This window comes from Sander lucioperca, chromosome 3 (assembly GCF_008315115.2).
Source record: "Sander lucioperca isolate FBNREF2018 chromosome 3, SLUC_FBN_1.2, whole genome shotgun sequence".
NCBI lineage: Eukaryota > Metazoa > Chordata > Actinopteri > Perciformes > Percidae > Sander > Sander lucioperca.
In genome coordinates, this window is record NC_050175.1 from 28,790,956 (window position 1) to 28,859,586 (window position 68,631).

A 68,631-nucleotide genomic window follows, 5' to 3' on the forward strand; every position below is an offset into this window, starting at 1 on the left:
CCTATTTCTCTCCTAAATGTTTTCAGATCATATTTAAGTGTACTGTTTAGCTGTAAAATGAGAACGTTTGTGACCAAGCCAAAACCAAGCACCGCCCAGCTCCGATTGGCTGTTTTCCTTATGGCATTTGGAGCACCACAGATTACCTGATTCATGTTGTACGATCAGGTTATTTTTTAAATAAAAATTACCAACGGTAGCTTTAATACATTTTAAAGATAAATTAAAAAAAATGGCACAGAGTATGTAAAAACATTTATTGTTGAGGATGTCTTATATTCAGCAGTGCGTTTTACCAGTCTTGTGGTTTTATAATAGTACATATTCCTTATATTGAGCCTAAACCTGGGTTATAAGGTACAAAAAAACCCTAAGATTTATGTGGTATACACATACGTGTGTGTGTGTGTGTGTGTGTGTGTGTGTGTGTGTGCGCGCACTTTGAATTTGAGATGGCATTTTACAATTAATGTATATTATGAATCACAGAATATTCTTAACAAGCCCAGGCAAAGAAGCGGTTTTCCACTTAAGCTGACTGTCCAACAGCAAAGCACAGGAATGTAAAAACAAAAGGTCCAAGAAAAAAGAAAAATAGTAGCAGATATGACCACAGAAGAAGCACAGAAGTACTGAACTCAGCCATACAACTCTTGTCCAGGGAACGTGAGACTGTGAGGATGAAAGAACATTTTTGGTCGATAGAAACATGATGTTCATGAGTGATGTTCATGCCAGCATATTGTTCCTATTACACATAAACAGTATACACAACGTTTCAAGTAATCCTGAATTAGTCCTGTTATACCCATCTCAAGCAGGTTAGTGTACCTCAGGAAGTTCAGTTTGAGGCACGCATAGCATGTTGTTTTCAGTTACATAATGAATGACATGCTAGTGCTGAGAGCCAAGTGAAAGTGTGAAAGAGGGAGTAGGAAAAGTCAAATTCAAGCTCTGTACAAAACTTTCTATCTGGGAGATAAAGTTCACAGAAAATGTGTCACAACCATCATAGTCCCAACCTGAGAAGTAAAACATACAAAGTGTTTGCCAACTCCTCCTCGCATCTTAGTGAACTACTTGCCAAACATTTAGCTACAAATGGCCCACAAAATAGAAATAAAACAAAACGTAATGGCATGATGAGATCTAAAGAAATGTATAGATCATTTTTGTTAACCTACAGACTCCTTTCCCGGATGTGTACTGCAAGGAAGTGACTGTAGCTGACAAAGCCAAAACCTGAACCAATAACCCTCACGTTACATATTGAAACTTTAAGCACTGCATGTGTTAGTCTTTGGCATGGTTAAGCGTCAGAGGAACCCAGTGTGTTGAACATACATCTACGGCATCATTTGTAAGAGCAGGTCAAAGCCTGTTTGAGTTAATATCCTGTTCCTTTTACAGTACAATCCCCCTTTTACTTGATCCAAAATATCCAAAGCTAGTTATATTTGATTGTTAAGGGATATAAATGATCACAATAACCAACATCAGAATTGAACCGTATAAAAAAAACCCAAGATCTTTAGTTAGAATAAAACAGTAATGTAAAAACATTATGCATTGATACGTACAGAATTAAATTCATATAAGGGGGTGAGCCAGCATCTGTTCTGAGGCCAGCACAAACTTAACCGTTACATCACCAGCCAGACAGTCAAGCTGGCTTTACAAGGCAACTCCAATAAACACCTGCAAACCACCACACAGATGGAATGTACAACAGTGATCTAACCACATGGTGACTTATGTTACCTTAGGATAACTTGTGGTATCTACAGCTGTACAGTCAGACAAGGTTTGCAGTAGTCATGGCTACGCTATATTATAACCATTCTGCCAGTAAGCTGTGGCTCTAACAGACTGGTCTGACTTTCTGATGCTTAAGCCTAGATCGACTTTAGAGCTATCCCTATCGTTCTAATGACAAATTCTGCTGATTCAATACAGGTATTGGGAGCTTAGGCCTCAAACTATCATGGTTGGATACAGGGCTCTTTCACTGTTAGTTATTGTTTTTCAAAAGATGTTATTGTTGTTTGTTACTTGGTAATGTTCATGTTTATTCCACATGATTATAGCGTAGTATAAAAAGGGAAAAAAAGCAAGTAAAAAGTCTGGACAGATCACATAAAGGCTTAAAAAAAAAAAAAAAAAAAAAGGAGCAGCTGAAATGAAATGACTAAAAACAAATTAGATTTACACCTTCAATAACAACATAATAATAAACACAAGTATGAACATGTGAATGGGAGAGGGCAATTCCAGTTATTTCCCTTCTTCTCAGATGTATGTTCTGGTTGAGCGCGCCTTGCCCCGCAGTTTGGCACAAGACTAAAGTTTCCACACAGTGAGATGAGACCAGGGCATTGGCTGAAATTATTCCACACGGTGAGATGAAACAACAGGATTGGCTGGGAGGCAGGTTGGGCTTCGTCCCTACAGGTCCCCTTCCACTCGCTTCTTGCGAACTAGAGAGTAAAATGAAAAAGAGCAAAAAGCATGAATTATTCCACAAAATCAATCACTTGACAGAGGGAAGAATATAAGAATTAACTGCAAACATGCTACACAACCTACACAGGCCTGTTAGTTATCTATCTATCTATCTATCTATCTATATTTGTATCTATCTATATATATCTGTAACTATCTATCTATCTATCTATCTATCTATCTATCTATATTTGTATCTATCTATCTATATATATCTGTAACTATCTATCTATCTATCTATCATGAGCTAAGCAGTCAAAGTTTAGACCCATTTCAACAGCATGTGTCAGTGTGTGCAGAAAACAGGAAGGGAGATGTAATCACTCTCAAAGCTGTGTGATCACACCGTGTCAATCTCCATACTGTTAATTCATTCACACACTGTGATGCACTGACACACTTCGGAGTCACACCCATGCATCAGACCTGTGCTACCGCGACTCTGACAGGATGAGGAGCTAAAAGAGAGCAGAGGTCGTCACTGTGGACTGACGTCTTATGGAAAAAACAACTTGTAGATACAGATGCAGACAAACTGCAGAGAAGTTGGAATTGTTACAACTCATTCTCCCACAGAGAGAGCTACCAGGTGGAGGATAACGTAATGGGAAACCACGCAACCCGCTTTAGCAAGTTGAAACAAATCTCAACAATTCTTGTGTGCATGTGTCATACCCAGATCATTGTTCTTGGTGATAGCTGCAGCAGCTCTGGAGCGAGGTCCTTGCTGGGTGAAGTGGTAGCCAAACTTCACTATGTTGTTGTTCTCTTCCAACATCTTAGCTATCTCCATCTCTACAGTAGTACCCAGCTGCTGCCTCTGAAACACACACAAATATAGAGAGGTCAAGACCTGAACATGAGAGCCTGAATTTCACTTTGGTTTAAAGACTATGAGACTAAAGGCGCTGACACACCAAGCCGATAATCGGCCGTTGGACAGTCTGGCGAGGTCAGTAACTCAAGTCTGTTCGGTGTGTTCTGTGTCGTCGTCCGTCCGAGGGGCCGGCGGCCTTCATTTTGGCCGATTTGACATGTATAATCGGCGGGGCGGGCACTGCTGGCAGTCGGACTCAAATGACCCATCTGATTGGTAGAGTGCTAACCCGGAAACGGGGAGCGGGATGAGCGTGACTAGAGTCTCTCAAAAGCTGACGAAAATCTTTTAAACTGACCTTTGTCGATCTGAAATGAAGACAGATTCAGCAACTGCATGACCTATTTCTCGCTTAAAATGTTTTCAGAAACACGTTTCGGTGAACTATTTTAGTACAATATGAGATCGTATTCTGAACAAGCCGCCATGACAGTCTGTCTGTGAATTTCCCATAGACAGTATATAAGAATGGACCAACAGATCCCGTTGCTCTGGACGGAGACCAGTGAAGGATATTAGAAGCACTTTTTCGGTGAGGGCTGAGCGTTACGTAAATGTGACGTGAGCAACCTGTCTGAAAGTTGTAAGTCTTCTGGTAGCTGTGCCAAGACAAATCTCAATCATTCCCAATCTTGCAGAGACGGAGAGTGTAGGTATATGTAAGAAGATAACATGGACACAGGCTAATTATTGCTAACTAAAATGCTAGTCAACATTAGTAATTAAACTTAAACAGCTAATGTAAGTCGAAACTGCCTGTTAGCTTCTCCTGTACTATACGGTAATTCCTCTACTATGCGACAGTAAGTCGCGTGGTTATGACACAATTGTTAGCCTATTTTTACAAAAACATCTGAGCCTTTTATACATTGTCGTGTTTCTTTAGAAATAAACAATGGACAAATAGAGTCTTTAAACACTTCAGATGTAAAGTTATTCACTGTCAAAGTGACGTCAAAATGAATGGCAGTCAATGGAATGCTAACGTCGGGTGATCTTTTTGTAGCATCAAAATGGCGCCATAGGAGGTTCGAGCTCTGAAGCGAAGCTTACCCCCTTGGAATTTTCGGAGAAACCAGACCCACGTGACGCGTTCGTCCAATCAGCTGCCGGTTTTCGTTTTTGGGCGACAATACAGATTAGCGCTGCCTGCTGTTATCGCTTATATCGCTTTGGTGTGTTCCGAGGCACTTTTTTGACCAACTCAGGGAGACTGATCAGTCCAACTGCCTTTTCTGCCGAGGGTCAGCCATCTGGTCTGTGTGTCTGCAGCTTAAAGCTCCCATATTATGCTCACATTCAGGTTCATAATTGTATTTTAAGGTTGTACCAGAATAGGTTTACATGGTTTCATTTTCAAAAAACATATTTTTGTTGTACTGCACAGCTCTCTCTCACTGCTGCAGATCCTCTTTTCACTTTGTGTTCAGGTCTCTGTTTCAGCTACAGAGTGAGACATCTCTTATTCTGTACTATCTTTGTTTGTAGTCGCACATGCGCAGTAGCCAGGTAAGGATCATGTTAGCTAGCTGTTTCCATAGACAGTAAAAGAAAGGCTGTTTCTCCAACTTTGGTCAGTTACAAGGCAGGATTAGGTGGGAGACTTACTCTAAACAAGAGCGCACATGTAAGTAGTTCTTTTGTAGATTATGGTGAACTTGTGTGTGTTGTAGCAGTGCTTTGCCATTGAGAACGAGGTAGCATGCTAGCGGTAGCATGCTAGCGTTAGCATGCTAGCGCTAGCATGCTAACGGTTGCGGTTAGCCAGCTCGTTTCGGCTAGTGACGTAGAAAACCGTGCAGATTTTGAATAGCTCACCCGGAGACTGAAGGCAGGACACATTCAGAAACCGTATCTCACTCAAAACAGCATGGATGTTTTTTTTTCAAAGTTTGTATGCGTGTGGAAGCACCAGAGACACAAAATAACACCCCAAATCCCAGAAAAAGTGGGTTTTTTTTCATAATATGGGCACTTTAAGACTTGCACCACAGGAATATGGTTCAACTTCTTTTCCACTACTGGAAACTCTCAACCGTTTAATTCAGGCAGTGGTTTGTGTTGGTTGGCATTTTCGTCAACTGCACACTGCATAACACAGACATTTACAACTACTTAAGGCTTTGTGAAACCACTTTATTTAAAAGAGTGCATAAACTTCCTCTGTCATACGTTCCCTGTAATCACCTACAGTGACCCTGAATGATGACAGCAATAAAAAAGGAGAAATACAAAAAAAAAGGATAATTTCAGATGCTGGTGTGCTGATGCATGTATGTACAGTATGTCTGTGTGTGTCACAAAGGATCCGGTACCTGGTTGTCTATCTTGATTTCTGTGAGTGTGTCGTTGTCTCGCAACGCATCAACCAAAGCCTGCACCCCTGCCCCGGTGATAAAGTTGGACTCCAAGTTCAACGCTCGCAATGTCTTGTTCTCTCGCAGCATGTCACTGAACGCCTGGGAGGAGGAGGAAATAGAGCAAAGACGTAAATATGGTCACGCCAGGTGTCAACAAAGCCATTAAAAGCCCACAAGCCACTCGCTCTCACCACAGCAATGGGGTCGTTACTCCGCGTTGCTGCCAGGCTGAACTTCTTGACGGTCGTGTTCTTCTCCATGGCTTTGGCGAAGTCCTTCAGTGTGGGAATTGGAATGTTCTAGAAAACCAACAAAAACACACTGCTGTCACTCTAGTCTAGTAGCATATACACACTCTGAAAGCTTGTGTTTCTGTGTACCTTAATGTTGTTAAGGTTGACCTCTGTTAAGGAGCTATCATTGCTTTTTATCCTCTGCAGAGTTTCTTCTACATTAGTGGGATTGGGAGGCTCATCAAACACTGGGTTCATCTTCTCCCCTTTGATCACATCTAGAAAAGACACGCAGGCAGAGGTCAAGATATTGGTCCTTTTGGGACCTTTGAATTAACAGTTAAATTCCATGATTGCACTTACTGTTGTAACCCTCTTTAGATGCAGTCCCATCATATGTCTGACTACTGGTGACCAGCGTGTGAACACCCAGGATCGCTGCAAAACAAAAGCAAACCATAGACTCAGCAGCTTTAGTAAGGAATCTTATTCTCCAGGGTTAAAAAATGCACCAGTAAGCGAATGAAGGGTAACCAAATCTAGAGGCCATAGAAGAGAAGTAGTGTTATTTTGCTCAGTAAGCCCTTTTATTCCCCCATCAACACACTCAGGACGGAGCCCTGGGAAGGACAGTCGCAGGCCGTTTTCAAAACCGCGTACTATACTAGCAGATGTAGCAAATGTAGCATGTAGTATGCGGTATGCAAACAAAAGCAAAATCTGCAGTATGCCAAAAATACCCGGATGTCGTACTGATTCGGAGAAAATCTCCAGTATGCCTCGGACCAGTCTCTCTCACCTACTGTATCCCACAATGCAAAGCGCCGCAACAATCACAACGACCGTGGATTGCTGTCGTGGCCAACAACTGGAAACCTTTTACATTGTTCGTCTGCTATTTCATCACTAAATTCACTTCTGAGACTTTTTTATGTGAGAAACCAACTATGTAGAGCTCAAATATGGGCCGTTTTACTAAAATTGATGGTTAATTGCAAATTTGGTCCGACTGTATCCAACTTCACGGAGAACAATGAGGGCAGAACAGCATCACCGGTCTGTTTTACACCAAACATTCTCTGGTCCAGATCAGCTAAAAACACCGGATAACTCGGTGTAGGTAACACCGATTATTTTCATTTTTCTCGCTAACGACAGCACTACCGGACCACAAACAGAGCTACGTGTTGAAATCGACCGGAATACTCCTTTAACTGGAAGCTATTGTTTTTCGAAGTTATAATGCTCAACAAGAGATTATATATATATATATATATATATATATATATATACACACACACACACACTGTCAGTATTCCTCTATAATACCATTCAAATTGAATTTGTTATTTTTTTTAAATATTTGAATAATATTCAGTAGGTACTGCATGCTGCAGTCGTCTGCAGTATGCAGTAGGCGATTTCGAAAACGGCCACAGTGTAAAGGCCCGGACACACAGAGCCGATAATCGGCCGTTGGACAGTCTGGCGAGATCAGTGACTCGAGTCTGTTCGGTGTGTTCCGTACCGTGGCGGGGCGGGCACTGCCGGCAGTCGGACTCAAATGACCCATCTGATTGGTAGAGTGCTAACCCGGAAACGGGGAGCGGAATGAGCGTGACTAGAGTCTCTCAAAATCTGACGAAAATCTTTTAAACTGACCTTTGTCAATCTGAAATGAAGACAGATTCAGCAACTGCATGGCCTATTTCTTGCTTAAAATGTTTTCAGAAACACGTTTCGGTGAACTATTTTAATACAATATGAGATCGTATTCTGAACAAGCCGCCATGACAGTCTGTCTTTGAATTTCCGGAGAAACCAGACCCAGGTGACGGGTTCGTCCAATCAGCTGCCGGTTTTATTTTTTGGGCGACAATAAAGATTAGCGCTGCCTGCTGTTATGGAGACGTATTACATCTCGTCTCTTCGGTGTGTTCTGAGGCATGTTTTTGACAAACTCGGGGAGACTGATCAGTCCAACTGCCTTTTCTGCTGACGGTTGGCTGTCTGGTTGGTGTGTAAGCAGCTTAAGGAGCTTGTGTTTTACTGTCCCAGCACACTGGGCTCTGGCAGACTGAAAGTTTCTCACAACTACAAAGCTTCTTTTTTTTAAAGAAAGCCTCATATGGAGTTATGTTTTCAAAACCTTTTTACAATGACTTTATTAGCTTTCTCAAAAGGTATTTATTCATTCTTACCTGCTAGATCACACAGTTCTGTATCTGTGGCGCTGGACAGGGCTTCCTCTAATTCTGGATCGAGGGTTGTGACTTCCTCTTGGCGGGTTTCCATTGGTTTCTGCTTAGGAACAAATGCTTTACCTATGGAGAAAGAAGAAAAGGACAGTGAGGAAAGAAGACCTTCTAAACTCAAAGAAGATGATTCAGCCCTCATAAAAAATGGGCAGGCAATAAATTACTTAAACGTCAACACAGACGGAAGAAATGGGTACATGCAGGCCAGGTGACGGTTTTATGAGATGTTACACAACCTCCAATATCTATAAAAAAAAATATCCAACCGTTACCTGTCAGTTAATGTGCCTCGTTATTCTCCTACAGCCATTCCTATCCTCTTGCCTTGTGCCACAGTCTAAGACTGCATGACTGCCAAGGGCTGTGTGAGTCTACGAGCAGATGGACACATTTCCATATTAAGCAAATAATAAAAACTGATAGATTTGGAATTAACACGAACACTAATCAGGGATTCTATCTCGAGTCTTGCTTTTTTTCTTTGACATCAGACGGCACACTTCACAGCACAGCAGGGCCTTGAAATGGTCATCGCTCTCCTTTGCTCTTGGGCTTCTCGCATTTCTAGTTATTTCTACACTGTGAGTTTCTTGGCTTGTTTACTTTAATCCATTAAATGTTTTATGCTTCTTTGCAATCATGCACAGAGAATCAGCACAGATCTTCATACATATTTTCATTTTGGCATCTTCTGCATTTGTTTTTGTTAGTAAGTTTTGCAAAATCTAATTACATCCGCTGTGATTGACTGAAAATAATAATAATAATAATAATAATAATAATGGTTTCTGACAAGGAAGTGAAGTCTGAACAACAGAAATGGGCTGTTTAAATAAGTCTGGGCCTCCTGCTGTTTTACACAACATTCCCCAAACATCAGTGGTTCAGACTAGCTGAACTCAGTCAAGCCATGACTGTCTGACAACTATGGTATTGCCATAGTAACCTATCTGAGGAAAGAAACGGAAAGAGCGAAGGAAGTCATGGAACAATGACTAGACTGGAGTCTAATCTAAACTGCACTGCTGGGGCAACAAACACTTGCACTGGGTGGAGAGAGCATCCAGTGGGTGCCATTCGCTTCTATATGCCTGTCTCCTTAAACAAAAACACCCCAAGAACAGGCCCTCCCTCTTTCACTCCTAAGTCAGTCAAGCCAGTCAAATTGTTCAAACTGGTCCCAAGTGGGGGCTCTGGCACTTCCTGAAAGCCAGTAAACAGTAAAATACAGTCATTAGGCAGCATCCTGTGCCAGTCCCTCTGGAGCGACATTTAGCCATTGAGCAAAAAAGAAGACCGAGCCAAGAGGTCGACAGCCCTAAAGTCTTGTCATCTGTATGATCCCACAGGAGAAGATATCATGGACTAAATGAGGAAAACACATCATGGTACAACATTGTACAAATGGGGAAATAGGCATGATGTCAATAACACAGTGTCTGCCAGTAACTAGAGTATCGGGGGGTATTGTGATTCTTTCCAGTCAAAGGAAAACATTGTCATTCATGCACCAATGCCTTATTTTAATTCCATGAAGTCATTCATCAATGCCATTAGTCTGATGCAAAAAATTAGACACATAATACATGACCCTGGTGCTGTGCATGCTGATAGCGGTAGTGTACAGTTGTTTGTTGTTTTTTTTAAACAGAAGATAACAGCTTACACTGTAACACTTAAAGGTGCAGTGTGTAGGATTGTGTGGCATCTAGCTGTGAGGTTGAGGATTGCAATCAACTGAATACCCCTCCGACCACCCCTCCCTTTTCAAGCTTGAAGCAGAATATATACGGTGGCCTTCAGGTACCGTAAAAACAAGAAAGGCCCTCTCTAGAGCCAGTGTTTGGCTTGTCCATTCTAGGCTTCAAAGCAGGGCAACATGTAGGCCCGCTCTCTCTATGTAGATATAGATGGCTTATTCTAAGCTAATGAAAACACAATGATTCTACAGTAATTGATTATACAGTAATGAAAACATAATTACGAAGAATGTATTCCATTTCTGCCAAAAGATCACCCTAAATTCTACACACTGGCCCTTTAAAATGGATAATTCCTGTTTATCTAAATTTGTGTCATACTTCTGTAGTTTTGGAAATCAATTATATGGGTTATAATAACATTTTACACAAGTAACTGCTGAGGTCTGGGAACACAGGGATTGCTATAAAAAAAAGTCAGATGAGGCAGGAAAGATCAGCGTCCAGAAAATAAGACAAACAGGTTAGCGAAATTACCTGAACCACAATATTTGAAGGTAAAACAGAAATTGAGTGCACCCAAAATGACGGATATTATTCCTCATTGCACAGAAAAATGGTTCTCTTACAGTACAACTACAGCAAGTCAGAAGGGCCAGTTGAACCTAGAAATTGGTCTGTAAACTGTCACTGGTGTTTACAATAAAAGGTTGGCTTATTACATCTTGCACAGCAAAGTTGCAGCACCTGATTTATTGCCTTTGCAGTACCAGTTCCCTGTTACACATGGCTGCTTAATGGCAAATGCTTCAACTGTGAAAGCAATTTATAACAAGCGAACACTTGAGGCGTTTGGTACAGAGCTGCTGTGTGTTTGTGTGTTGTCACAGGTCCAACAGCCACACCCTCCATTGTAACCTCTACAAACATGTTTATCAGACTTGAACAGAAGCATGCCTTGAATGCTCCAATTAGTGTAACAAGTAATAAATATTCCATTGCGGCAACACATTTTAAACCTCAACTGAACCCCACTGAAAAATACAAAAACATTTAGCCAGAACGTGTTAATGTTCGTTATAATGTCAATAATGTTCCCAAACTCAGGAAATCAAGGACGACAGAAGGAATGGACAATGGATTATAGAATATATTAAGATGAACTGATCCAATATAATAATGGTTTGAAGGCTGTAGTGGTTGCCATGGCATTTAAGTAGGCTGTTTTCCTCTGAGTTATTGAAAGGACACACACACACACACACACACACACACACTATCAGCAGGGGGTGAGTTTAACAAGGGGACGAGAATCAGCTACATTCCACAGAACCACCACAGTGATTTGAGTTTTCCATGTTGTCAGAGGGCGTGCACACACTCATGCATGGCATGCGCACACACACACACACACACACACACACACACACACACACACACACATATATATATTCGCACACAGCTGGAGTATAATTTCTAACAGGCTAGGGTTGGGTCAGGGGGAAGATGTCAGCTCCATGTTTCCTCTCCAGTGAGGGAGTAGTGTTTAAATCTCTGGAGGTCCCAAAAAAATGAATTCCTCTAGACGAGATTTCCACCCAGAAATGTTTTTACTCTACTCACTTCTTTTCTGTCATGTTGTCACATAAAGCATCTCCTTTCTCTCTCTTTTAGAAAGTGACGTAGATTATGTATGTCTTTTACATAATCCCATCTGGATCAGCAGTGGGTGTTCATTTCGCCTTTCTGTATTGTAATTCCTGCCCCAAACATCTGCAGTACTGTGTTGTGACAAAACTCAGGGGTCCTCTGACAATTGTGTTCCCCTTTAGGTAGACAACTTCATATCACAGACTGTTGCCATGATGATGCATCCCACATTTAAAGTTTATTTTCACTCCTTTAATGCCAATACCAAGGCCTGTTAAAAGGCCTGATTATATACAGTAAACGTGTGAGCATCACATACAAATGATATGAAATATTTAATATAAAATAATTTTTACGGTATTGGGACATTATTGTTTAGTTACAACATGAGACAAAGGTCCACAGCTGAAGTCACAGTATGCATCTTAACTAGTAACCGTGGATTTCCACAGGATGCAGAACGTCTGCGAACCGGCTCCGCTGCGGAACGGCTGCGTGCTCCGCCGTCAGTCAATACCTACCAGGTCCGGATTTGTTGCGTAACAGCTGCGGCCAGCCGAGCACGAGATCTCGCGAATTGACGTATGTTCGCGCGATATAACAGGATGTAGTTTCTATAAACAGAACCACAAAACCAACAACAGTTTGTTTCCATCCAGAGGAGTAGAGGGAAAACAACTCTGTGCTGTGTTTTCAAGGTGTAGTGCAGGAAAATATGACCTGCCGTGAGCATGGTGTATTTTATTTTGAAAAGTAACCGGATGTTTTATTTTGTTTCTGTGCTCGACTTCCTGTCCCGCACAATCTGCCCTGTGCTGAATTGCTGCGGAGCTCTCCGTCATCCATCAAAAATAGAAGCTCTGCGTATCTGCTCCGGAGGGCTGCGGACTGACGGAACTGGGATGGAGTAGGGACGCAGACGTTCTGCAGTCAGTGGAAATACACACATTGACTTTAATGGAAACCTAATGACTCCGTCGACATTCCGCAGACGTTCCGCAGACGTTCCGCATCCAGTGGAAATTGCCGGTAAGCCCCAAGGTATTTGTCACCGACATCTCTCTAATAAATCGGGGAATGTGTGTGTGTGTGTGTGTGTGTGTGTGTGTGTGTGTGTGTGTTTGTGTGTGTGTCTGTCTATCTTTCAAATATCTCGAGAACCGTTTATCTACTCTACTTCACACTTGGTTTCCTGGGTAACCAATGAACTTGGGGTTTGGAATTTGGAGCAGTTTGGGCAGCATTGGATATTGGATATTAATAAACTGTGAATTAAACTAAACAACCGAACAATAAAGTTTGAGGAAAAAATGTTGAGAAAAAAAAACCCGCTGCCATCACAATAAAAGCCCATCTTAAATTCACTCAGATCATTTCGCTAAGAGGAAACTCAATAAAAAGGCATTTTTAAACTCTGAATCTGCAACTCTGTCTCTGTCAGGTAAATGTAGTAGCACAATGTTTTCCTCTGAATTAGAAGTACACCGTAAGTCAGTAGCAGGCTATACAGTGGGGTCCCATATTAAGTGCTTTGGGGTCCTTCTGTAAGTAATGTTGGTGTACAATGGTTCTGGAGAAAGTTACAGGCAGCAATACCACAGGCCAAGCAATCGGCCCGTTCCAAACAGGCACATTTTCTATGGGCACTGGACAAGTTTTAATCAATGAGCAAAACCAAACAAAGAAATCTGTCCCATTCAAATAAGCTTTTTGGCCCAGATTTGCATAGTTTTGTCTAAGGAAAAACCTCAGCCTGAGCACATTGAGTCCAGGTTTACTAATCTCTAGAAACTAAACTAACATAAATAAACAGATGGATTCAAAACATTTAAATCATAACCCTGCCTCCCCTTTGGGACTGCCTTCCTCCTATCCCTTGGTACAAACACACCTCCCCCGCACGACTGTATGTTGCATAAGAGCAGACACGCATTAATAATACCTGCTAAGACAGCAGAACAGTAATTACTGCAGTGTGTCTGTACTGCTGATACAGACACACACAGACACAGGGTTTTGCATCCCCTGAGAAACACATTACTAATATGTGATAGCAACACAACAATGATGTTCTTAATGAGAGTTAGGCAAGGTACAATATACAACACTGTATAACAGCCCTACTGGAATTTGTTTCGTGGTCATCATTTTAATGACAAAACTTAATATTTCTTTGTCAATTGGAATATTTTTTTGTTTGTAATATTGTTCATTGGTATCTTAACTATAAGAATTAAGGTTGATTTAAATTCTAACAATTAAAAAAGCAAACATACAGATTCTGATCCGCACAAGTGTTATCAGTCAACCAAGGACTGTTCTTCTTCGACTTTCTCCGTTTTGATTTTTAGTCAATAGAAGGTTTTAAAGTAGTAAATATTCATGTTGGAAAGACTCTCTGTAGACAAACACACACCTTTTCTTTCCCCAGTGAAGGGCACTACATCCTCTCTGTCCTTGTACTCCATGGCTTCCTTCTCCAGGTATTTGAGAAGGCCTTCCCTGTTGAATGATCCTGTGGCTGTCTTAGTTGTATGGTCCTTCTGACGTAAGCCCGCTGGGAGAAGAGCATTCTGAGGAGAAGAGACGAGGAGACACATTAGACCTGTCAACTGATGAAGACTTTAATACACTCACTCTAGACTTGGGTAAAAGGTCAATGCTAAATGTATGTTGTTTTTAAGCTGCAAATGTTTCTGTATGCCTTCTATATGATGAAAAAATATCTTAGTTGGACATTTCAGTATAGCTAGCTAGCTATATATATATATATATATAGATAAGTGCTGTCAAACAATTAAAATATTTAATCGCGATTAATCGCATTAATGTCATAGTTAACTCGCAATTAATCACAATTAATCGCACATTTTTATCTATTCTAAATCCTTGATTTCTTTTTGGCCCATTATTTTTTCTCATTTTAATGCTCTTATCAACATGAAAAAGTGGATCGGCTTGCTTTGTGCAAATGTTTTTTTAAGTTTGTTCTTAGTTGTGGTATCCATGTGCTTCTGTCTGAAGCATAGACTGTTAATATTAATATACAGTCTATGGTCTGAAGTCATCCATTGTCGCCTGGCTTTGACGAGGGGGCAGAGAATTCGCATCAGCTGTGTGCTTGGCCATCAAGTGGTATTTCAGACTGGACGTGCTGCGATGATAGCTCAGTTCACAACGACAAAACACACAGATCACTTTGGTCTTGTCAATGGAACCATTTGGCAACTTTTTAAAAGTAAACTTTCCATTCAGAATCTTATTGGCATCCACTTCGGCGTCTCATGCTCGCCATCCACTCAAAACGTAACGTTAGCCTACTACTCTTTGGCCGGCTCGCAAGCCCAAACAAGTGTGTGCAACTTAGTTAGTTTTCAGAGTGTGTTTGCTATTTTTAGTTTAGTTTCAGTTTTTCAGAAAGGTTTCATTTTATACATTTAGTTTTAGTTTTACAGTATTTTAGTTTGTTTTTGTTAGGGCCAGGCATAATGTCTTAGAAGTATGTAGCTACACATACATCATACAAAATACATGGTTGGAGAACAGCAATGTTGTTTAATGTTTAATCTTTGCGCTACTTAAGTGTCCTGTTGTGCATGAGCAATTACAGCACAGCGCCGTCAAGTCTGTTCAATTTCTGTGGTTCAACGGCACGAGAGTTGAGGGAAATTCATGCCGTCTCCTTCATTTCAGTAGTGATATATATATTATACTAGAAAACTAAATGTTTATTTAAATTTTATTAGTCTTTTAACCTGGCAATATGGTTTCAGTTTAGTTTGACTTTTTCTTAATGGTTTTACTTTTTATTTAGTTTCAGTTTACTAAAAATATTTGTAACTGCTTATTTTGGTTTTATTTTTGAATTTACTATGATAACCCTGGTACAAGGCAGACAGGTTTGGACTGTCTCAAACTTCTGTCAGATACAGCGCTGCAAGCAAATGCCAGTATACTCCTTGTTGCATCTTTAGGTCTGTGTGGTAAGAGTTTGAGAGTCACATGGGAAATAGACGTTAATTACGAGTTCCTCAAAACAGGAAGTAAACATACTATGAACTTGTTGAATTTGATGCATGTAAACCAAAACCTCATGGCTAAAAATGCAACCATCTCTGGACCGTTTGTTGGAGGCGAGTCAAAACGTGGGGGAGGTGAACAAGGATGTGTGAAAATTTAGAAAAGTCTGCCCTGCCAGCCTGGGTTTATTCAAACTAAATGCAGTGCTTCTTTTTGTGAACATACCAAATTCTACTTTGCCTATTTAATGACCAGGGAGGGGGATCCAGATATTATTATTTTTCCACTGTTGCTGACTGTTTCCTGTGGGCCTTGTGGGGTCACCATGTGGGGTGATTTATCTTGCTCGGTTTAGATGGAATTTAAATAAGACGCCCAGGCGCCTGGGGGGGGGTGGATTTCATTGTACTCTCTCTGGCTCTACTCACAAATAAACACACAAACACTTGGCAGTCTGCTGACAGAGCTGCTGCAGCTGAGACTACCCCTTTAAAAGATGTTTCCAACCATGGAGGCTGGGAGATGTGGTTGGAGAGTGCAAAGGAAAAATCCACCTTTAAGATTGTAGTTGTGTCCCTTATTTGAGAAAATTAATTATGGCTGCAAAGAATTTTTTTGAGCGCAAAAAAATGCCTAATTTATTTCTTTTTTTGGGCCATTTTCCAATAAATCCCTTTGCCACAGAACTTCCTCCCACTAAAGAGCCCTGGAGCTCCTCCAATCCTCACAGAGTCCTGACCTCAGGGTCTATCTCCTCGAGGGCTGTCTCCAGCTGTTTGAGCTCCTCCGCCGTCAGTTTGTTGAGGATTTCATCTTCGTCGAGATCCTTGTACTTTTCCAGGTCCTTCTTGAATGACAGCGCCATGGTGCCGGCTATAGCTTGCTAAGCAACACTGAACAGCAGACCACAGCCACAATGTTCTCTCTCAGGCTAACTGCTCCAGAACAGGGAGAGGCTACCTGGAGACACACACAAACAAACAAACAAACATTCAGGACAATGGGGCAAAACTTTGAATTTGTCTGACTAAAACAATGTCGAAATTAAAATAAACAATGTTTATCTCATCCCTGTGAAACAATAGTCGATCACAGCTGGGCTGGGTAATGAGGCCTTGCAATGATGCAACACACACACAGCGACTCGTACACACAGCTGAACAAAGGAAGCACTTTCTCAGGCTCAAACAAATCATCCAACCACTCCCATGAGGATCACCAACAACCCAAATCTGTGCTACTTTGGAAAACATTAATGAATTAAAAGAAGATGCAAAATAAGCTTATTCTACTGGATATGAAATGCATGTTTATGTTTTCCTTCTAGGGACTAAGGGCCTGAAAATAAAGCAAACTGTCAGTGGCAGGAAATACAGGAGTAAACTCTAAGTACTGTAGATGTATAAGAACATAACACCACAGTTACAATTAAATAAAGCTCAGATAAGTGAATGAATGAAAGTGAGTGTGCACCCTGTCAAACAAAATGAAGAGCCTTCACTTCCTTCTCCCACGCCACAGTCCGAACACTAAATGACCTCATGATTTCCCACAGATGGTCTTAGTTGTAATCACTCACACACACTGTACAACTGTATACACACTTAAACTTAAACTCTACTTTCCCAAATGGCTTGCTCATGCCATTGTCGAAAAAACAACAACAAACGAGCACAACAGGTAGTTACTTGCAGAAATATCGCAACAGTCTCACCGATGCATGTCAATTGGGAAATACAGCACCATTAACGCAAAGCACTAAACCCATTTACAGCAGCAAAAATACCCTGTGCTTCAACTCTGGTTTAGTCAAGGATTCTTTAAACTTTTAGTGCCATTTCCCCGGAGCTGCCCGAGTCCGAGTCTGACCCAGTCTGTGTCTCTCGTACTGTTCGGCTCTCCACAACCCAGGCTCTGTCTTTGTCTAATTTTTCGCCTCACCTCCTCCTTGGGACCGCTACAACTACACGCATTCATTATTTATTACGGAGAGTCATACAGAGGCAGGGGCATTTGCAAGCCTGAGAGCCAGCAGATGAAGCTGGGCTCAAATGTCAGCAATGATGACATTGACAACGTATGAATATAATGAGCTACAATAATAATCTCACCATAATGTTCCCCTGTACAGTAGTTGTATCCGATTTTGGAAAACAGAGTCAGTACAGTAATGACTAGTGCACAGCTACTGCAGGATATTATCACAGCTACCTGGGAGGAAGGAGATTAGCCTTTCAGCTGCAATGAAGCTAAGCTAATGCTAGACAAGCAAGGTGGTGAAACAAAATAAATAAACAATCAATTTTGAACCATGAACACAGTGCTAAACTGGAGAACCAACACACAATATACAAATAAAGTTTTTAACTTGAGCATTATATCTGACCGATTCTAAATATCCCATGAATCCAAATCATATGAAAATCATTGTGTGCGAGTATTGCGTCCACAACAGCAGACTTCTGTGCTCTGATCGTGGAATAGAGCCAGGATTTGTTTCTCATGACGCCATTACAAGCCTTTGTTTGCATGTTTTGGAAAGGGGAGTTTTGTTCATTTATCATAATCAACACCGAGATGTCCAGGGACACGAAAAACACATGGAGGCTTTACTGCTATTATGTGAAAATTAAGACTTTGATGTATTCTGCTAAATATTCTCATATCTATGCCTAACTATTTTTCCACACCAGTCAAAATATTTTCTAGCCAATGAGAGAACATGTGAAAAGATTGGTCTTGCATCATATGAAGTTTGATTTATTGCTTTCTTGGTTCTAATTTTGGTTAAATTACCCAGACTAATTCTAATAATGTGCAGAAGGCAATGATGAGATGACATTTCTGGCCAAGATCTGGAAAAAGCAAAGACGTCAGCCTGGGATAAGCGTTAAGTCTCACACACACACACACACACACACACACAATGCTCTTATGACAAGATCAGCTCAAAATAACACCATTTACCATATTATCCTACTTTTCACTTTGCTGACATATAATACAACACATCTAAAACAACCGCCACTGTTTACAGTGAGGTCCAGGACTTTTGAGTATTGGACAGAAGAGATATGGAGCATGCAGACAGGGATAATGATGGCAATGGGTGGGCTCGGGCTGAAGTGGAGACACTGAGAGGATCTATTAGTCCAATCTTATTGATTCCTTTCTCCTTCTCTCTGCTAATCCTTTAAGATAACAACAGATGGCTCGAAGCCAATAATAATAATACTGCAAACATGTCTGCACTCGAGGCTCACCTTACACACACCTGTACAACTCAGGCTATTTTTGGGCACATAAACATATTATTGAGGATTGCACAAGAACAAAGTCACAAATATAACCACTTAAGTTCATCCGATAGGCTAAATGTTTAGTGATAAAGTTCAAGTGACAAAGCCTGGCTGAATTAACAAAGGCTATAAGATGTATGATCACTAGGGCCAGACAGAGATGGGCTTTTTGAGACCGATACCAATACTGATTTTAGAGGGGAAAGATTCAGTGATTACCAATATGGCGGCTAGAGCTGGGCAATATATCGATATTATATCGATATCATGATATGAGACTAGATATCATCTTAGATTTTGGATATCGTAATATCGTAATATGGCATAAGGGACCGTTTGGTATTTATGGAATGGACCACCGGAGGAAAATAGGGGAGGGTCATGTTGTTTTATTCTTTGTTGAGGGGAGGGTCATCCAATTTTTTTTTTTGTCTACGGGGAAGGGTCACCCAACTTTTGTATTCATGAGTAGAGCAACATTTCAAAGTGGCTTGTTTGGTGCATATTTATCCATGTAGCTCCATGTAGCTCTCTCAGTCTTGGCCCCTATCGCTAGCAGATGGGTCCCTCCCTGTTTAGCCAGCCAGACCTGTAGCTTTAGAGACCGTGGGATTACCCAAACTGAATAAATCCCGCTCGCACATATAAACACAAAACTGCTTTGCTAGCTCCATCATGTTGTAACTAAGACATCTGCTGAAAAAATAATTTTATTCATTAGCATGATTGCCGTACTGCTTAGTTCCAAAACATCCAAAACACCGTACAAAAACATAGCTGACCAGCTTTTATTTTGAAAAGCCGAAACTCGGGCAACAGACAGCACCAGCCGGCAGCCGGGAAGGCATGGGACGGGAGGTATATCCTTTTGGTCCCGGTGATTATTTGTGAAAATGTGCAAACGACATTCAAGGCATTTGAGAAGAAAGGAGTGGTATGAAATGGAGTTTTGGATAATGTTCAGCTTAGGGCTGAACGATTTTTGAAAATAAATTGCGATTTCTTTCCCAAATATTGCGATTTCGATTCGATTATTTTTTAAGCTCTTTGTCTTCTGTATTATTCAACAAAGACAAACAATAAATCATTTTATAGTATGAACAACACACAATTACACACTACACAGTTAAAAAAGTAAAAATATAGTATATACACACACACACACCACAGTGTATTTTTTTTTACAGTCTACAGAGAGGAGCTGCCTCCAGCCCCTCCCCCTCGTGAAGTTGCATGCTGCCGTGTGCACTTGCTCAGAGAGGCTATCGTTGCGTTAGCTAGTTGCTGGTGTTCTTGCCGTGGGATTAACTGTACTAATAAAACCGTTGAAACACCGCGGCCACGCTGCTGTGAAAGCTCCCCGAACGTCATTTATCAGTCTGGTTGTTACCCCTCTCAGTGGCAGCTCCTCCACTCCATATCTTTATAACGGAGCTAACCGCTAACCGGAGCTAACCGCTAATCAGAGCTAGTTGCCAACCGAGCCTTCAGTTCTGCGTGTCTGTATCCATTAACTGCACGTATGGACTCGAACCAGAATAAAACCCTTCATTTTATTAAAATGGCTGTAAAAGTTTTAAACTACAACTCAGAGTTGTTTGAAGAACAACTGACAGAAATCAGCTCAAGGTACAGTGTAGCGTTAGCATGCTAAGTTGATGCTTTCTCTGCGGAGTGCAGACTGATTTGCTCTCGCGAGTCATGTGACCAAATCGCAGCCTTTGCGATTAGGAAATCGCGTTTTAACATATCGCGATATTATCGCAAATGCAATTAATCGTTCAGCCGTAGTTCAGCTTCGGCAAGCTTACCTATATGCTAAAATATACAATGACTGAGGAAGCCTAGTGACGAGTCCATAGCAACCAGTGTTGAATTTGTTATTTCCCAGTGTCCTTCGTTGAATGGTCTCAATGTTTTATTGTTTTATTTCATGTGAATACTAGTTTACTAGATGAGTAACTTAGTATTTGAAGTAATGCAGTAATGCATAAAGTGTGCATATAGTTTCCATGCTTATTGTGTTTCCACAACAATGTTAGTGAGTAAGTCTACTGAAATGGCCACAACACCATAACAGAGGAGTGGGATGCTTCAGATGAGAATGCAGAGGTTTAGTCACGTACGTCATGGCTGTAGAAAAACAATGGGAACCTGTACATCTTTGCCAAGCGCAAACCAGTACAATAAATTGTTGGGGAGGGTCATCCCTTTTCTCCCAGTCATTTTGGAGGGTCATCTAAAATTTAATGCATTACAGTAAAGTGATGTCATTTTCTGAACTTACCAGACTGCTGTAACTGTTCTATTATTTGCCTTTACCCACTTAGTCATTATATCCACATTACTGATGATTATTTATCAAAAATCTAAATATTTTGTGAAAGCACCAATAGACAACACCACAATATCATTGCGGTATCGATATCGAGGTATTTGGTCAAAAATATCGTGATATTTGATTTTCTCCATATCGCCCAGCCCTAATGGCGGCAAATATAGTGATTTTTTGAGCTGGAATGAAAATAGGCCTTTTCTATGTGGACTGTGTAGCAATTCTGCACAGATACGACAATGCAAAGGTATGCAGTAGGCTGCATTTCTAAACAAATAACTTTGTTAAAGAATATTTTACAATAATATACATACAATGTATTACATTTTCAACCAATTCTAGAAATAAACATGCAAGCATCAAGCATCGTATACGACTGCTGTCTCAGGTTAAACCCTTTGAAAACATGAACAAAAGCATACAGAGAATGAATGCCATAGAACTGTCTTCATTATCTAGTTTGACAGTCAGTCATAAAAGAAAAAGAACAAATACATTTTATAAAGTTTATTTCAGGGTAAAATTAGGTGGTATGAGAATCGGTGCATAGACTTGTGTACTGCCAATACCAGCATTTTAGGCAGTATCGGAGGCATATTCAGATTGAAGTTACACTGTGGATAGGGATAAAAAATGTATTTCTTTCTGTTACTTTCATGGGCAAAATACTGACCAAGTTCTTTTAAAAAGTAATAGAAGATAGAGGTGGGACGAGACACCCAGCTCACGAGACGAGACACGAGATTGGGTTCGAAATTGAGACAAGATTTTAACACTATTTTACAGAAAACTTCAATGAAGAAATAAGACTGGAAAAATAGTCCTTTATTCAATCGAAAGTCACAAAATGAAAAACGAGCACTGAATGGTTTTGCCACAAACTCAAATGACTAGCTTCTCTCATGTATAACTACCAGTTACACCGTTACTTATTCCATGCTAGTCCAGTGCCCATTGAAAATGTGCGTGTTTGGAACGGGCCGATTGCTTGGCCGATGGTATTGCTGCTTAGCCTGGTTGACACCAGTCTGGGAAAGGTTCATTGACAGTTCATTTCCAAAGGGGCGTCACCAACGGACGCCGCTCAAATGCCTCTGGGCGCATTGGATAGTCCAACCAATCAGATCAACGATCCGGGTGACGCTGCGCTTCAGTAGCCCTCATGTTGAATGTAAACAAAAAGCTGCTCGCCATCACTGAGCTATCGTCGTCGCATAAAGCCCGCCTCAGCGGTTGTGATTGGTGTAAAGCCCGCCTCAGCGGTTGTGATTGGTGCCTCGATTTCGGGGACATTGGAAATGGGTTTGAATGGGTTCTTCGCCAGACTGACTTGCAGAGCAAATCTCAAATTTGCCGGGAGTTCGTCAGGGTTTACCCAGGCTAATTGCTGCTTGTAGAATTCTTCAAAACCAAATTGTACCCCAAAATTACTTACAGAAGGACCCCAAACCACTTAATATGCAACTCCACTGTTTAGCCTACTAATGACTTACTGATTTACCTGACAGAGAACGTTGCAGATTCAAAATGTATTCACAAAATATCACAATGAAAATGTGGAGTAATCAGACATTAGCGTCATGGACTCATGGCAGTGCGCGTCACTTTGTAACACACGTTATAATGCTCGCCTAGCTGCTAGCATGGCACGCCCTCATACTCTGCTTCTGACTGGGTAGTAGTCCTTACTCAGCTACGACTCCCAACTAGGGATGTAACGATTACCGGTGTAACGGTAAACCACGGTAAAAATGTTGACGATAACAATTACCGTTTTCATTTAAAATATCATTATTATCACGGTGGATTACCAAGGTGTGGAAACATCCAACTTCACATGTAACATCAAATACAACTTCATAGTTAACTTCATGTTGGAGTTGTAAATAAATCTTCCTGGATCTCAAAGTCAGACATCTCTGGTTCAAGTTCTTAGCGGACACCCTACAGCGGGCCGGTGTTTCAGCAGCCAGTTTTCAATAGTTTTTACAAGCCTATTGCCTATATTTTTGTAATATAATAACACTGTTACACTTTTTGAAACTATTTCAGCTTGTGTAGGCCTATCAGTGCTTTCTGAACATATTGAACACACTTTTAAAAATACCGTGATAATTTTGGTCACTATAACCGTGAGGTTAAGTTTTCATACAGTTACATCCCTACTCCCAACAAAGATGGAATAGAAGTGGGATGCCTCACTCTGTAGCTAAAACAGAGAGTTCAACACACAGGGTGAAAAGAGGAGCTGCAGCAATGTGTAGTACAACAAAAATATGGTGTTTTTTTTGAAAATTAAACCATGTAAACTAGAGCTGGGGGTAAATGATTATTTATTAAACGATTAATCGGGCGATTATTTTATCGATTAGTCGACTAATTTAACGACTAATTGGACGATTAATATAACGATTATTTTTCTGTTGCTCGATTAATAAAAACCATAATGTATCTCAAATAAATACCAAAAAATTCTTAATATATTTTATTAAACAATTTTGCACAGCAAAAAATCTTCTGCTTTACACAAAATAAAATAATTATTTTACTGTTATACAAAATGAAAGGCCAGCCTGTTTACTCTTTTACAGTACCAACATAACTCTCTTGTTCAAAAAAATCAAGTTGTAGTGCAAAAAAGAAAAACACTGCAGTGAACAGTACAGACATTCCTGAGAGTGTTTAACACAACATAACAGTCCCAACATAAAACCTGATGCATAATCAAACTCACTCTCTTAACTGCTATTCTGTAGGTTTACATGCTAATGCAGCTGTGCACTTTGGTGGTGCTAGGCTAACCAACGCATCTTAGCTCTCTGTGCAGTTTGTTCGTGCTAGGTTAGTAGCTAACGTTCACGTTAGCTAACGTTAGCTACTATAGATAGCTGTGTTCTGCAGCCGTAAGCTAGCTACCATTCAAGCCAACATTAGATGATAACTAACGTTAGCTAAACACAGCTGTCTAGGCGCCAGTAGCTAGCTAACGTTAAAGTTAGCTACTAACCTAGCATGAACAAACTGCACGGAGAGCTAAGATAGTTAGCTAGCACCACCTAAGTGCGCAGGCTACACAACACACTACACAAACATGAAATTAATTTAGCTAACGTTAGTACTTGGGACTATATTTGAAGTATTCCCATACCTTCGATGATTAAGGGCGAGCTGTTTTTTTAGGACTTTATCTTTTCATGGGGCTTTTTGCAGGGCTTTGTTGGGAATTCTGAGGAGGTTGACGTCGACGTAATTTTGACGTGGATGCGTCGACATCATCGACGCGTCGCTGCAGGCCTAATGTAAACCCAGTGTTTCCTCTATGTTGATATTACCGCGGCGGCCCGCCACGGAAACATTTCTGCCGCCATGGTATAAATAGGGCAGACGCACAACAGGGTTTCTGCTATGTACACCGCGCAAACGGCGACGAAAGCCGCGACATGAAATCCGCACTCACGCGGTCCTGTGAAATACAGCTACAGTTTATTGAAAAATAGCATTGTGGACACTGAATTTGATGAATTTACCGTTTATCAGACACCAGATGAGACAAGAAGCTAACGTTAGCAAACGCTGCGGTGACGGTCCCTCTGCCTGCAGGAGACGCTGTATTCCTCCGACACGCTGTATTAACGTTACTGTTAGTAGTTAGCTAGTAAAGCGTTTTGGTTTTTTTTGTTGTTAAACTGTGTGTAAAATGAGCGGTGACGTTAAATCACCCTACGGTACCGTCTATTTGCTGGATGGTTTCAAGGTAACGGTCAGTAGCTAACATTAGCAGATAAGCCCGTACTTTTTGACGTTCAACAACCCACATCGGCTCTTAGGACATATAAGATATTACGTTAACGTTAGCTACCTAACTAGCTCCCTTATTTAGCTTGACCTGCATTCTGATTTTTTAGCTTTTGCAATAAACCACTAAACATCCATGGGTTTTACAGGCAGCTTTTTTTCTTCCGCTATCGCTCTACAAAAGTAAACTCAGAGTCAACTTTGGAGAACGGGCGGGGGATTTTCTATGCTGATTTCGAGGCTGCTGCTCTGCACTTGTGTACTGATATCGCGAGACACTTTTTACCTAGTCGAGAAATTTCGTCATGTTTTAATCTCTAATAGAAGAGGAGAAAGTGAAATGTAAAATATCCGTTTCTACCTCTGTCATCACCACCTCGAACAAAGCTTAACCATGTTTTTAAGTGAAATGTCTGAACATGCTTGAGGTCAAATGGTGGGGCTGCATCTTTGAAAAAAAGTGATGTTGACAGACCAATTTTAAGATTATTTGGGCCATTAAGTATGTGATATGATACCAGACGCCATCCCAGATATCTCTGGCTTATATTATATTACCCTTAGCAGCTAAAAAGTTTATCTCTGTCAAGTATAACATTAGCAATCAATATCCAGGTTGCCTGCACTATTTTAGATCTCAGAGGCAGAAGGAGGAATAGTAACTTGCAGCTCAGAGATGAACAGGAAGTACTGACTGGTTATTACATTATTATAGAGCACCGCCCCATCAACGCACACAAAGACTATAGTTAGTATGACCCAGCTCTGCTACCCATGAGACAAGAGTCTGCACTTCCTCCCACCTACTCTCCTACAGTTTTATTCTCTACTTTTCTGTCTCTCCACCCTGTTGTTACTCACTTCTCCTTCATCCTTTTATCTTCCGCCTCCAAAAGGTGCCTTAAAGTGTCAGAAATGATAGGAAAGAGACCAAGATAGCAACAGAGGATCTGATTATGCAGTCACTAAGGTATGTTCACTGCAATACATGAACAAGTAGAATCAATAAGACGATATAGGTGTCGGGAGAAAAAATGTGCTTAAATGGTTATGGTGCAGATTTATTTTTTTATAATTAGACCCAGTCCTTGTTATGTCATCAGTCAATGTGTCTGGGAAATAAAAAAAGCAACATGTATGTTGTTCATCCACTCAAGCATGCTCTGTCCCTCCAAATCGTGTACAGACCTGGAAAGGGCCCGACAGGAAGTGGTGTGATCTCAAACAAACACACATGATTTGTATAACCCCCTGTTTGAGCCACACACTCCATTATTAAAATAATGAAAACAGATTGCAAGTTGTGCCTTGCCTTTCAGCTTAACAAGGACTTGCAAGGGCTGTAGTAATGATACAAGTTCAAGAAAGGTTGCCACTTTCACCACTTTGTAAAAACAAATGACAATTGCTATTGTCTAGTCTGGCTGCATTACACCAAGGGTGTAACTAAACACTCACAGCCAGGTTTCACTCTCCAGTGAATTGTATGCAGGTTAAACAAATCCTATCTGAGGAGCCTGTTTATCTGCAATACTGCACTGCAGAGCGTGGTATGATAGGCAGTATCACCAAAAATTCCATGTCAGCGGTCACCACAACATTCCACTCAGTTACCTGCTGCACACCTTCAGGAAGGTCGCCTTGCTTCAGGCGTCCTACTTAAGACTTGGACCACACCCTTCATTCACCATTGAGCCCTACTGCTGGTCGAACTAACTTTGTGAACACACACATAAACCCTCACATTAGCTCTTGAACAAGAAGTGTTTCAGTAGACTCAGTGACACAATGGCCTTGCACCTATCAAACAAGTAGAACTGCAGCTAAAGTCACAGCCTTTCCCTTACCCTGCACACTGGTGTGAGTCATCCCACTATCCTTGAAAACACTGAAACTCTTGTGAAACACACAATCACGGTATTGATGGCCTGTCTGTAAAATGCCTTGTCAGGCTGACAGGGATGGGCAGCTAAGATTAAATGTCCCCTATATACAAATAGCAAGGCATAGGCTACACAATGAAAGAACTATGAACCGAACAGATACCACAATCATTAGATGAAATTAGTAGTGCCATAAAATGGCATAACATATCGCACTACTACTAAGTACGTTATGTTCATTTGGTCGTAAGTTAGCTGCCCTATCTGAAATAGTTTCATCCATCTCTTGTGGACAGCGGGTTACGGAACGGCGTTAGCTAACTCGCTCTTGATATGTTTATGATTATCACACTGACAGTAAACACGTTCATAGTAATTATCATCGCCTAGCAAAAGATAGCACACATTAGCTAATCAATAGTTAAAGCCAGACCAAGCGATTTGTGGGACATTTACTTTAGCAACTTAGCTACATTTCTCGGATACAGTAACACCATGCGAAACAGCCCGATGACATGTAACGTTAGCAGCTAACAGTTGACTCAAGTTGCTAGCCTAGTAGCTAAACCAGCACATATGCAAGTGACAGTATGTAAAACAGCACAGCTAGCAAGTTCGACATTTGACATACCAATTCTAATAACCCGAGCTATCTATGTCCTTACCTGAGGCTAATGGGACCTAACTAAGGAATCTCCAAATAACGTCCGTCTTCCCACTGAATGCGATGTCTTCAGTGCTTGATTTCTCACTCAGCCCAAGGGCGGTAACCATAGGTAGGGAGAGCCAGAGCATTCTCTGAGTGATGTCTGACTGAACCAATAGACAGAGAGTCTGTCAGGCGTGAACCAATGGTGTACATTAGCCCGCCCTTTTCATCTAGAAGAACCAATCAGATGAGATATATGGAAGGAAAATAAGATTTTTTTTTTTTTTTTTAATTGCAGAATACATTTGTTACAATTTGTCAAAAAAAGAAATTGAACTTTTTTTTTTTTTTTTTTTTTTAGTAAAGAACATAAGTACAACGCCAGTATGTACAAATATAAATAGCCATTACCAGAGGTGCATATACAAAGACAAATATAAGTAGAAAATATTTTTAAAAAGTAGAAAATTAAAGTGCAGTACATATTAAGTCAAATGTATCACTGGTACATGAGAAATTTTTCAAACACTCTTCCAGTCTTAATTGACTTCTTATTTTTAATGTCTTTTATAGTGTTGCCGTAATGGTGCAGTTCTTGAAGGAAGTGTTCAAAGCTTGGTTTGGAGTCTGCCCATTTCTTCTTGTGAATGTGGAATTTCCCCAATAACAATATTAATTGAACAAAATAAACAACATCATTGTCCAACTCATTGCCTTCAAAACAAATAAAAATATCTTTATCTTTAAATTGAATTGATTGCCCAGTGTTCCGTCTTATAAGATGTTGAACATCTACCCAAAATATTTGAGTATACATACAGTGAAAGAACAAATGACGGATTGTTTCTTCTTCTAGTTCACAGAAAGTACAAGAATATTCAATATCAAGTTTAAATCTCCTTAATGTCCTTTTTACTGGATATATTTTATGTAAGATTTTAAAAGAAACCTCTTTTACTTTGTTATTAAGACAGAATTTGTCACCAATTAACCAGATTTTTTGCCAGTTCATTTCTCCAAAAATTGAAGCCCAAAAGAATCTTCCTGAGGGCAGAGTTACCTCTTGTATACAATTCCTGATGTGTTTATTAGAACATTTATTCTTATTATTGAGCCATTTATTCTTATTATTGAGCCATTTTGTTACAGATCATGTTTTCATAAAGAATAAAAAAAAGTAAGAAAGTAAAAAAAAAAATAAAAAAAAATAATACATATCAGTCAATAGATATACAGATGAAAAAATAAAAAATAACAAGTAGTCAGTAAAAAATTATAAACAACAAAAGTACATAGCCAGAGTATCAGACAGTAACTATCAGTTAAATTAATTATAAAGTTAAATCAGATAAGCATTGCATACATTTTGATGCTGATTTACCCTTTAATCCAGAAATACAATCTAGGAAAATAATAAAATAAAATAAATTAACGGCCTAGTGTTAACTAGTTTAGCTCCAATACATTTTTACTGTCTACAAAAAAGATGTATCTGTATCCTGTGAACCAGGACTGAAAATGTATTGCCACCAAGAACAATTGTATCACTGTAGGCCAATTATTTAGATTAGGATGATTGCATTACTATTACTCATTATGACAGCTACATGATAACTGTGAAACTCCATCTGCTGTTTAAGACCAGAAAAAGCATTTAAAAGCCCCTGAAAAAGCGGACTTTACGTTAATATCATCACAACTAGACAAATGTGGCAGAGGTGGAATTAAAACATGAGAGATAAAAATATCTAAGATACAAAATAGTAATTAAAAATAAGGTAGAAGCACAAAATAACATTGTTACATTGAGTAAATGTTAGGTTTAATACAGAGAAAGTTGAAGTGTTTCAGGCAACATGTAAAAGTGTTTGGAGTGAAGTCTGTAGATCAAAGACGATGTCAATCAACTCTCCAGGTGCTGCCAAGAAGCAGCAGACTAAACTACCAAGGAGACCTGGAAAGACAGACTAAACACACATACACATGTAAAACTAAAATCTCTCTCTCTTTCTCTCTTTCCGTCTTTCTCACCCTCTCTCACACTGACACATACAAAACACACATTGTGTGTAGGGAGCTCATCCTCTTTTTACACTGTGTTACACAACAGCGAAGATAGAATTTCAAGTACCCTCTCGGTTCACACAATATATGCACTGTAACAAGATGCCTTTTGGGAAGAGATGTGGGCGCTGAAATCAGATGAATGATAGTAATCAGCAAAAGGTACCAAGAGGAAGACTTCTTCACTGCCATTTTAAAGCAGTTATACACCAGAGTGAACATACATTAGGTCTCTGTCCATGCATCAATACATATTGCAAGTCTGTCTTCTAACTGATTTTAATGTTTTATGTAAAGCACTTTGAATTGCACTGTTGCTGAGATGTGCTATATAAATAAAATTGCCTTGCCTTGCCTTTGAATACCCATTCATCATTTTTTTTTTTTTATACAATCCCCTATATATAGCATCACAATTACATTGCTATATTCCTATTGTGAACCATTATCTAGCATCACTATGATACACATAAAGATCATTCATGTGTCAAAACATAGCTTATATAATTAATTACAAGCATTATTAAGCATAGAGATTTTTCTTTATATATATATATATATATATATATATATATATATATATATATATATATATATATATATATATATAATTTCAGTGGTTGTAAAAAGAGAAACAAGTGTGAAGAAAGTAATGGAAGCCAGATGGGAAGGGTTTTTTGTTTCTTTGTTTTTTCGTTTTGTTTTTTGCCACAATTTGATTTTTAGCCTATATGCTCTTCAAAAATATATGATGGAAAAAAAGGCATCATTTAAACTAGAAAAAAAAAAGTCAAACATGACATTTTTCCATTTATTTTATGTTGAGACAACCCTAGTTTTTACAGTCATTGAGACAAGCACAGACCCTGAGTTTACCGCGGTGTGTACCGCCACCTTGTGGCCGTTATTGCTCAGTACACCAACCATAACACCAACATGTCCGTCTCAGCTTGAACTCGGAAACAAAACCTTTCCTCAAAGCCCGGCGATCATTTCCTGTAGGTCACATTTTTACTACAGTTTGGAAGAAATGGCGGACATGGACGAGTTGTTCGGGAGTGATGGAGACAGCGACAATGAGCAGCGAGGTAACGTTGAAAGTCGTTAGTTGTTGAAGTCGCTAAGCTTATTAGGGATACCGAGTTTTTCCTGATGCTAAGCAGAAATTAGCTTTGCCCGAAGGATGATCCTGAAAAGTGGAACCTGAAAGTTACGTTACACTGATATTAACGTTAACGTTACAAATTATAAATGCATTAACGGGATGTTTTCTAAAAGCTAGCTTTGTTAGAAACGAGTACGTTTATTTTAGCCTTCATTTAGTGAACTTTTTACGTTAGCTAGCTAGCGTTCACAAGCTAGCTATTTGCATAGATATAAAACATAACTAAATAACTAGCTAGCTATGGCTATTTCTGTTAGCTAGCAGAGCTGGAAGTCGTTCCAACTTATGTTACACGACTGCAACAACAGTAACGTTACATTGTTTGTCAAGCACATGTTCTCATCAAATGTGCAGCACAACTCAGCTTTGTTAATTGCATCAGTAAATTCCCAGTTTCACATCAAAACAACGCTCAAAATGCATGAATCTAGTAGCTCGTATATTTGAGTTATTCACTAACTTGTTAGTGTCATGAACGTTTGTTGCACAGTTAAATTAGACCGTTTCATAACCGGTTGATAACTCCTTGTCCCGGTAAATAGGATATAAATAGTTGTCTACTTCCGTGTTTTGGTGCAGTTGATCCTTTTCCTTTGACATTTGGAATTCTGTGTTTTCCTTCACATATATAAAGACATTTTCACCATAAATTGGTGCGTAAAAATGTATCAGTATGCAAGAAATGAAATCTTTCGCGCTCAAGATTTTCTGCGGAGAGACCCCCAGATCCAACTTTTAAGATGTGCCCCCCCCCCCAATGACCCGTTCTTAGCCAGGAAAAAACCTCATATATAGAACCGTGCGAGAGTAATTAAGAAAAAAACCTGTAATGTGCTAAAAATGTGTCACCAAGCCACCACAACATTAACCATCTGTAAACTGATGAACTCTGCATTATTGTGTTTCAGAGTCTGGCTCTGGTTCCGGTTCAGACTCGGAGCCCGAGAGACCCCGATCCGCCAGCAACGCCTCAGGCAGTGGCAGCAACAGTGAGAGGGAACGAGATGATGATGAAGAGGAAGGCCAGGAGGCAGGGAAACCCAGTATTAATAAGGTGTGTGCCTGTTTGACTGATGACACCCAGCACCAAAAGTGTGGATTTAGTCTTACCCCTATCCAATAGTCACTCAAACATTTAATAGAGAGGCGAAGTCCCTCCCCTTCCGGTGGACCTCATGGAGCCTTAATTCGGAAAAAATGTGAAAGGTAGTGAACAGGGAGAGGCAAATTATTTTTTTATCCCATTTGAATTGAGCCATGGATTACAAATATGATGTTTGTAAATTTAAAAGATAATTTTTCAACCGAAGAAAGTCTCAGTTAGCCGTAGGTTTGTCATATGACCACTTAGTTTTGTGTGAAACCGCTCAGTGAACTACATCTCTCGTCTCACACAATTTACGTCACCTAGCTTGATGCTCAACTTGCTCGCTAGCTAGCTTAGCTCTGTTCCTCAACACATGTAACGTTATCTTACCTGATGTGTTTTATCCAGTGAAGTGTTTTCAGCAGATCAAGAAGAACAAGCAAGACCCACTGCTCATTTGAGTAACGTTACATCCCCGATACGATACACAGAGACATCGTAGCTTCAGCGAGACGTCATCCATGAGACTTTGAAGTGTGTAGTCTTTCTAATTACGGATTTTCACAGTCTTATACTTCAACAGTTTAACAATAAACTGAGACTTTCTTCAGCTGAAAAAGTATCTTTTAAATTGACGAACATCATGTTTGTAATCCATGGCTGAATTCAAACGGGATCAAAAAATGATTTGCCTCTCCCCGTTCACTACCGCTCATATTTTTTCGAAAGATAGGTCCCATGGACTGGAAGTAGAAGGGCGTGACTTCGGCGCTCTATTTAATAATGTGTTTTTTAGCATAGCTGCTATTTATCCCACAGTCCAACAACATGTACAGTAAGTCAGTTGTTAGCGTTGCAAATCCTACAGTGAGCTCTGAGGAGCAATAGGGGCATATAGGCAAGAAAGGAGTGAACAATTCTGTCTTACATTCTTATTTTATTATGCTCGGGTTTTATAAGTCTGTAACATTAGACTCTACGCTTTTTATCACACCAAGAGGAAAAAGAAGTCTCCACCAAGAAATAATTTTGCCAAAGCACATTGGCTGACCTACTCTGATCCATGTCTTCTCATTGAAGACATCATTGATCAGATGATGGATCACTTTGAGTTTAGGTTTGACACTGTAAAGTGTGTAAACAATGAACCATGAGTTCAGAAATCGAATTACATGTAGCATTTATTGCAAAATAATAAGGGGAAATGTAAAAAAGAAAGTATGGGGGCCAATTTGAAAAGGTTAAACAATATACACTGAGATAGATCACATGAGTAACTCTGCTGTAATTTAATGCTGCATTAATCCTGCTGACCATTGAACTTGCCCACACCAAAAGTGAGGGCAAGTTCAATGGTCAGCAGTGATAAATATGGGCTGATGAAAAGTGCTAGATTGGTGCATGTGCACTCAGACAGATTGAAAAAAAAAAAAAAAGAAAGAAGAATAACCTTATTGAAAGTTAGCTTTTGAATGTTTTGCAGCCAGTATATGCTATAGCGTATTTTTTTCCCGTCAGCATGTTAACACTACCTTTTTACACCAGGGGTCTGCCACCATTAATCCATTGTCAACCTGCTAGAAACACTGAGTAATTGAAAAACATTGTGTGCGCCTCTCTTACAAACGTACTCACCTTTCCTTCTACCGCATAGGAGCTGTTTGGAGACGACAGTGAGGATGAGCAACACAGTCAGCACAGCGGCAGCGACAACCAGTCTGACCGTTCAGGGAACCAGTCGGACGCCAGCATGCACTCAGACCAGCAGGACAACGATCACTCTGATGCAGAGCAGCACAGCGGCTCAGAGCACGGACATCAAGACGAGGATGAAGACGAGGAGGACGGGGGCCACCGGTCAGAAGGTGGAAGCCCGGCTGGCAGCGGGATGTCAGGAGCAGGGAGCCCTCGCTCTGAGAGGGGCAGTGTCCGTTCGGACAGAAGGTACGCCGACACACACTGGATGTGCGTCAATGTTTAACTGAGATAACATTAGTGATGCCCGAGGGGACCCCAACAAATACACTATTTACTCCAGGTTTATAAAACTACAGTGCCCAGCTGTTGACATTTGTTAGACTTTATCAAAAAAAGTCTACTTGTGTTTCTTCATCTTGGAATTTGAGACACTTTCCTTTGTAGTAGGAAGTAGGGCTGCACGATAATAGGAAAACAACTAATTGCGATTATTTTGACTGATATTGCAATTACGATATTGGAGGGAATGATGATTTTTGTATCATTATTCTCATTATTCTCATTCTCAAGAAAAAAATCTTTTTTTGCAAGGATCTGTACCAAACAAAGATTTTTTTCTTTAGTCTGCAGGATACGATTTGTAGGCCGGGACATCTCTGCAGCACCACAATACTTTATTTTAGAATGGTTTGACACATATTTTGCATTTAACAAATATTGCGCCCCCCCCCCTGCGATTTGGATATTGCACTAGTTCATATTACGATTTCGATAAAATTGCAATTAATTGTGCAGCCCTAGTGGGAAGACCAGATTTTAATTTCTTGATATATTTCTTCCAATGTGTTTGTTTTCAAACCAGCGTGCACAGTGATCCTGCGACTCCGCAGTCAGGGCCGGGCACCCCTCACTCTGAAGCTTCTGGCAGGGAGAACCAGTCAGATGATGAGAAGTGGGGAGGAAGGGCTAAGAGCGACCAGTCAGAGGATGAGGAGGAGAAACGACATTACTCTGACGAAGAACGGGAGAACTCCGATGACGAGGGGCCGAGGAACAGGAAGTCAGGTACTCCCAGGGTCCAGGTGGAGGAAATATTACACATGGACTGGATCCCGAGCCATCCATCTGTGTTAATCTTGGCACGTTGGATTTTGTGGAAGAGGATTAGGGCCCAATCTGAAATTGGTATCCTGAGCTCTGAGGTATTCAGAGCTGCTGTCCTATTAATCTCAGGACTCTGAGAATAAATTCACAGGACTCTGAGATTAATACGAGATTCAACGTTTTGTGCGTGGCGATGAGCCTTTTTTAATTAACTGTAAGATCTCTTCATGTGTCCTGCACCTTCAGTTTATACCGTCATGTGGAAATTATACTGCTGTGCTATACCTGTTGTGATTTTATTTTTTCAGAGTCTGCAAAGGGCAGTGATAGTGAAGATGATTTCCTCAGACAGAAAACCAAAGCAAGTGCCGCCTCTGACTCCGATTCAGACAGCGATATCGGAACAAAGAAAGGTAAGAAACCGCCTGAGCAAAGAAATATTTGTGCCCCAAACCTAACCTTGTTGGTTCACAGTAGTATCTACGATTCAAATCGGAGTTATAATTTTATTAGTTGCAGCTGAAGTTAGACCTTTGTATTGCTCTTATGTACTTTAAAGCAGTCCCTCTTCCATTCTGTTCACAGTAAAGAAGACGGCAGCCGACGATCTGTTTGGAGAGGCCGATGACATCTCTTCAGACAGCGATGCAGAGAAGCCTCCGACCCCGGGACAGCCCCTGGTATGTGTCTGTCCTCTCCCTCTCTGTCTCTTTCCTCCTCTGATCACCACGTCTCTTTAATTGTGCCCAGTTCTTATTTTATAAGAGTTCCCAAATCTCTTTTTCTCAGAGCCTCTCGCTAAGCCTCTCTGAGCTGATCCCTATTATCATGGCTCATTGAATCATACAGTGTTTTTTGAAATGTTCTCTTCCTCTCCCTCTCTTTGTGCGTGTGTGTCTAGGACATGGAGGATGGGATGGAGGGGGAGCAGGCAGAAGAGGAGCCTGCGCCCGAAACTCGTATCGAAGTAGAGATCCCAAAAGTCAGCACAGACCTGGGATCTGACCTTTATTTTGTCAAGCTGCCCAACTTTTTGTCTGTGGAGCCCAGGTCAGAACCTTGACACTGTCAATAAATGCAATATAAACACATAAAAAAAAAAAGAAGGAAAGGGGATGATGAAAGGCATATTTTCAGACACTTAGTGCCTATGATCATTTACTCTGCTGCTAGTGAGGAGGAGAATCGCGGGAGCTTTGTTGAGTCTTGATGAGCATAAAAGCCTCTGCGTAACTTAAAGGTATGCTCATTTTGATTTTCATTCAATCGCCCTTTATAGACCCTTTGATCCTCAGTACTATGAGGATGAATTTGAGGATGAAGAAATGCTGGATGAAGAGGGACGGACCAGGCTCAAGCTGAAGGTATGTGGTCCACATCATGTGTGTGTAGTTGTCCGTGTGGGAATAAATAAATAAGTGATATAAGCTTCTAAAAACATTCTTGTATATAAGGCTGCTGATGTTATCAAGAAAGTGACCAGAGTTTATTCTTTCTCTCCCACAGGTGGAGAATACAATTCGGTGGAGAGCCAAGAGAGACGAGGACGGAAATGAAGCACGAGAGAGCAACGCGCGCATTGTCAAATGGTCTGACGGCAGGTGTGTATTATGTCGAGCTGGATGTGGGAAGTTACTGCACTGTGAGCAGGACAGGCTCTGTACTTTCTGTGGTTTTTACATTTCTTTTTTCCCCCTGCCACAGCATGTCCCTCCACCTTGGGAATGAAGTGTTTGATGTTTACAAAGCTCCTCTCCAGGGAGACCACAACCACCTGTTCATCCGACAGGGCACCGGACTGCAGGGACAGGCCGTGTTCAAAACCAAACTCACATTCAGGTAACACAGTAACACGCAGTCTTGTATAAAGTACTTGAAAGCAGTACTTGAGTAAAAGTACAAGTATCTTACCAGAAAATGACCTTGGTAGAAGTTAAAGTCCCCTTTTAGAATATTACTTGAGTAAAAGGCTGTGTCTCATTCCGCATACTTCCGTCAGTACACTGCTAGTGTGCACTGACCACTTTTCTGCCGTAGTGCCCACTTTCGATGGTTAGTATTGTCCCAAAAGGAACACTTGTGTTAAAACACTTACCGGAAATGACGAGCGGGATGAGCGTGACGAACGCGACACATGCCAGCTGATTGGACGAACACGTCACGTGGGTCTGGCTGCTCCCGAATTTCAAAACCGACCATAACGGCGGCTCGTTCGGAATACAATCTCGTATTTCTCGAACATAGTTCACCGAAACGTGTTTCTGAAAACATTTTAAGCAAGAAATAGGCCATGCAGTTGCTGAATCTGTCTGTTGTTTTTGATCGACAAAGGTCAGTTTAAAAGATTTTCGTAAAGTAGCCTGGATTCAACTGATTAAAAACTTGCCGACGTCCTGGTCCCTCCCCTTCCGCTTTGTAGTTAAGATGGCGCCCGTTTAGTGGGAGTAGGGTCCATCGTTCCACACTGAACTTTTTGACCGTTTGATCTACACTATATACTTAAAACTAAGTGTTTGAAGTATGCAAGGAGGTGGTTTGAGACACAGCCAAAGTCTTAAAGTATCTGATATTTACTGTACTTAAGTATCAAAAGTGATTTGATATTGGGGCGGCGTCTAGCTCACACAGTAAGAGCGTTCGAATCCGACCTGCTGCCCTTTGCTGCGTGTCATCCCCCATCTCTCTCCCCCTTTCATGCCTATCCACTGTCTCTATGTAATAAAGGGAAAAGAAAAAAATGATCCTAAAAAAAATGTACTTAACTATTAGATGTAAAAGTAAAAAAACACAACAACTTTGATTATGAAGTTTATTGTGGCTTCCTTATAGTGAAGCATAATATTCAGGATTTTCCACACTTTCTTAAACATCAAGTCTGACATCAACAAAGGGAAAAACAAAGGGAAGCAGAATTTTATTTTTTTGGTGAGAAAGAATCTTTCACTCCAATGTACGAAAACATTTCTTGCAAGTAACCAAGATGCTTAGGGGAAATGTAGTGGAGGAGAAGTATACATTTTATTTTGGATATGTAGTGGAGGAAAGATTTCCAGAAATATAAATAAAGTAAAGTACAGATACGTGAAAATTCTACTTAAGTACAGTAAGGAAGTATTTGTACTTTGTTACATTACCACACTGGTAACATGCCATTGTTGTCAGTGGCGACAGGCTGCTATTAAGACGCAAGTCTCACACACAGAGACATGTTTTCACTTGAGGAAAAAACTGTGTGGTTGCAGATACTCCTCCTCTGTCTGGCTCACTGACATCTGTAGATGTACTAAATAAGCCCCAGGCTGTCTCTTATTCCAAACACCAATATCAGCCTACATTCAAGCACCATTCAGAATTGTACTCTATGCTGTAAATCCTGGATCACCTTATGCAAGCTGCCCAGGTTTCTCCCGAGAAGTATGTAAGCCTCTTAGCACCCCCAAGTCCACCTGGATGTTCTGTCTCCTAAGACCACATGGGGCTAGTGGGACACTGGCCAAAGCTGCTTTAATGCACAAAACAGTCCTCCACGCTGCCAGGCAGGACATTGCCATTTGTTCTGGTTGTGTATTATCATCAGAGCAGAGTTTTGATTAGGATTAGAGCTGAAGCGGCTCAGGGTACAAATGGTTAGGTAACAGTGTTTTTTTTTTTTTAAGGGGCGACTTCAGAACATAATGGAGCAAAAGCATTTTAGCAAGATGGATACAGAGTTTAGGCTTAGAGTTTCTGTTTACAGCTGGTTGAGAGGCTCAATTTCCCAACAGAATAGATTTTAAAAATGAAAGACACGATCTGAAAGCAAAAGGTATGCCTTCATTCACTGCATCACTGTCATGCTTTCAATAGCTTCCTAGTGGTCTCGGAGCAAAATCACGATCGCAGTAGGTTCAGCCATAATTCTTTTTAACAATATCTTGAAAAAATATCTCCAATGTGACATGAGAGCTGATTATTTAGGAAATCGTTTAAGTTCTTTCTCGTTGAGGAAAATTGAGGCGATCGGTGCAGGCAGAAAAAAATGCTGATTCCACTGAAACCGCTGTAGTGCCAAAATAATAAACAGGCAATTTCATAAAAACAATTGTGAGGAGGAGGATATTCTGGTTTGGGGACAGTGTGGAAAACAGTTGTTTTCTGTGAGGTCTGCTGTCAGTTTCAAGCCATAGGCAAGAAGTCTGAGGTGTATGACGCTTGACGTGTTGAATTAATTGACTTGAATTGACTCATAAAAACATTTGCAAATCTGACTTTTTGAATATAACCCTACATTGTTTTTATCCATGTTTGCTTGCTAGCTTCTTTTCTGGCTTGTTGCTACGTTTCTTGGGGCGTTAAAACGCCACCAACTGGCAATCGGTGTAAGAGCATGAAACCATTGGCAGGAATATGCATCACATGGCCCGTGTGCACAAGTTAAAGATAAGGTAAACCTTTATTGATCCCCAGAGGGGAAAATTTGGTTGATATATCAGCCTAAAGACAGCAATAGTACAGATAAATAAAGACAGTAAAAGAATGAATAATCAATCTTATTTCTAGATAGAAACATAAATGGGGGCCCACTCATAAAAACGTTCCATAGCACTCCTAGTGGTCACCAATGCTAACTCCACGGGACCTTTTTAAAGGTGTAGTGTTTTAAGTATTTTATTAGCTAAAATCAATGTCTTCATTCATAAATATGTGGCAATGATCTGACTTATCCTCGTAAGAGAAGAATTCTTATCTGTATTTACATTGGACGGGCAAGTCCAAGGAGGCTCGTTCCGCCATTTTGAAAAACTAGAATCGCTGAGAGGGACATGAAGCACTAGCCTACCTGTCTAGCTAATCCACAACGCGTTTTCGTTCAGAGCCAGCGTCACGTGACGGAAACCAGCTGAAACGGAGAAGGAGATCAGTGAGAGGCGCTTGCAGAGATGTTCACAAGTCATTTTTTGCAAGTCAAGTCTTTGAGGGGCAAGTTCAAGTCAAGTCTCAAGTCTTTTGCCATGAGTCCAAGTCAAGTCTCAAGTCTCTGGCCATCTGATCTGTCCCTAACACTGTATTGTTAAATCTTATGAATTCAAAGCATGTCCTGTAGCTGTCACATCATATGGATACAACTATAAAGATACAATTTGCATGTTCCCAGCATTAGCACAACACTTTGCAATGGTTAGCTTGTTACCGGTGATGATATGTGCTAAATGTAATGTCTCTTTCACTCAAAAAAATGTCGAAGTGGAAATCAAGAGAATAGTGGCAGCGCCACACCAGTTACAGAACAACATGCATCTCAGTGTCAGTCCAAATTACGCACAATAAGCAGTTTGAACTCACTGATGTAATGCCATTTATTTTCTAAGTGTTTGTACGCTCAGTGAAACTGAGTCCAGCGCGAGGGAGACCCGACTCAGAGGAGGAGAGGTTAGTGAGGCCAGCGTCTCCACGGCAGGTGACAGTGCGCATGGATCCGCTGCGCCACGCATGGATGAAATAATGAAATAGTAAATAGGGCTACAGTAACAGAAATATGTGCAGAATTAAGACAGTCAAGACGGCCCAGTGTTTGGTGGACCGGGTACACCTTGTTTACTTAATAGCCTACAAATCATCCACGGGATCAATTACGCATCACCTGAGTTTGCCCACCCGACACAGCGTTTGTTCCTGGGGAGATGGATCAGTGCGTCCCGCCTCCTGTGCGCAATGGATGTCTGAGCCTCAGCTACTACTAACTATAAAGATACTATTTGCCTGTTCCCAGAATTAGCACTTTGCGATGGTTAGCTTGTTACCTGTGACGATATATGCTAAATGTAATGTCTCTTTCACATTAGTGTGTGAGTGACTGACCTATTTGGATGTGTTTTGAGACGCCTGATGAAGTCCGACGTTGATCCGGCATCATTTATCTTGGTGCCACACACCTTGCATGTAGCTGCTCGCTTACTGCCACTGTTTACCAAGTTATTGAAAGCAAAACTAATGACAAAAGGTACAACTCCAGGAGGACTTGGTGTCGCCATCTGCAATGCATTTTTTGATATGTGCGCGCACATAGGCGCATGCGTTACGTTGCACATTATGGCAAAGGGCAGGGGACATACAGTGAGGAAAATAAGTATTTGAACACCCTGCTATTTTGCAAGTTCTCCCATTTAGAAATCATGGAGGGGTCTGAAATTGTCATCGTAGGTGCATGTCCACTGTGAGAGACATAATCTAAAAAAAAAAATCCAGAAATCACAATGTATGATTTTTTTAACTATTTATTTGTATGATACAGCTGCAAATAAGTATTTGAACACCTGAGAAAATCAATGTTAATATTTGGTACAGTAGCCTTTGTTTGCAATTACAGAGGTCAAACGTTTCCTGTAGTTTTTCACCAGGTTTGCACACACTGCAGGAGGGATTTTGGCCCACTCCTCCACACAGATCTTCTCTAGATCAGTCAGGTTTCTGGGCTGTCGCTGAGAAACACGGAGTTTGAGCTCCCTCCAAAGATTCTCTATTGGGTTTAGGTCTGGAGACTGGCTAGGCCACGCCAGAACCTTGATATGCTTCTTACAGAGCCACTCCTTGGTTATCCTGGCTGTGTGCTTCGGGTCATTGTCATGTTGGAAGATCCCAGCCTCGACCCATCTTCAATGCTCTAACTGAGGGAAGGAGGTTGTTCCCCAAAATCTCGCAATACATGGCCCCGGTCATCCTCTCCTTAATACAGTGCAGTCGCCCTGTCCCATGTGCAGAAAAAAAACCCCCAAAGCATGATGCTACCACCCCCATGCTTCACAGTAGGGATGGTGTTCTTGGGATGGTACTCATCATTCTTCTTCCTCCAAACACGGTTAGTGGAATTATGACCAAAAAGTTCTATTTTGGTCTCATCTGACCACATGACTTTCTCCCATGACTCCTCTGGATCATCCAAATGGTCATTGGCAAACTTAAGACGGGCCTTGACATGTGCTGGTTTAAGCAGGGGAACCTTCCGTGCCATGCATGATTTCAAACCATGACGTCTTAGTGTATTACCAACAGTAACCTTGGAAACGGTGGTCCCAGCTCTTTTCAGGTCATTGACCAGCTCCTCCCGTGTAGTTCTGGGCTGATTTCTCACCTTTCTTAGGATCATTGAGACCCCACGAGGTGAGATCTTGCATGGAGCCCCAGTCTGAGGGAGATTGACAGTCATGTTTAGCTTCTTCCATTTTCTAATGATTGCTCCAACAGTGGACCTTTTTTCACCAAGCTGCTTGGCAATTTCCCCGTAGCCCTTTCCAGCCTTGTGGAGGTGTACAATTTTGTCTCTAGTGTCTTTGGACAGCTCTTTGGTCTTGGCCATGTTAGTAGTTGGATTCTTACTGATTGTATGGGGTGGACAGGTGTCTTTATGCAGCTAACGTCCTCACACAGGTGCATCGAATTTAGGATAATAAATGGAGTGGAGGTGGACATTTTAAAGGCAGACTAACAGGTCTTTGAGGGTCAGAATTCTAGCTGATAGACAGGTGTTCAAATACTTATTTGCAGCTGTATCATACAAATAAATAGTTAAAAAATCATATATTGTGATTTCTGGATTTTTTTTTTAGATTGTGTCTCTCACAGTGGACATGCACCTACGATGACAATTTCAGACCCCTCCATGATTTCTAAGTGGGAGAACTTGCAAAATAGCAGGGTGTTCAAATACTTATTTTCCTCACTGTACAGCTCGTCATACGTTTCCCCGTATATGCGCCAATAAAAGAAAATAGAAATACATTAATACATTTAGATTTAAAAAGCAATAATTGTATGAAAACAGGTTGTTGACGAGTCTCGAAGTCCGAGTCAAGTCTGAAGTCTTTTGGGTCGAGTCCGAGTCAAGTCTGAAGTCAGCTGTTTGTGCGACTTAAGTGCGACTCAAGTCCGAGTCTCAGACTCGAGTCCCCATCTCTGGGTGCTTGTCACCGCCCCGGCAAATTTGAAAGCCTGCACTGCACTTTAGATCATAATGGAGGATCATACTTATGCCGAGCTACAGGAAAAGGAATCCTCGTCGCCAAAAAAGCGAAAATTGGAAGACATGTTGTCATAGCTCCTTGGTACATAACGGCTACGGTAGTTGCAACACGCATTTGAAAAAGCGAGGCGCTAGAGAGCACTATTCGTTTGAATGCAAAATACAATTTCACCGCTAGATGGGAGAAATTCCTACACAGTGTATAACGAGTGTGGACTTCAACAGGTTTGGCAGTATTGATTTATGTTTTTGACCGTCTGCAATGCAAATGTAGGTATGTAATTAAGCTTTTCTTGCAAATGACCAAAGAAATGAAGGTGAAAATGAAAGAAAGTGGTGAAAACAGTTTGAAATGTTTGAAGGAATACTATAAAAAATAAAATAAAAATGTCTCCTTAAATCTGACATTGGTGGTGTGTTTCTTCTGTATTTCCAGGCCCCACTCCACAGACAGCGCCACCCACAGGAAGATGACCCTGTCTCTGGCTGACCGCTGCTCCAAGACGCAGAAGATCAGAATCCTTCCCATGGCTGGACGAGATCCCGAGTCGCATCGCAACGAAATGATCAAGGTAACACTCTGTCCATTTGTGCTGTTCTGCTTGTCTTTTCCCCAGCCCTGTTTGACAATGGCTTTGTTACTGCAGGGACCAAAAAATGTGGCACGAGGCCAGTTGTTGACAAGCATCACGGCCAGTTACAAAAAGACATAAGCGGATGTGCTTACATAATGGGGTCACAGTGGTCAGTGAAATGAAAATAGTGTTGGCAAGTCTGGGGGGGGGGTGGGGGGTGGGGGGGGTTGTTGCTGCCAGTGTTACCCTAACAAGTAGTGCTGATTTATAGTTTGACTGTGCTTAGCACTCCCCTGGGGTGTGTTTGGCTACTGTGGTTGTCAAACGTAGAAACACAACTTTCACATTTTGCTTAATACCTACATACTTTGTAATTGTTAAGTGTCAATGAAGTCTGACTTCAGCCAGATCTGTAGGAGCTGGTAATGTGAAAATCTTAATAACGTGTGACTTTCCTCGTCATTTTCAATTGTACGGGCAAGTTAGACTGGGTAAACCCAGCCCGATCTGCCGGCGATTTGATTTCGCCCTGCAGCTCAGACAGGAAACCTTACGTTTATCTATCCTGCTTCCGTTACAATTTTGCGGGGACCAATCACAAACTGGCTTATCCACCTGGTGCGCTATTGCCGGGTTTAACACGATGACGATAGAGAAGCGACCAAGCAGCTTCTTGTTTACATTCGGCCACCGAAGCGCACCAACCTGTTGATGCCGCTGTCGCTGCTACATCACCCGGATTGTTGGTCTGATTGGTTGAAGGACTATCCAATTGCGTACAGAGTCATTTGAACTATGCCCGTTGATCACGCCTCTTGTGCAGTAGAAAATACAGAGCAGACTCCCCAGACTAATGTTCAATCTTAAAAGATTGAGCTTGGTCTGGTGATAGACAGACTACGGGCAAGTTGCATTTGTACATTAAACTACAATAGAAGGTTTCAACAATTTGTTGTTTTTTTTGTTGTTTTTTTTTAATTGATATCTTAATTACCATTTGAAAGAGCCAAGAAAGCAGCTTTTTCTTCAAAAGTACAGCTTATTCAGCTGGGGGGTGACTTGAAGGATGGCAAATGTTGAAATAAAAAAACCTTCATGCAGTGAGTACATGTGTCAAAAGATTGTAGATATTTTGGTTACAGACATTTGGGAAGTCTTAGACAAGGGAATATATTCTTAGTGCTTCTGTATACTGACGTGATGAGTCATGCTTATAGTCCATATTTTGACACAGAACGCTTTGGTTTAGCGCTCCCATTGTAGTGTGTTAAACCGATTTAACATGGCAGCTGTTCAGCTGCACTTTCAGCTTGTTTGTGTTACATTTCTTGTGTATTTTCAGAGTTGGATGCAGCTCATGTGCTTGTAACATCTTGAGTTTGACTGTAGCCTCAGCCTTTTAACTGTTATTCTACTCTCCATTTTCTTTCCTGTATTTCTTTCCTCTGCCTTGAGCTGACCATTCAAGATAGATAGAGTAATTTATTAATCCCAGTTGTTACAGCAGCCGTGTTACGTACCGTGTTGGATTTCTCTTCTGTTCATTCACCGCATTTTGTTAATTGATGAAAATAAACTATTAACACTTCCATTTTTGAAAGCATTCTTAGTTTACAGCATTTTTTCATACCTGCCTAAAACCTTTGCACAGTACTGTATATATTTGTGCTATAGTTTAAAAAAAAGAAAAATGTTTGGGCTAGTTGATCATGAATTATTTGATTTGAAGAAATAACTGACAAAGCCAAACCTGTTGATCAGTTTGAATAGCTGACTGCAAAAACAATGGTCATTCTTGTAATATATCTAAAAATGTGGACAGACCACCTTACAGCTTATATTAAAAGACATGAATGGAACCCCCCCCCCCCCCCCCCCACAGAGTGAATTTGCTCTTACATAAATATGCACTTTGATTACCAGCTCTAAACAAAATGTCAAACTTGAAGCCAGTAAAAGTAATTCCCACCGTTGTCTCTCCTGGCAGAAAGAGGAGGAGCGGCTGCGAGCGTCTATCCGCAGAGAGTCCCAGCAGAGGAGGATGAGGGAGAAGCAGCACCAGAGAGGCCTGAGCAGCGGTTACCTGGAGCCCGACCGCTACGATGACGAGGAGGAGGGCGAGGAAGCCATCAGCCTGGCAGCCATCAAGAGCAAATACAAGGGAGGAGGAGGCCTGAGAGGTGAGGACTAATACACGGTCACATTCTCCTTTTTATTATTTCTCACAGGATTTTTATGAAGTCACTGAGATCTAATGAATATTCCTCCTTTTTTTTCTTTTTTTTTTTGCCCCGTCTCGACCCAATCCAGAGGAACGAGCGAGGATCTACTCGTCGTCAGACGGTGATGAAGGCTCTGATGATGACAAGGCCCAGAGGCTGATGAAGGCCAAGAAGCTAGACAGCGATGAGGTAGGTGTAGTATCCTGCTGGACAGAGAGGAGGCAGTGTGACGCAGTTCACTGTGGAGCTTAAAAAAAAAAAAAAAGCCTACTTGTCGCCTGTCATGTGAGCTGAACAAGACAAGAAATACTAGTCCTTCTATATAACTTGCACTTAATTCTGCACTGACTGTTACTGCCAAACCAAAGTTGTGGTACTGCCAAAAAAACAAAGTGCAACTGTAACATGACAGACTGAAAGTACTGAGAAGCTGTACAGAATGTCTGCTGCTGTCAGCATCAGAGCGTCATCTCTCCTGTTCTGTTTTGTGCAGGAGGGCGAAGGTTCGGGCAAGAGAAAGGCAGAGGACGATGAGGAAATGGCCACCAAGAAGGCCAAGAAATATGTCATCAGTGACGAAGAAGAAGAAGAGGAGGAGGAGGTGGAGGAGGAAGAGGATGATGAATAATTCACTTTTCTTTTTTTTCTTTTCTTTTTTTTTTATCATTCCACTGTATTATCAGTGCTCAGCCCACATGGCATATAAACAGCCATATTTTGTTTTGTATATTTTCTTAAGACCTGTGTGTGGGTGAGTGTGTCTGTAGGTGTGATTGTGTGTTTGCTTGTTTATGTTGTGTACAGCAGAGGTGAGAAATAAAGAAATGGTTGTCTTATGTAACCAGTGTTTCCAAAGGCCCCTTTTATCTCTTTTACCATAACAATTCATATGCATGAATCACACTGTTGTGAGTTAATGAAACGAACTGCTTAGCCCAGTTTCCAAACAAAAAGGTCAATCAGATAAGTGCTGTAGATTGATTTGGGATTAAATTGGGTAAATAGCGTAACCACATCGCCTGTAGCTCACTCGCACAACAAAACACATCATTGACCAGTGTTTTACCAGTGTGCCAGTTTAGCTTTGAAGTTCATGTGGATGAAAATGTGCCCTTGAGGAAAGAACTGCAGAGGGTATAATAGGGGAAAAAATCTCAACTTGATCTCTTGAAAGAACCAACCAAACCCACCTGACAGGAGGGGCTAGAGAATGGGGGATTTGGGAATTGAGCTGCCACCCAGGCAGGATACAGGGGCCTATCTAGTAATTAGAGTTAGAGTTGACATTGGTACCGACTACCATTTCCAACTCACCTCCTCACCATCACCCCACCTTAATATCCACAACTGGGAGACATAAATTGGTTAATTGTCAATACAATTTTTTTTTTTTTTTTTTTTTTTTAATTAACAGGGTTTTAACCTGCTTGATAGCTTTCCAACAAGGACCACCGTAGATATAACCATTTATCTTTATTGTGTTTTTATTATCATACATTTTCAAATCATTATTTAATTATATTTCTGGATGGGTTTATTTATCTTTTTATTATTAACAAATACATCTATCTAGCACTAATTGGCTGTCATAACTATACTTTCAGGAAACAAAGACACTGAATTTATATAGAAAAATGTTTTTTTTTTTTTTTTTAAATGTTATTGTCCATAACATTAAATCCAAATGTGAAATGCAAAATGTATTCGAAACAGGACAGAGTCTAAAGCCACACTATCAGCTCTGTGAGGCTGTGGGTAATGTTACAGGCACACTGGTTCAACTAATTGCTAATGTTAGCATGCTAACATGTTGAAGTTAAGCAGGTAGCCTATAATGTTCACCTTCTTCGCCTTCTTGGTTTAGCGTGTTAGCATGCTAACATGAGCTAATTTGCACTACATGATCCCGCGGGAACCATATATTATATATATATATATATATATAACAAAACAAAATTTCATGGCAATATATCCAATAAGATATTTCAGTCCGGACCAAGTTGGTGGACTGACGACAGACTGACGTTGCCAATCATGGAGCCACACTGCTAGCATGTATTTTGTGAGCATATTGATAACGGAGAGAAAAAAAAATAACATTTGTATATCGTGGCTTGTTAATATCTGTTTTCTTTTTCCACAAGCTTCTTCTTGTTAAAAACCAGAATAATCTGTATTGGTGGAATTATTGATTTAGTATTTACTCAACAGTTTGAGCATTATATTTTAAAAGTAAATGTTATCATTGCTGCCTTTATGTCATTCATACAAATGCCAAATCCCATAGCCAATAGTATAATGCAAAACATAGCTACTGTGTGATGTGGTTGTGGAATATTTTAAAAATAGAAATTGGAGGACTCTCAAAAAGCATTTCAGTCTGTTTAGGTGCGTCAGTGCTCCAGTTGTTAGGAAGCAAATTAGGTTGGGTGAGGTATTGTGACTTGATCCCTTTGAGCCACAGAGTGAGAGGGGAATGTAGAGAACAACAGTCCTTGTTACTGATTCAAGTTCATCAGCCAGAGTGACGCACAGTGTCACACACACACACACACACACACACACACAAACACACACAAGCATTTATGGGTTCCCAGAGATAGATAACAACCCTTGAATCTGACCTCTCCCTCAGCCCTGTCCAGACAGAACTGGCTGTAGCGACCCAGAATTCAAAATTGGTAAAACAGTGATTAAGTAAGAGTTACATAAATTGGCTGCATTTTCTCTCTTGGCATCGGCTCATCTGGGGCCACATTGACATGGCCACAGACTACTGTCAGTACAGGGTAAAGTATCAAAGACCCATTGAGTAGTGTTCACACGGCTTGTATATAAGAGAGGTTCTGGCAGGACAGCTGTGTTTAAAAGAGTCTTTTCTGAGTGTTTGGAATCTGAGACCAGTTCCCAGAAAAGTAATAATGAAGCTGCTTTCATTTTGCTTGTTTGGAGTGAGGTTATTGTGCGACTAAACCACTTATTCCTTAGGTTGAGTTGTACCATGCAGCATTAGCATTTCTAACATTTACTCAGGACAGGCCTGTGTGTGTGCACATACATGTTTATGCCATGAGTAGAACCCCCCCTCCCCCCAGTATAGCGAATGCTAAGCTATATAAAGTGCATACTGTGAATGTTTCATGCCGCTTCATGCAAATGTTGTGTCTTTGTTGCCTTGAAAGAGAAGGTGTAGTGGTGTGTGCTGCATTATCTCAGACTGCAGTGGGTTATGTAAACCCAATTCCACACAGCAAGGAGTGAGGAAGGGAGGAGAAGAGAGGAGAGGAGAGGGGGAGGCACTGCTACACTGACTGATGGGGGATATGGCAGAGGGGAGGGCTGCAGCATTTTACCCTCTTTTTTGTTTTCTCCTCCCCCTTCATCTCATCTTTCTCTCTGTATCACTTCTTTCTACTAGCTACCCCGTTTTCCCACCGTCCAGCCTGAACCTGGACTCTGTAACATCACATTCTCTGTAAAAGAAAGCACAGACAGCGGCAAAGCAGAGCAAAGAGGGTATGTTTTCTATTCCTAGAGCCTTGTAGGCACATACGGCTACCGAGACACGGCTTAGGGGTAACTGGGCCACTGTTCTGCCAATTAGGCCCGAGGGGAGACGGGCGCCTGGGTCAGGTGCTTGTTGAAGTAAACAGAGATGTGTTTTCATTAGTCTCAGCCTCCTCTTTGTTTGCCTGCACTGATGCCCTGGTTGACCTGAGTGTGTGTGTGTGTGTGTGTGTGTGTGTGTGTGTACACGTACATTTGTTTATTTATGATCCCCATTAGCTGATTCCATGGCAATCAGCTGATCTTACTGGGGTCCACACCTGACATACACTACATGACATGAAGATTAAATAGGTCAATCAAAACGATTGATTTTTTTTTTATTAGGTGGATTTTGAGGGGTAAATTATTCCACCTCTGTGCAGTATCTGTTTGTGAAAGGATGTTCAGGTAATATTCTGGCTATTCTGCTTACTTATGGTCCTTGACTCGTGTTGGTTTCATGTTTGATGCTGGGGTGGTGCGATTCCTGCACACCACTTCAAGACATTTATTGAATCAGTACATCAAACATAACTAACGTACGTACCTCCTCCCAACCTCTTCATGAAATTGGTTTATTAACAGGGTTTATTAACATTAACACTTTATTCCCATTCTTTTTCGTCTTGCTTTTTTTAATGTAGTTGCATAGTTTGTATTATATTTTCAGATTTTGTAATGTCACCTAGAGCATTGTTTGCTGTGTTGTACTTGTTCAAAATACAATAAAATGGTGTAAATTACAGTCCCTGACCCTCTTCAGAGAGGAAGTTGTGTTAACTGAAAATGAATATTGCATGCATGATGATTGGAAGTTATTGTTGATTGGAAAGTTATTGTTCAGCTCTATAAGGTGGTCAGATGAACACATTAGTAACCATACAATTAATATAAAGAGATACAAACAGTGCAGCCATTAGGTTCTTTTCCTTTGCTGCAAATAGGGAGAATTAAAAACCTGTTTGCACTAAACCTACAATATATCAGTGTTTCTTATGTGTAGTTCCCATTTAATTTCACAGACTTAGTCAAAATATTTCTGTTATATCTTTTTTGTTCACTTAATTTAATTCTAACAGTCCAACTCTGTGTACCCTGACTGTATTTCATAGCTCGGTGCCCTTTACCCCTGCCTCAGTATGTCTCTTCCCCCTGCTGCTGCTTATATAAGAGGCTAATAAATAAAATAGAAATACAATACTCTACTCTCTCCACAGGATCCCCAAACACTCACACATGACACTGGCCCAGAGACTGCAGTGAGGGTCTTAGCAGGAACATTTTCTCTTACGCACAAGCCGGTCTGCATTATTCACATGCACATACACACAAACATTACTGTAACAATTCAGTACGATGTGGGGGTTTTTCCCCATCTGACCTTAACGATTTGGGTCAGCCTGTTCCGCCGAAGAAATGGGGCTTAGTGTGTAAACAACGGGTTACCTTCAGCTGTGAGCTGCTCTGCACACAGATTATACTTGAGCCTTTCCAAAAACAGACAAAACAAACAAGCAAGGTGACCCTCTGTGGCACAGCTTCTCCAGAGCAGGGGCCGCTCGTCGACTTTATGAAACACAAAAAGTAATTTGCCCCTTAAATGCACTATTCATAACTCCATCATTATCTATTGTATCTATCTATATGCTATCTATCTACCCTGCTGATATAATTAATCAAAATGCATAACTAAATAAAACACTGGCTTGGTTTGTCACACTTCGAGCTCACATGAAAAGGGTGGTAGTTACTTTTGAAAGTTTTGACCTTTTTCTGTGCGGTCCATATGGACAAGGACAACAATATCTGGTTCACCCACAAACATAACATGGGTTGCTCACAGTGGAAAGTCACTAAGCACATTTACTCAACTACTTAATTAAAATGTTGAGATATTTGTACTTTACTCATTACGTCACTTTATACTTCTTCACTACACTTTAGCTGGAAATCCTGTACCCTTACCCCCCCTACATTTATTTGACAGCTGTAGTTACTTGCTAATTTTCAAATTGAGTTTCCACCTACAAAACATATGATCAGCTTGTAAAATATAACACATTGTTAAAAATTAACTGAAAGGGACCAGACCCCTGGTTTGGGTTGGGTACAACTGGACTAAATTCAACTTTATAAATTGTTAATATAGCTAACCCATCACCAACTAAAACAGTTTTTATTTTTTTTAATTTAACCTTTATTTAACCAGGTAGGCCGTTGAGAACGGGTTCTCATTTGCAACGACGACCTGGCCAAGAAAAGCATAAGTGTGCAGGACAACATACAGTTTCACATTCAATACAGTACAGGAATACAAAATACAAAAGGCTACATAAAGTGCAGATTAAGTAAGCATTACAAAGTCGGTGCAAAGTAAGGTATAAGTAAGACAAAGGATATGCGAAAGTGATATGGTAATAACACAATATACAGTAAAATGCTGCTTACACATTTATGCATCAGTTTTAATAATCTAATAATGTCATAATAATATATCATTGAGAAGAGACATTTTTGGGGATTTTGATATTTGATGTACATCTGGCTGACAATACTTATGTACTTTTACTTAAGTAGGAGTCTAATCCAGGACTTTTACTTGTAATGGATTATTTTTACATTGTTATATTGGTACTTTTACTCTTAAGTAAAGAATCTGAATACGTCCTCCATCACTGGCTGTTTGTTGAGAAATGGTTAACGTTGGCAAGTGATTACACACAGGGTAGACAATGATGTGACACAATTCCTGACCCAGTTGTGTGTAAACAGCTTGACATGAGAAACATCACGGGACCACAGGTTTGGCATGAAAGGGTCCAACGTGACATGGGTCAGTCATGTTGACAATAAAAGGGGTATTATTGTAAAATGTTTCCACTTTGCAATTAGCCATGCACAAATGTTACTAAATTGTTATTGACCTAGAAGTTCTTTAGCCTTCCTCCAAAGGGTAAGAGGTCAAAAAGTGCCTGATTATGGCTGTGCTATTCCACCAGATAGATATAGTATAGGTGTCTTGTATGCATCATTTTATACAATTCTTTTTCAAATTTTACATATTTGATGTCTTTGGATAATTGGGTTGGGATCTGTACAATAAAGTGAATGAGTTTGAACAGTGTTTAGTTGCAGCCAAAAATGCTGCTTTGAACAGCCCACATTATTACAGTGTCATTGTCTGAAATCTGGACACCACCAACAGATTCTGCATATGTTACTACTGTTTCATGCATTTCATTGTTTGTTTGTAATATATGTATCCCTGATAAACAGTATTGACTTTGAGTGCGTTATCCTGGTCAAATAAAATTGAATTTGGTTGACCAGCATGAGTTTGATGTGTTTGTTCTCAGTTTGCTGAGTGGGTCATCAGCCTGTCAGTGAGGTTTAAGGAGTTAAAATGAGAAAGCAGAGGATACACACCAACCATAGGATGTAGATTTTAGACACAGGGAGAAGGTGGAAATGGTTAGGGTTAGCCCTGAAATGGGGGGCAGAAGAGAGGAATGTGGAAGAGAGCGGAGGATGGGAAAAAAGGTGCTGAGGTCAGGCGTGGGCCGAGAGCTGGTCCAGTCCCCCTGGGCCTGTGGTATTTCAGAGCCCAGTGTGACTCGCAGTACATTACACCCTACTTCTGACCTTCAGTTATCTAACCGGCCTGACAGCACCAAGCCAAGGAAACGCTCTCTCTTTCTGTCTGTCTTTCTCTCTTTTCCATCTTATTTGTCTATCATCTACCCCCTGTTTCACCTCCCCAGTTAGATAAGCCAAAGCATTTAGAGCAGGATTATAGATGACTAATGCACCACCGACTTTGGTTGAGTGATCAGTTTAGTTTAATTGATTACTGGCTGGTTGCCTGGATACCAGCTTCACTTTACTGTCTAATTTGGGATAATTGTTTTAGTTTTTTATAAATTCTTTTGTGAAGTTCCCATAACTGTTAGAGTCCTTGATGTCAGAGCCAGACTGAAACAAACCTGAAGAAATCTGAACTAGTTACTCTTTTACACAGTGTGTAACAAAAACAAGGCAAGAAATTGGTAGTATTTGATGTGATAGCTTTGATTTGATGCAACATTTGATGCTACATTAGCATAATGTCCTCAATCTTTTGGAACAAATGTGCAACTGTTAAGTATCAGAACAAACAGTGACGTTTTATTTCATCCCTGGTCACGTGACAGCACAGGGTAACAATTATATGCCCTTTGGGACAGTTTAATCTAGACCTGCTTTGATTGGTTGCTGATTGATGGTCAGGTCTGGTCTCTGTTGTCTTTATCTTCTCTGGACTGCAGTTATGAAATCACTCTGCAGTGGACTGCTGAGAGTGCTGCTGCAGAGAGCGAGAGGAGCTGGTTTCTGCTGAAGCTAACACATTTTCATTGCTCAAAACAGGCCCCTGACAGAGAGGGAATTCTAAAACCTGGTTATGATTTTAAGTGTGTGTGTGTGTGTGTGTGTGTGTGTGTGTGTGTGTGTGTGTGTGTGAGTGTGAGTGTGAGTGTGTGTGTGTGTGTGTGTGTGTGTGTGTGTGTGTGTGTGTGTGTGTGTGTGTGTGTGTGAGGACATGACCCAACATATTCACCAGAGATCATATTCCCAAAAGCCATGAAAGTATGTGATATTGAATGATACATTTAAGCCATGTATATAAGGGGTTAGACTACACTTTAATAGACCTAAACCAGCATAGCATAAATGCATACTTAGACATGTTGTTTCAAGAAATGGAAGACTGTGCTATCTGTTTTGATACTGTTGTATTATATAAATGAACTCTGAGACGTTCAGTACATCTTCAGCACGTCACTATAGGTTTGTCTGCATTGCGTAAAGGCAATGTGTGTGTGTGTGTGTGTGTGTGTGTGTGTGTGTGTCATTCCCATCTGTAGTCTAACAGTTCTTTCCATAAATTACCTGTTTTTCTACCCTGTGACAACTTCTCCCTCTCTCACTCTCAGAAGTTCCTTTATGTCTGTTGTAGCAGTGCCCAATCAATGGTACAGTACACTTTTTCCTAACTAAAAACTAACTTTGGGATTTCCCTTTGTGTGTCTCTGATGTGCACTGTTCTCTTTTGTTCTCTTTTCTCATACTCTACATGTTTGGTCAACTGTATCATTAGTGACGTAGGCTACTGTTTATATAATGGCCTATACTGTAGAATAGCAAGGAAAGCAGGATGAAGCAGCTTTAGTCGTGTTAGCAATGTACAGCAACTTGTCTCATTGCAAACACGAATTACCCCTGGGGCCTGACTGGGCCTCTGTGTCAGGCCTTTGGTCTTGTCATACTGTGGTTTTGTGGAACTTTTTACCCATCCTTACCCTCGTAACATGTATCCCAGTTTAACACACTCCCCCCCACTCTTGTTTGAATAGGTAAATAAACTGGCGGGGAGAGCAGAGATCTCACCCATGTGTGCCTCATAGACGCATCCACTTGTCCACTCGCCCCTTTTTCATGACTGCAAATCATTGTCACCATGGATACTTCCACAAATAGAGCATCAGCTGAATGAGTGCATTTGAGAGAAGCCAAAGGTACACACACACACACACACACACACACACACACACACACACACACACACATTTCATACCTGGAGTGAGGACAATGGTCCATGTAGCTTCTTTTCAGGATCCCTGACATGCTTGGTCTGACCCACTTTTAGACTCTCTAACTGTGACGTAGCAGATAAGAGAAAACACTGCAGCAAATAGTTGGATGATTAAAACTGTCCAAACTGAGTCAAGACTGAAGTACAATTTGGAGAAAACAAAAAAAGTTGTTGAAAGTTCACATTTCTGTTAATGTTAAAAGTGAAAAGGACCTCGGAAATGATTGGAACAATGACATCAAATTGTTGTTTCTTATTGTCATTCTGATGTGGACGAATGCAAAATAATCATTTTGTTTCATTTCTTTGAGCATTGCACTTAAAATGCTTAATGTCACATTTTCTCTTAGCATCATACATCATTATTTCTTTAAAGATAGCAACAGCTGTAATCACTCTAATCAGTGTTGACCCACAGGCAGCTGACCTGTGGATGGCTGTAGGGAGTGCAATCTCTGGTAAAGCTTTAATCAGTTAAGAGGATTCATCTGTGAGATTACATACCTTTATGGGGGGATTTTCTCTTTCAACATCATATTAACAATCACAGCTCAGCACAATCAGACAATGCACACACACACACACACACACACACACACACACACACACACACACACACACAAATGCTGTATATTGCTCATAAGGAAAGGAGGGAGGGAGCCAGATAGCCAGAGAGAGACAAAGTAATGTTAACACACTAACTTTAGAGAAAAGACTAACTTTAAAGTACTTAAATCACCTTTACAAGTACTGCTACAAATGTAGTTTACATCAGATTGAATGCCAGTTTGCAGCCATGAAAGAGACATCTAATGTGGATTTTTATCCTGACAAAGACAAAGTCAATCAAAAGACAAAGAAGATCACTGGTCATAGTTTCCAGATTAAACAGAGGTTATATGACAAGGACATTGGAGGAGACAAATGTATTTACAGTAAATGGACAAGGTTTCAATCCCAGTTGGATCTTTGCAACATCAAAATGTATTTAAATAATTCAATAGGTGTGTTCTATTGTCTATAAATTAAATTTGTATTTGTATAGTTAAGTGTAATTTGTATAGTGTTACTTCTTCATGCCTAAATTCTTACATACACTTGCTTTATATTTTTGTATTTCAGAAGACTTTCTACTTTTACTAATTTCCAGAAATCTACTCCACTACCTTTTTTCTGACTGCACATACCAGTTATTCGGTTGATTGGTATTCTAAAACATCATTTAAAAGAGTTTAGGAAAGAAAGCATGGAAAGCATGACATCCCGCAAATTATACATATATATAGTTTTTCATCCAACAGCAACAATATGATGCATCGTTGTAGATTAATATAATAACGATGTAGTTAATTATTTTAAAATCCTCAAATTCCTTACAGTGAATACAGGACCTTTACTTGTAATTGACTATTTCCTGGCACTGTTTCTACATATGCCACCACAGAAAAAGGCGAATGACTGAGTGACTGACTGACTAAATTAAAAAATCTCAGCAGGCTCTGTTGCATGCTGGGAGAGGCTTTGTCTCTGTCTTAGTGAGGAATCCCCACGGCAGGCCTGAAGGGATGGAGCAGCACATTCTGTTGAGGACTCAGATTCCTCCCCAGAGCCAAGGACTTCCTCACGTGCAGTCTAAACTAAACCCACTGAACTAAACCGATTGCCTCCACCTCACTCACTGCACAGTCATCTCTGTATGAAGAAAATAGATCACTCGCACATGAATTCTTTCATTTACAGCTGGTGGAGCATTGGCAATGTGGATCAGTATTGCTGCAGTACTGCTGACATCATCTATGGTCCAATCTCTCTTACATTTACAGCTTTAAGTGCCTCTGTAATTATTGATCCCTTCATAATGATGCAGACAACAACATGACGTGCTGCAGGTCACCGCCCATGCAACCCCACCCCTCTCATCTACGATGACAGTATGATACGAATGGCAAGCTGTTAAAAATAGACGGCTCCATATAGGTGGTTTTGCCTCTCAGAAAAGATGTTAGAAAATAGACAGCCAGGCCCTACACAGTTTTTCGTTTTCTTTTCTTCTCCCATCAATGTTATCCTCTCCCCTTCCCATCCTCTATGTGACAAACTTTTCCTCACTCACCTCAAAACCTGAAATACAAAACAATTGTTTTGTATTTGTTGTAGCGCACAGACAGTGCCATGTCCCTCTGAGTAGCAAAACTCCTACCTTACACCTCCTTTCCTTGGCCCCTTACCAGATTAATCAGATAGGCCGCATTCTTGTTGGCCATTACATGTCTCCTTGGCTAAAAAAAACCCACCATCCCCCATGAAAACCCCTCATTAGTTTCCTCAAACCTTTCTTTCTTTTCTGTTTCACAACCTTACTGTCTGGATTTCTTTTGTGTCAATCCGTCTGACAGGCGGTTGGTAATTCTGCTTCACTTTATTTCCCAGAATAACTGCAGTTCTTTTGGTATGTAGGCTAAAGGTTCTCAAGCACTATGTCTGTCAGGAGAGTTAAGCAGTGCTGTACTGGACTATATAGGAGCTGGGGGGCCACATGGCTGTGGGAAAGAGGGGATGAAAATGTCTGCTGTATCAGCATACGTGGGAATATATGCGTGCACAAAAGAGAGAGGGGAATGAGTCTCAAAGATTTACTCTATATTTAGCTGTCAAACTTACTGTTGAGAGGATTAAAGTGGGTCTCCACTGAAAATATAAAGTCTACCACATAAGAAGAACAGCGAATGTTGGCCAAATATCTTGCATACTATGTGTTAGGTATGTAGAGTGAATGTTGATCTATTTGCCTCTGTTTTAACATTTTATTGCTGTCCTGTGAAAACTACCTTTCTCCAAATGGTTAACTTTTCATTAGATAAGAAAAACAAAATATGAGGATTATATGAGGATCATTGCAAGACCTACAGTATTTCCACAGCGCTTTGGAGTAAGGTCTGGCTACACCACAAATACATTCTGGGAAACGAGAAAAAAAATGCTAGAGGTTGTTTGCATTTCTTTAAACCAATCAAATTTGTCTTGGGTGGCGCTAAGCTCTGGACGCAGCGCCGGTGGCTCTGCAAAATAGTCTCGGGAAGGAACTTGTTTTGGTGGAACATTTGCACCCCTCAAAAGAAAATGTTGCATACAATATTAAATGAAGTTAACTGTTCACATGTGATGTGATGAAATGTGTACTTAAATTTGCTAAATACATGGTTAAACGTCATTTGCTCTCACCAGTGTATCACCATGTTTACTTTGTCCACAGCAGTCCCCACCAATCGGTCCCAAATCATTCCAGTTAGACAGTAAAAGCTGTAAACATACAGTATTCTTTGTAAATCATTCACTGAGAGAACCAAGAAGGCCTGCCTTGTCTAAATATTTTTAGCATTTTCAGTGTGTACTGTAGCTTACTAGCTCGAAGGTTGTTGTTGTTTCCCGTAGCAAAGGGATTTTGAGAACGGCAACACACAGAGAGCAGAAGTAGAGGGGCAAAGCCTGATGATTGTAAGAATTACAAGATTTTTTTTAGAATGTGACGCAGAGATATTCTTCTTTAAACTTAAACATGATCCAAACCACACTGGAAACCACTGACAGCTAAATCTGTGTATCACTGCATTGGCATGAAAAGTTTGCGCTGGAGGAAAAGAAATGGAGAGAGTATGAGGTGGAATCAGGCAATGAGAAAAACACACATTGGTGCTAAAACAGTATGTTCTGTTTATTTATGTGTGATCGGCTAATTTTTATCAATACCAGTACACTTTTACAGCTACCAGCTCCTCGGTGCAGAATACCTGCACATTTGGCAATTAAGTGCCTCACTCAAAGGCAATATAATAGTAGCTGATGGCACTTTTGCTGTTTCGCAATTTGACAAGATTGCAAAATCATCAAATATAGTGTTGTACCAATAAAACAAGAATTGTTCTAGTGAAAGTTGTTAACCTCTTGAGCAGAGGTGAAAAATACCTCCTTGTTGAAGTGAAACAATTACTTTTATTACAGTGCAATATACTGTAGAATAACCCGAGACACTCCTGCAGAGATAGATATGTAGATTTGCAATGAGTTCTTGTGTCAGTGAGATAAGTCACCAACGCTGCAAAATGTCTTGGTTTACAAAGTTATTTAGTCTCATATAAACCACATTTAATGAGGATACAAGCAGTTCTGTTGCTGAGGTGAGAGGAGCATTATGCCATATCTTGAACAAGGTAAAATCACCTGACCATTGTAACAAAAATGGACATTACTGTAACTTGATATATGCTACTACATTTTATGACTTTATCAAGAGATGTCTCCAATGTGTTAGACATTTGGTACAGTAGGTCATGGGAAACCTTTTGATGAAGGCTAATATTAGAGGACATGACCCAACATATTCACCAGAGATCATATTCCCAAAAGCCATGAAAGTATGTGATATTGAATGATACATTTAAGCCATGTATATAAGGGGTTAGACTACACTTTAATAGACCTAAACCAGCATAGCATAAATGCATACTTAGACATGTTGTTTCAAGAAATGGAAGGCTGTGCTGTCTGTTTTGATACTGTTGTATTATATAAATGAACTCTGAGGCATTCAGTACATCTTCAGCACGTCACTATAGGTTTGTCTGCATTGCGTAAAGGCAGTGTGTGTGTGTGTGTGTGTGTGTGTGTGTGTGTGTGTGTGTGTGTGTGTGTGTGTGTGTGTGTGTGTGTGTGTGTGTGTGTGTGTGTGTGTGTGAGTGTGAGTGAATGCTTGTTTACTGTCTGATTGTGTTTAGAGCTTCTGTGTTGTGTTGGTGGAGGTCAGTGTGGAGGCATGTGTAGATAGTATATATACTGTTCTGTCATGTGTGCAGCCCGTTTCACTGTATGTGAGTAACATGTGGGAGATGTTCTGCTTGGTTGCACAAACAAACTTGATGGGCAGAAAGGATGGAGTATGAGGGCGTGCCATGCTAGCAGCTAGGTGAGCATTATAACGTGTGTTACAAAGTGATGCACGTTTGTCACGGAAGTAAAGGCTGGACTACAATAGAGCTGTTTGGAGCAGTTTGAGAACAGTGTTTTCTGTTGGAGATGGTAAGTCCCTTTGGGATGGACTTTGGGCTTTTTCACTTTGTAAACCTATAACATGCACAAAAAAGATATATAACACAATTAAGGAAAGGGAAAAAGCCAAAAAGCATAATATGAGCACTTTAATACATTTCATGGTCTGCATTTGTATTATAGTTGCTGCCCAGTCCCTCTTCCATGTCAAGTGGAAAGATTTTAGCAAACCTATTTCTAGAACTGAGGATAAACATACACAGAAGATTTGGGTTAAGCAGAGTTGACAACAGCATGCCTCTGCTTATAAATAGAGAAGATAACTTTTGTAGACATAAACATTTACAGACTTTCAGTGAACCATATCCAAACACTTCTGCAAATGTATTTTAAGTGATGAGAAGTATATATTTAGATGTGTCTTCCATTTAAGAGAACTATTAGGCTACAGTGCCTGTTCAACATGAGCCGGTTTGTAAAGCAATGGAAGGCAATGAAAATAAAGACTGTTTTAGTTTTTTCTACATTTTAGTGTTGTCTTTTTCGTCAACATTGATATCGCCACAGTCAGTGTTTAATGACGGCGGTGTTGTCTCGTCTCGTCATATATCGTTAATGAATTTAATACTTCAGCAGAGGTGTTCATTTCCAAAAAGGCTTAGTGACTCGACAGTAAACGTTGAAGTATGGATTTGGTTCGCGGGGGAATTTTGTTATTAATTAATGTTATTAGTGTTATAAGTTAGCAGTAGACTTCGACAACTGGACCCAGGTTGAGTCTGAGTGAGATGGAGGAAGACTGCTCTCTTTGCCCAGTGAGACTGGGTTGTATCTTCTGCTGTGTGCTTAGAAGTAGGGAATTTACAGCTCACAGCAACTAAATACGAGATAGTATCTGACTTTTCTTTAAAATCTAGTGTCGGCAAAAATGCATTTTTATTGAGTTTACTCTTAGGGAAATGCTGAGTGAATTTAAAATGGGATTTTATCGTGAAGGGTATACACGGAAGAGCCAGCGTTATGGCAGCGTTTTTTTTTCAACTTTTTTTCCTCAACCTTTATTGTGCGACCGTTTAGATAATTCACAGTTTATCCAAACTGCTCCAAATTCCAAAACCCGTGTTAAGTAACTGGGTACCCAGGAAACCAAGTGTGAAGTAGATTGAATAAATGGTTCGTTTCAAAGACACACACACACACACACACACACACACACACACACAAACACAGATATCCTGATTTATTAGAGAGATAAATAAGGACAACTGTGAATTCTGACTAAGGACAGAGATATATATATATATATATATATATATATATATATATATATATATATATATATATATATATATAATGGCATGCCATTTAGGAAATTATTATATATATATGTAAAGTTTGAATATATTGAATGAAAGTCTGAATATATTGAATGAAAGTCTGACTATTTTTAATGAACCTTGAATATATTGAATGAATGTCTGAATATATTGAATGGAAGTCTGAATATATTGAATAAAAGTCTGAATATATTGAATGAAAGTCTGAATATATTGAATATATTGAATGAAAGTCTGAATATATTGAATGAACCTTGAATATATTGAATGAACGTCAGAATATATTGAATGAATGTCTGAATATATTGAATGGAAGTCTGAATATATTGAATGAACCTTGAATATATTGAATGAAAGTCAGAATATATTGAATAAAAGTCTGAATATATTGAATGAAAGTCTGAATATATTGAATATATTGAATGAAAGTCTGAATATATTGAATGAACCTTGAATATATTGAATGAACGTCAGAATATATTGAATGAAAGTCTGAATATATTGAATGAAAGGCGTGTTGAGTGAGCCTGATGAAAGGGACCTGCCTGACCAAAGAGCTTCCTTTCATTCGGTCTTCCACAATGAAAAAGTTAATAAACTTCATTGGGATAATGGTACTGGATACGGTTACCGTTACTAGTGTTTTGGCCAATACATGCATTCGCCAGTGTGTTAATAATCTCTTGCTCAAAATTGCTGACAATTTCTTGCTGATTCGCTCATAGTGTCACACTTCGGTTAGGATTAATCACAACGAAAACACAAGATGGCGGCAGACAATGACGTCAGATTCCATTTCAACTTTCATTCAATATATTCAGACTTTCCTTCAATATATTCAGACTTTCATCCAATATATTCAGACTTTCATTCAATATATTCAGACTTTCATTTAATATATTCGGACTTTCATTCAATATATTCGGACTTTCATTCAATATATTCAAGGTTCATTCAATATATTCAGACTTAATGATAATTTCCTAAATGGCATGCCATAATATATATATATATATATATATATATATATATATATATATATATATATATATATATATATAATTTAAATCCTTTACAACTTTTTTCGCAAAACATGAAAGTTGCTCTTTTTGTCTCGGTAATACCTGTCCTGAGGATGATAGTGTGTATGGATAGTGTATAAGGTTTGCCACAAGGCATACTAGTGATAACATTTGAAGATTGAGACTGTTGGGTAGTTTTAAACACACGAGCACCTATAGGTGGATGCGGGTAAAAGTCCCGCATACACCTATTTTTGTTCAGACACCTCCAGATTCCAAAGCTTCTGATCCTCCAACATCATCACCAAACTTTCAGCTTTCAACTTTATTTGTCCCTGATAAAACAGATGACGTTTTATCTCTAACCCCATACAAACAAATGTAATCACATCAAACACACAGCACATACACACAAAACAAACAGTGTCCCTGCCAGATCACCTAATCATTTCTCTGCAGAATATCTAGAGATTTGACAATGTTTTTTTTATTCTACTTTGTCTGAGGGTGTGGAGCAGGCAAAAGAGGTTATATCACATCGTAGAGAGGATGGCTCATACACCCAACACACACACACACACACACACACACACACACACACACACACACACACCCACATACAAAGATAACTAGTTTTATACAGTCTATGACAGATACATAAACAGAGCCCTGTAGGTCTGAGGATGCTCCACTTCAGATGGTAAGAGGACAGCAAAGCAAAGGCAAATAGTCCTCTCCTCTCCTCTCTTCTCCTCTCCTCTCCTCTCCTCTCTTCTCCTCTCCTCTCTTCTCCTCTCCTCTCCTTACTGCAAAGCAACATCCCGTTATTTTTACTGTAATAATGATTTAAAAAGCGGTGTATGGAGAAGGACTTGTTGCTACTCTAACATCTATCTTTGCATTACCTATAATATGTTCAATTGATAAGCCTGTTTACATTGTAGCTGCTGGCCTCATCTGACACAAGGTAATCAAGCTGTATCACCCTAAAGAGAAAAATTTTGCGTCCCATAATACGTGATAGACTACTGTCGAGTCCCACTAAGACTACCCTTGCAGTAAATCATTCAAACAGGAGAATGAGATCTCATCTGTCCTGCTCACAGGATGAATTGTCATGCCGGATTGTGTGTATATTTGTTTCTTTATACGCTAACCTTTCCTTACCTTTGAGCAGCGGTACGTGGACATCCTCGGTGCTGACGCATGAGAGAAACATCTTAGAACAGAACGAAAACACAAGATGGCGGCAGACAATGACGTCAGATTCCATTTCAACTTTCATTCAATATATTCAGACTTTAATTCAATATATTCAGACTTTCATTCAATATATTTGGACTTTCATTTAATATATTCAGACTTTCATTCAATATATTCAGACTTTCATTCAGTATATTCAAGGTTCATTCAATATATTCAGACTTAATAATAATTTCCTAAATGGCATGCCATCATATATATATATATATTCAACAACCAATACTTAGGAGTAGAAGAGTGTGTGTAGGTATTCTACTGTTCAACCTGCAATAATAGTAAGTAAGTAAGTAAAGTTTATTTCTATAGCACATTTAAAAACAGCTCGCGCTGACCAAAGTGCTGTACATAGCGCATTAGCCACAGGGTCATAAAATAAAAATAAAATACACTTACAAATCAGTGATTTAGGCTGAAACGACATCAAAAGACAAACATTATTTACAAACATAGCAGGATAAGACAATTAAGATGCCTGGAAGGCCAATGTAAAAAGGTGAGTTTTGAGCCTGGCTTTGAATATCACAATTGAAGAGGCACTTCTGATGTCAGGTGGCAGTCGGTTCCACAGCTGAGGGCCAGCAACAGAAAAGGCTCTGTCACCTTTTTGCTTAAGCCGGGACCGTGGGACATGGAGGAGGCCTTGGCTGGAGGATCTGAGGGACCTGGGAGCTACGTGGGGATGAATGATATCTGCTATGTAGCTGGGGGCCAGGGCGTGAAGATAATGGATTTGTTGGCCACTTTAGGGCAGCGTAAACAAACTGTAAACAAACTTTTCTAAATTGATATGGCAAACATTTGTCTATTTACACATCCAGCAGACACAGAGCAACATTAGCATTCATTCAAGTTGTGTTTCGGACCACATGGCGAATGTGGTCAGAAACACAATTGTTGTTGCTGTTTGATGCAGTTGAAAACTGAGAGCGTGAGAGTGAACCAAAACTGTAAATATGCAGGCTGGAAAACCCAAACAATGAGCTGAAAGACACTAGAAAAGCTCCCTAGAGCTGTTTGATAATTATTTGTGGGTTTGTCACTACGAGTGACACATGTGCTCGTATGATTATTATTGAAATAAAAATATTGCTCGTAGCCATGCTCGGATCTTATAAGATGTTTATCAAAGGTTGTGCACTGCTTCCTCTAGGAATTTACTCATATTCTTAATTCATGATTATAGTTTTGCAGGGATGCTCCTCTGCTGTTGTCTAAATGTTACAACATATCTGTGGAAATAGGGACATAGGCTTATCAAATTTTGAACATTCCTTACTGTAGGATAAATAAATCCATGGTTACCAAAATTGGATGGAAATGTTGCCAAGATGTAAATCCTCTGCTGTACTGTATCCTTCTAATTTCCTCCTATGTCTTAGTGAAGCATAGATTTGCATCTTCTGCATATAAAATATATTCATTTAAGCCTTTCTCCGGGCCATACACACTCTCGTCTCACAAAAGGGATTATTACAAGGTAATATTTGCTCATGCACAGTCTGTGAGAACAGTACGCACACAGAAGCAGTAGGCCTGCTAACAAAGCCTCAAGCCCTCACCCAGAGAAAAGCAAAACAGAGTGAGTTTGTGCTTGTTCACCTTTCAAATTTGATAGCATACTAATATAAAAAGAGCATATCATAGTAATTTCCTTCGGCAGAGTTTGACAATGCCATGAGCACCTAGACATTTGCGTGAGACATGTACCTATTATCCTGAGACGTCAACAATCTCAGAAACGAAGGGAGAAATCGAGTAGAGAGATAGAAGACACAAAGAGAAACAGAGGTTGTCACTGGCCTTATGATGAAACACTGAGTCTCAAAGCGTCAGCTTGTGCAATTTGCATGTGCACCTGAATGTGTAGCAAGTAATCGTCATTCTAGACTTGGAACTTCCCACCGTCTGTTTGTGTTTTCTACATGAAACTCAGCTGCCACTCCACAATAACATTTCTGTTGCTCTGCTCTACTCTGCAGTTTGAAAAGGAGAGCAGCCTACAGAGTTCAGCTGCTCATGCATGACTAAGACCAGTTATGCAATTAAACAAAAACAGCCATTGATTTCACTCTTATCTGCCCTGAAATGTTAATACATTGGATTCGGATTACCTAATCAAGTCTTTTTCTTTTGTCATAGGAATCAGTGTTGTACCATATTCTTATTTCACTGAGAAATAGGTTATGAAGGACAAAATAATGCCACCAGTATTGTGTTTTTCATCAACACAATGAGAAAACCTGGGTTGCCTTGTGTGCCCATAGTGAAGATAGGAATCCAGGAAGGGACTAAGACTTACTCAAACACAAAACTTCCCATAAAACCACAAAGTGCCATTAATAGACTTTGATTGTGTTCACTGATTAAACAAACATGATATACTGTGTTCATTTTGTCAGTTTGTGAAGTAATAGTCAGATTTTGTTACCTGTCAGACAGAGCCAGGCTAGATGTTTCCCCATGTTTCTAAGCTTTATGCTAAGCTAAGCTAACCGGCTGCTGTCTGTATACTTATATTGAATGGACAGATCCAGTGTGTGAGTGGTATCGATCTTCTCATCTAACTCTCAGGATGAGTTTTTTTTATTTTTTTATGTCAAACTTTGTCCTTAATTAACATATCTTTCTAGGAGACAGGATTGTCTTTTTTATGAAACCACCTCAGCTGAGCTCTTCTGCAGGTGTGCGTAAAATAGTTTATGTAGCTGTGATCAAAAATACAAATCATTGATCAAACTGCAGAGAAGAAGAAGAAGAAGAAGAAGAAGAAGAAGAAGAAGAAGAAGCAAAATATTCACAATTTCTCTCATTTAGATGAGATATATCATGACATTCCTAGTTCACTGTGACATCACAGGAGACGTGTTCATTTAGACAGTAAGAGAAATGGTTCAGCGGGATATAGAGGGGCGAGCAGAGGTAGGGGCTCCTCTCTCATCTTATGTAACGATTGGAGTATAATACAATCCCTCTATCTTAAATTCTGATGTGCTCTCAAAGGGATTTTTGGGTGAACTCTGCTGCTGCTCCAATTTGCCAATCTAATCCTCAAAAGAGTTATGCAGGCTGCAAAGAAGAGTCAAACAGATGCAAAGGAGAACACTGATCCTGTTTCATTTGCACTTGTTTTAGATTATGCAATATATTCCTCAGCAGTGCAGAGGAGAAGAGATGAACTGAACTGAAATGACCCATCTACCAAAAAACTCTGCTCCAACCTATCATCCCACACTAGGGTGTAATGTGGAGCATGTAGTGCAGCTGGGAAAACATATACACACATAAACACACACATACACACACGTCTCCAGATTACCCAATGAACACACGCCTCAGTTGGTCCAAGAGCTGTAGCATTCCGTGGTACAGGATTACATGTTATTGCAAAACAAACCTGAGTTGAGTATCCCCTGATAGAGGACGGATGCAGTGCAGCCGGCCTGCAACAACAGTAATGTGTTTTTCCACTTCCCTTCCTATCACACCATGTAATAGTAGCACAGGTTAATGATTGATGCTTTACACAGGCGAATCGATAGACTGTCACAGACCTGCTTGTCATGTGACTGGAAAATCCCATTTTCAAAGACGTGTTATTTGGTCACTGGAGAGGAAGCCATATTGACTTTCAGATCCTGGCATGTCTATGACGGATTCATTTCAGATAAGGATTTCTGCATTTTTGTGGCAGGTGGCCAGTGATGTGTAGCCAGCCAATCCAAGCAGAGCATTGTGAATTTTTTTATCCAATACTTTGTATGCAGAGGTGGGCAGAATGCAGTGACAGCTTGGCTAGGTCAAGCCAAGATTGGCCAGACAGGCTCCCCATTAGACCTGCCACTCTGCCGATAGAACTGAACATTGGGTGCTTTTGCCTTCTCTAGTGCTGCATTGATCTGCAGTGACAGACACACAGAGCCAATGGTGGGAGGCCAAGGAGGCAGGGCAGTTAGAGCAGCTGCAGCACTATTTACTGACTGCTGCCACATTTAAAAGACAGGCCTGAAACCCATGCTGGTAACATTAATACTGTTGGTTTGGCTGTGTTCTACACAAGGCCATTATTGCTATGCATCAATGCACCATCCACTCTGTAATCCTTCTGAGTTGAAGTTGAAGGGAAACTGAAGAGGGATGGAGGCCAACACGCTGAGCAATCTGTGTGAGTTTCAGGTTCAGCTGTGATCAGTCTGTGATTAATGGAGAGTGCTGCTGTTCAGCGCCTGTGACACACACTATGTGAAAAGAGACCAATCAATCCTATACATACCGCTGGTGTGACCCAATGTGAGATAAGAGGCTTGATACTGCGGCTGTTGGGGATTGGAGGGAGTTGCTAAAAGTCAGCGAATGGAAATTTGTCTCTATTGAAGGAAAGTCTGGGAGGAGAGATGAGAGGAGTGTTGTGTAATTGTTGAAAATTAAGTAACAGGTCTTCTAGATGGGAACAGCATCATGACCTCGACATGAAAATGTATACACAATCACAGACAGATATTGCACTCTCTTTCACAGAAAACACTAGTGTTTGCATGCAAACATATGTAATTTACTGACAGATCACACATACGTAGATCATTAACACACGACCAATAACATGGACAAAACGCAGACAAAAGCAGGAGTTATGAAATATGTTCAGACAGCAGATTACTGATGATGATGAGATGTCCTTGATCTTATTTGAAACCCAAATATTATGAGTAATAAGACCTTGTGGACAGTAAGACGAGAGTGAGAGGACAGAGGTGCTGCGGTAATATAACCAGATTAGATTAAATTGCAGCTCTCATGTCTATCAAACTCTGTCTACCTCTCTCTCTTTCTCCCTCTCTCTCTCGTCGTCATTGTAATGCTGTGGACAGTGTGTTCTTTGTGTAATTATCAGTTTTATGGTCTCTTTCAGACATTGAACAATGAGCTTCTCCAGGATTTGTTTCGTCACTACTAAGAAAGAACTCAAAGGCAGCTTCTGACTTTGACCTTGTTTTTTAATCTTTATGGTGTTTGTGCCATAAAAAGAAAATAACAGTTTCCATAGAAGTGTCATCAAACATTGCAAAGAGTATTAAAATCCTTTACAACTTCTTCGCAAAACATGAAAGTTGCTCTTTTTGTCTCGGTAATACCTGTCCTGAGGATGATAGTGTGTATGGATAGTGTATAAGGTTTGCCACAAGGCATACTAGTGATAACATTTGAAGAGTGAGACTGTTGGGTAGTTTTAAACACACGAGCACCTATAGGTGGATGCGGGTAAAAGTCCCGCATACACCTATTTTAGTTCAGACACCTCCAGATTCCAAAGCTTCTGAT

General features: G+C 40.3%; 2 protein-coding genes across 2 annotated transcripts; one reads left to right on the forward strand and one right to left on the reverse strand.

The window, feature by feature from the left end:
* Window positions 1-240: 240 nt before the first annotated feature.
* tmod2 (tropomodulin 2) lies at window positions 241-27,744 on the reverse strand. Its single transcript, XM_031306315.2, has 10 exons — window positions 27,578-27,744; window positions 16,340-16,560; window positions 13,997-14,153; window positions 8,174-8,296; window positions 6,336-6,410; window positions 6,120-6,250; window positions 5,931-6,038; window positions 5,695-5,838; window positions 3,178-3,322; window positions 241-2,477 (listed from the first exon to the last, which is right to left on the reverse strand). The coding sequence occupies exons 2-10, from the start codon at window positions 16,463-16,465 to the stop codon at window positions 2,446-2,448; spliced, it is 1,041 nt and encodes a 346-aa protein (XP_031162175.1). The 5' UTR covers window positions 16,466-16,560; window positions 27,578-27,744; the 3' UTR covers window positions 241-2,445.
* Window positions 27,745-30,485: 2,741 nt separating this feature from the next.
* leo1 (LEO1 homolog, Paf1/RNA polymerase II complex component) lies at window positions 30,486-46,313 on the forward strand. Its single transcript, XM_031306297.2, has 14 exons — window positions 30,486-30,713; window positions 31,699-31,844; window positions 33,532-33,821; window positions 34,438-34,640; window positions 34,988-35,092; window positions 35,265-35,359; window positions 35,581-35,729; window positions 35,959-36,043; window positions 36,186-36,280; window positions 36,384-36,518; window positions 43,112-43,247; window positions 45,238-45,430; window positions 45,561-45,661; window positions 45,966-46,313. The coding sequence occupies exons 1-14, from the start codon at window positions 30,656-30,658 to the stop codon at window positions 46,098-46,100; spliced, it is 1,926 nt and encodes a 641-aa protein (XP_031162157.1). The 5' UTR covers window positions 30,486-30,655; the 3' UTR covers window positions 46,101-46,313.
* Window positions 46,314-68,631: the final 22,318 nt, after the last annotated feature.

Bases quoted from the DNA above. Each gene is read 5' to 3' on its own strand.
- leo1 (XM_031306297.2), top strand. From the start codon at position 30,656: ATGGCGGACATGGACGAGTTGTTCGGGAGTGATGGAGACAGCGACAAT. The intron at 34,641-34,987 runs GTACTCCCAGGG...TTATTTTTTCAG, and splicing joins GCCGAGGAACAGGAAGTCAG to AGTCTGCAAAGGGCAGTGAT. The intron at 36,519-43,111 runs GTAACACAGTAA...CTGTATTTCCAG, and splicing joins AAAACCAAACTCACATTCAG to GCCCCACTCCACAGACAGCG.
- tmod2 (XM_031306315.2), bottom strand. From the start codon at position 16,465: ATGGCGCTGTCATTCAAGAAGGACCTGGAAAAGTACAAGGATCTCGAC. The intron at 8,297-13,996 runs GTGTGTGTTTGT...CTTTCTCCATAG, and splicing joins CTTCACTGGGGAAAGAAAAG to GTAAAGCATTTGTTCCTAAG. The intron at 6,039-6,119 runs GTACACAGAAAC...TTGGTTTTCTAG, and splicing joins TCAACCTTAACAACATTAAG to AACATTCCAATTCCCACACT.